Raw genomic sequence first — 72,089 nt, forward strand, 5'->3', positions numbered from 1 at the left:
CTCAAGTTTTTGTGTGTTGTAATATTATATAGGATTGAATATATACATCTGTAGTAAAACATGAATTTATTAGATAAAAATCTCAACAATGATAAAAAAAGTATCTCAACAATATAATAAACTAGGGTCGGCCCGCCTTACGGGCGAATCTATGTTATTATTTTTTTTGTACAATTTACATTTGACTTCATGAATACATCACTTAGGAATGTTCTCTCTAGTCATCTAAGTTCTCTGTTTATTTTCTGTTTCTGATTGAGAGTCAAGGCATTTTGGGTTCTTTCAAATTCACAAACTGCGAGATCTCAGATTTCTTTCATATAAAAAAAACAAAACGTTAGTATATCAAGTCTAAGGAACAATGGTAACTGAAGATAACACGTTCACTAATCTCATCTACAATTTTATGTTTTATTTTAATCAAGTTCTGCCTGATTGATGGAGCATGTACGTAACTTGAAGCTTCAATCACTCCTTGCCATTTATCTCTTCTAGGAGAATCTTGTTAAATAAAGCAGGTTTGCCTTTATCTTTCATAACCTTAGAACAGAAAACAATAAATGAGTTAGAAGCTGATTCGCAGGTTAATTTTTTTCCAAGCAATGGGCTGGTCTACCTGGCCAGTAAAAAACACGTCGGAGCCTGGTTTTCTCACTTAGGTACAACACAAACTACTTTGGGGATTCAAAAACCATTTTCATAACTATTTTCTCAAACTCCATACGATCGGGTTATATACAGCACAAACACAGAAGAATAAATTACTTGACAATAGGGTAAGCCTGAAATATGTTCTCAATGAAGTTTCATAAGTACAGGGGAAGTGAAACATGTATTTCTCTGAATATAATTTAATAGCTTGAATTTTTGACAGTTTCACTTTTGTCCAATAGCACCAACTGTCTGCAAAATTGAATAAAAAACTTTGCTCCAAAAAAAAACTTACATTTTTAGATTAAGCTAAGTTGAGCTTCCACCGTTCATATCATCTCCAAGACCATCGTTGTCTCCCTGATAACACTAAGACACACATTGTTATTCTGAAAGTACTGAAGAACGATATCTAATGTAGTTGCAAACTAATATATCAGGGACTCGTTGAAGATGCTTTGCAATATAATGAAACTGCTCAAAACCTCCAGCCTATAAAAGACAGAGTAACAAAACAGTTTCGTCAGCCTCATCAGTATCTTAACTCGACACTGGATCAAGATTCAACCTTTTTTAATCAATAAAAAGAACCAAAACAATTTTACATTGACAAACTAAAACATAATCAATAAACGATACCCAAATCATCTTCCCAGAATCGGAGCAACCGCACATGGACGGTGGAAGAGCAGTGACCAGTCTTCAAACTCGTAACGTCTGGGGTTAAGTACCAAATACGAAACGACGGCTGCTTGATACCAATGTTCTCGAGGACGATTCGGCTGAATTGATTTGATCTCCATTGTTGTTCAAGCTCGTTCATGGCGAAGATAGAAGACGACGGCTAACCGTAATTCTCACCACCACTGTTTGTCGTGTAGAAGAAAGTTTTTCAAAGGCTTCAAAATGGATTCAGACAAAATTAAAATACCATTCCTAAAACCTAAGCCCATACGCAAAGCCCAAATCAATTGTATTATAAGTTAAACTAGAGCTTGATCCTGTGCATCCGGATATTCATTTTTGGTTTGTAAAAAAAAATATTTATCTATATAAAATAGTAATATATGTTTTTAAAATTTATATATATATATAATAATTATTTAATATATTTCTAAACACAATCATTTTAGAATTTATAATGAATAATTTTATTTTATTTTTTGAACCGTCAACTGTTATAACCCTATTTTTAAAATATAACTCGTGTGTTCGTGCAAATGTATTTTTTATGGATCAAAATTTTAATGTAAAATAAAATGGTTATCTATTTTTATATTTGATTTATACGATTAAATAATTCAATATATTATTTAAAATTTTGTGGTTTATATTATGTATTTTTATAACATTTTTTATGTTTTTTAGACGTAGTTAATATACTAAAATAAAAAAATAACCACCCGTAATAATAAAATCTTGTTACATTTTTGACATTGATTAAGTATAATTTATTGTTTACCATATTATAGGAAACATTTTTTAAATAAATAAACATAATTTGTTATACTTTATTTTAGGAACATACATTAATTAAACTATAAAAGACAAAAATACTAAAAAGTAGGTAAATTTATTACTTCAGTGGCATTCAAATATAAATAACTTTGAAAACTAATGAGCAATTTATATTGGCACTTCTCTTTTAATAATAGAGATGAAACTGTGCGTTTTGATGAAAAGGACATGTGTCGCGCTCTTAGTCATCAAATTAATGACGTGGCACTCTAAGGAGAGAGACCATGTCTAGTTTATAATAATAGATAGATAGATAAATAGATAGATAGACTAGGTAATAATCCGCTCCTTGCACGGAATGTGATTATTAGTTTCGTTATTTTTTAATAAGAGACATTAATCTGTTTAATCTGGATGTCGGTTCGGTTTTAAGTTGTTTTTTGGTTTTTAATCTCCTAAAATATAATTATCATTCTAAATCAATATTTATTTGGTTTCTTCGGTTAAAATGTTTGATGTTTTTTTTTTCCTGTGATAATCAAAAATTATTATTATTTGTTTGTTTTCATGTTATAAATCTTAGATAGTCGTGATGTCGAACCAATGGTTTCATATTATAGTTTCTAAACAGATAATCGTTAAAAAAAGAAAAGAAAATTATTAAGACAAATCATTTTACTACAATTTGGCCGGTAGTGAAAGAAGAATTAAGAAAAAGAATATTTTAACTTCCAAAAAAATTAGATATTTCAGTTTTGGTAAATACTTAGTTATAAGGTGCTCACGTCAATGTGCACATATATATGTATGTGTATGTAGAAGTATATAAAGATGGTTAATAAATATATAAAAATATCGTTAATTAATATTAAATAATATTATTTTTTCAAAATAATACATGAAAAATAAAATTCTTAAAATAAAATTATTCAAAAACAAAAATTTTGCAAAACTTATATAAACTATAACATATAACTTATATATAATTCTTAAAATATATGTGTATATATATATGCATATAACATATCAAATTGGATATCTGTTTCTATAAATATTGATATTTGTGATTTGCTTTTTTTTTTACAGATATTGTATTTTAGTATTTGATTTGCTTCGTAGAGTAACGGATATCCAGATTTTTCGGTTCGAATCAAAACGGATAATGAATCAAATCAAAATTTATGAATAATTTGTCCAGTTCTGTTCATAAACAGTAAAAATAACGTAAAGAAGAACCATGCTTGTGAGTTTTAAATTAAAAAAAAAACATAAAGTACATAGTGTGAACATATATATGTAGAGTTTGGCTGAGAAGCTCTCTACATGTGACATGTGTTCATTTTAGTGTGAACACATTTATTACAATGCTTGTACACGTGACATGTGTCCAGTTTAGTGTAAACACATTTATTACAATGCTTCTTCTTTAATATATAAGTGATTTACTCTTGGGTTAAACGCATCATCATAAGGTAAAAATCCACAATAATTCATGGCACTAAAAAGACTACCAATGCTTTCTTTGTTGGTTTTTAGCTAGTTACGGTTCATTTAAGTTCTTTAACTACTTTTAGTAATGTTTCAAAAGAGTGATAAAGAAAATAAAAAGTAATGTGTCAAAAGAAAAAAACTAGTTTTAATAAAACATTGAGCCTAAAAAACCCGGCAAACTTTATGCATGCATTTAAAAGGTTGATTGTTTAAAATAACAGAAGCTTACACAGTTTTATAAAGACTCGACAAGCTCAAAATGCAATTCATGAAATCAGATGTTCGAACGGAACAACAGTAAAAACTCATATGGAAATAAAAAAGGAGGCTGAGAGATTTTTTTTCTGACTTTCTGAACCAGAGTCCAGCTAGTTATCAAGGTCCACAATGGAAGAACTATGGGATCTTCTTGAATTCCGATGCTCTCCAGAGGACTGCTCTATGTTAGAGAAAGAAGTAAATAAGGAAGAAATTTGCAAGGTACTTTTCTATATTCCAACATATAAATCACCAGGGACAGTGGATTTCATTGTGAGTTTTTTAAAACCACTTGGAATATAGTAGGACGTGATTTTGTTGTTGCTATTCAGTCAGCTTTCAGATATGGTTTTCTTCCTAAAGGAGTAAACTCCACAATCCTTGCGCTTATACCAAAGAAATCTGACTCGTTGGAGATGAGGGATTACAGATCCATAGCTTGTTGTAATGTGTTATACAAGGTGGTGTCTAAGATACTTGCCAATAGACCGAAGGAGATACTTCCCCGTATTATCACTCAGAACCAGTCAGCATTTGTGAAGGGGAGGCTATTGATGGAAAATGTTTTGTTGGCCTCGGAGTTAGTAAAGTATTACCACAAAGAGGACGTGGCTCCAAGATGCGTAATGAAGATTGACATTTTTAAGGCACTTTACTCTGTTCAGTGGGATTTTGTTCTGCAGAATTTAGGGGCTTTAGGGATCCCAGAGAGATTTATACATTGGATCTGACTGTGTATCACCACGCCATCCTTCTCGGTATAAGTAAATGGTGATATAGCTGGATATTTCCAAAGTACTAGAGGTTTGAGACATGACTGCTCTATCTCACTGTATTTGTTTGTCTTATGTATGAATGTTCTTTCTCATAAGATGGATAAAGCAGTGAGGGAGAAGAAATTCAAATTCCATCAAAGATGTAAAGCTCTGTCCCTAACTCATTTTTGCTTTGCGGATGATCTGATGGTCTTTGTTGAAGGATCAAAGGAGTCCATTGAAGGTGCTTTAACAGTCTTTAATGAGTTTCTTGTATTGGTTTGTATTAAGTATAAGTTTGGAGAAGTCAACTGTGTATATGGCTAAAGTTTCAGATATAAAGAAGGGAAGAATCAGATCAAATTTCCCATTTGCAGAGGGGAATCTTCTGGTTCGATACTTAGGGCTTCCACTCATGTCTCAGGCGATGAAAAAGCAAGATTATTTGCCTCTGGTCGAGAAAATAAGAAGAAAGATAAGCACGTGGACTTGTAGATTCTTATCTTATGCTGGAAGACTTTAATTGATTAAAACCATCTTGATGAGCATTGTTAATTTCTGGGCAGCAGTGTTTAGACTTCCAAGTAAGTGCATGAAAAAGATTGAGCAGCTTTGTTCAGGTTTCCTTTGGTCTGGACCAGTTCTAAAAACAGCAGGAGCAAAGGTGGCTTGGAAGGACATATGTAAAGAGAAGAATGAAGGGGGTTTAGGGATAAGACCGTTAAATGAAGTAAACATGGCATATGGCTTGAAACTCATATGGAAAATGCTATCAGGCGACTCTTTATGGGGAAAATGGATAAAGATGTATCTTCTCAAACAAAAAAAGTTTTTGGGAGATAAAAACTAATACTCAAGTGGGTTCTTGGATGTGGAGGAAGATATTGAAATTAAGAGAAGTGACGAAGAGTTTTTATAAGAAAGCTGTGGGAAATGATCGTCATACCTCATTTTGGTATGACAGATGGTCTGACAGAGGAGTGATCTTGGATCTATTGGGGGACATAGTGATTATTGATAATGGAATTAGAAGAGCAACTACAGTGGAGAAAGCAGTGCTGAGAGTTCAGAGAAGAATAATGTATCGCACTGCTGTTTTGAATGATATAGAAGCTGATCTCACTGCGCTTCAAGGGCAGATTGGCAATACTATAGAGAATACAAGTCTGTGTGAAACATGAATCAGGTTTTAAATCAAATTTCTCAACCTATGAGACTTGGAGGATGGTGAGAGAAACAATAACTCAATGTGATTGGGCTAAAGGCATTTGGTTCTCTCCGGCTACTCCCAAGTTTTCGTTTATGGCATGGCTAGCGATGTTGGATAGAATGTCAACAATGGACAGTCTCACGTTGGAATCAAGGAGTCGATACTGTCTGTGTGTTGTGCAAGAATGCTCATGAGTCAAGAGATCATCTATTTTTTGAGTGCTCATTTACCTCTAAGGTATGGGCACATCTGGTTAAGGGAATTCTGTGTAATGATTACACAAAAGACTGGCATGAAGTCGTGCAGTTGATCACTGATTCGTCCATGGAAAAGAAAAAGCTATTTTGCATTCAATATTCTTTTCAGGCAGCTATTCATACATTATGGAGGGAAAGAAACAAGATAAAGCATGATGACAAGCCGATGCCGTTGCCTGCATTAAAGAAGATGTTGGATAAAGGGGTCAGAAACCAACTAAGTTTGGTGAGAGCAAAAAAGGGAAAGTGTATGGAAGAGGTTTTGCAATTTTGGTTTCGTACAAGATTGTGAATATATTTTGGAGCTACGAGTCTAAGTGGTAGAAGGAGTCAGTTTGTTTATATAAAGGTACACTTGATGTAAGAATGTTTTTTTGATGAATAAAAATTTAACATTCATTCAAAAAAGAAAAGTTGATTGTTTCTAGTTTTTAGAATAGTTTTTGTTTTTCAAAAACTATATTTTCACCCAATTAAGTTTTTTTAAAAATGGCTTTAGCAAAATCTAGGAAAACTAGTCTTTTAAATAACTGTCACTTTCTAAACAAAAACCAAAAACCAGTTTTTTTTAGTTTTCTTGCTTGAAACGTATTTCACATTTATGTATTATTACAAATATAACTTATGTAAGTCACGATATGGATAATAACTAAGGCACTTTACTATGATATATAACACATTAACACGTAACACACTTCACTAAGGCGTTCTTAATTGCTAGTACTAATCCTTGAGCACATCTAAAATTGTACAGTTATCTATATTATATAAAACTGAAGTATACATTAAAATTGTTTGGAAACATGGATATCACTATAAACGAGAATTGTTTGTAAACATGGATAGCAGTATAAAAAATTAATGCAGTGTCATTTTAGTAATGTCAGTAATAATTATATTAATTATCTTTTCATATTTTATTTAATTTAACATTTTTATTAATTATATTACATTAATAATACATCACATCATTAATTATATTACCATAATAATAATAATGCATATTTTATTTATTAGTCAATCAAAATTAATATGTAGATGTCACTCACACTGACGACAATTCGCAAACCTTCTTCTACACTGCCTTGTGTCTTTTATCTTTGAACTTGGATGCTATAATCATCCAACTGGATATCAGTAAAACAAAGACATCACTCTCTTTTCATCAGAATTTAATGAACACAATTTTTAAAGGACTAACTTGTTAAAGAAAAGTAGACCTTGGAATTCTCTGATAAATTTCTCTTCGGTTAGTCAGAAAAATCTGCAATGTCAAACAAATTGAAATCTTTCCTCAAGGCTAAAACCAATACAAACCCAATCTGGTCCACCAGAAAATGGGGAATAAGGGAGGTTGAGTTTCAGTAACCTTAAGGTGAGTAAGCGGAGAGAAAGAGAAAGAGTTGACAAACTTTTTCTAAAAGTCAATTATAGCCTTCCTCAGATAGTCTTCCTTGTGAATGTTTCTTTTGCAAAAATCTTCTTCTCTAGATTTCTATCTTTTTCTTCAACACCAGCAATGTGTTTCTGAGAAGAAGAGGATAAATCTCGGTGTCCAGAGTTCCATATCACATGATGATGGCTTTTGCAGAGATGGTGATGAAAACCTTGGGTCTTCAAAAACGTTACAGTGCTGATAAGCTTTAAAATCTCTTAGAAGCAAAAGATTTATCACAGTTTTTTTGGGGAAGAAGATTATAATTTTACTGAAGCTTACATCTCTATCTATAGGTAAAGATTCGTAACCTCCGAAGAGAGCGAAAGTGTTATTAAATGTGAGTTAGTGGAGGTGATGATTTAATGGAATAAATGAGAACTTTAATTATGATGATAAGCTGATTGAACGGAAGCGATACATTGCATATTGAACTTGATCGATATGACGGCGATGTTATCTTTACGATGAGAATGAGAATGAGAATGGAGGATGAGAAGAGCCTAATAACATCTGTCCGTTACAGACAAACACACAAAAAGCCCATCGAATGAATCAGATGAGAAAACTAAAGCCAAGTTTAAAACTCCACGAGAAACAACTTTTGAAAGTTAAGCATATGATGCCACATGTCGCATTTTAAGATACTTTCTGTTAAAGTGGCTTCATGAAAAGTGAAAAAACTCAACTTTATTATAATAGATAGATTTCACAGCGGTGTAATTTTTTTGTCTAATAACTTAACCAGTTAGCTTCATATAAAAAGATCATATTTTTGTCACCATTTGACTCATTTTTGTATTAGTACTTTAGTGAAAAATCTGTTGTTTTTTAAAGTTTTGGTTTGAAAACTAAAAAATGAAAAAAATGGAAAAACACTGTGACCCAACAAAGATCAAAACTTTCTTGAAAATGCTGTGTCATTGTCCCCTACGTTCCAAACAAACAAAAATATGTATCCGTATTTACTATTGTTAGTCCTGTCCAAAAAGAAAATATATGAACTTTGTCGCACTAATGTTTTGTATACCAAGATAAATAAGTCTCTGTAGCACTCACAAAATGCATACGGCCTTACAATACACACATTTGCTCTTTGTTCGTCTGCACTTAAAACAAATTATACTAAAAAATTTCGTCCATCATTTATATACTTTCTTGGTCGTGATTGTGTAAATATTGCAATTGTCATATAGATGTTAATATATTATGGAAATAGAGTGTACAATCATCGATGAATGACGAAGTCCAGTCATGCAAGTGCTGCTGATGAACAACACCCTAGTATTAACATCGTTTCAATCGTATTCATATAATTATCTCATCCAAATTTGAATAGTGATAGTCATCGTATAAATTGACCATATATACAATGGGAAGCTTTGTTATTGATATAGTAAGAATAAATTTGGGTTACACACACTGGATAAGGAACTAACATTTAACTACAATCACATAAAAGTATATAAAAATTAATATATTAATGCATGTATTTACAATATACTCGATGTCTTTTGGATCTGTCTAAGTACTTGTAATTTCAGTTTATAAACCATATCTGAGATAAAATTTGAGAATAGACAATTTCTTGAGTATTCTGGTTTTAAAAGAATACTTTCAAATTAAACATAGAGTACTTAGGAAAAAAAAAATTAGACATCCCTAATATATTAATTGAAGATCTTTTAAAAAATTATAATCTTAATTTTTTATTGATTACAAAACGATATTGCTTATATGTCATTCTCTTAAGTCTCTTAATTTCTGATGCGCTATCACTACAAAAAGTTTAGCCAAACTTTAGTCTAATATTATTGATACATACATACGGATCAAATCATTTATGACCCAATATACAATTGTCTCATACAAAAAACACCAAAAAACCTCATGAGTATAAAATAATGATATCAAGATAACGCAAATATGTAATATAGCTTTCCGTAGGTAACGTTTTGATAAAAACTAAACACATAAGTTAAAACTAAGTAATGATATTGGCCATATCGATTACTATTCAAAGGTTCTTCATCATAATACATAGCAAGTTGTCTATGTATTATGAGTAAGGTTCTTCAGCTGTCAAACATTTCTTCCAAAATCTGAACCTACACCATAGAAAAATGAAAAACAAATCACAAGAGTATTAAACAAATCATAGATTTATTGTGGCGAATGTGATTCTTTTTGGATAAAAATATGGATCGTGTACAATCTGTCTAAATCCATTCAAAGACCATGTAGTAAACGAAAAATGAATCATATAATGTTCATTATTATTATGTTCATCACATAAGCTAAGTAAACGGGTAAATATGTATTTAACAATTCCAAAAATCCTTTCATGATTTCATTCGTAAAATATTTGAAAACCATATCAGGGGAAAACATAATTAATATAAGGTTTGTCTATTATTGATGTTGGTTAAGAGTCATTTTAGTTTCAATTGAAATGAACCATAATCAATCAATTTCAATTGAAATGAACCATAATCAATCAAATACTTTCGGTCTTTAGTGTTAGAATGAAGAAATCTTTTATCACCGTGATATACACATTTAGAATAATTGGAATTTAGGCAAGTATAATTTATGTGTTTTGCTATTAAAAAATAATAATACACAAAGCTTAATCACCAAACGATTATATTTATCGAATATTTATGCTTGCTACACAATTCTTCACTAGGTAAATATGAGAACTTATATTGAAGACTAAAAAAATATGTTGGAACTTGGACCAAGGAATTCAATTTGTAGCTGTCTTTTTATTCCCTTAAAAAAAGAAGCCTAACCCAATTTCCTTGAAAAAATATGGAAATTTTTTATTTAAAAAATAATAATTGTATTTTTATTGAAGACTAAAAATTCTTTTGTTACCTTGATTTTCAGCGTCTACAAACTTAATGATTGTATTTTTATTAGTTAAAATAACTTATATTCTATGTATAATTGGAATTCAAAATAGAATTCCTTGGAAATTTGATTTTTTAAACGTAAGAAAATAACAATTTTATATTTATTTCCTTAAAAATAAGCCTAACCCAATTCGTAGTTATCTTTTTAATATTTTAATTTTCTATCTTATGTAAAAATGTAAAACTCTGAAAATTAGTGTAAAATATTTAAGACCAAATATATCGCCCACTATAAATTCTAAGTTTTTATCGACAGTTTCAGTTACAATTGTTCCCGGCCCAATATATAGATAACTATATAAACATTCTAAAATTGTATACATATAAAAAATCGATCATATATAATTCTTAAATTTGTCAATATTATACTCTCCTCGTTTCATAATATATGATGCTTTGGGTTAATACACAAAGATTAAAAAAAAAATTAATTTTAAAAAAAAAACAGTACTTCTAAAGATATAATTTTAGAATTATTCAACCAATTATAAAAATATTTGTAAAATTTAATTGGTTGAACAGTTTCTAATAAAATAAAAATTAACATTAAAATCTCAAACATATTATATTTTGAAACAACATAAATCTTATAAAACATCATATAATTTGAAATAGAGAGAATATGTTTTATATTTTAATTATAAAAATTCACTCTGCGCAAGGCGCATGTTTATCCTAGCAGAGTAATATTACTAAGAGCGCCAAAAATGTTAAATTAATAAATATATAATGTAGGTTGGTATAATAACATTGCCATGTGGCCCCTTCATGCCTCAATCCAACAAACACATGATATAATATCAATCCTTAGCCCCAATATGATATATATATATACAAGGTTGTTCCAAAATACATTTGCATGTTACAATATATTTTTATTTATGGCCAAAACAAAAGATAATGTCCTCTCTTTTCCCATGTGATGAAAATGTCACCCGTCTTGTATATCTATATCCCCACATGACAATACATGCCATCTCATCAAATTTGTCATTTCCCTGTATGTACAGTCTATATAAGTTTTTAGTGTTTTTTGTTCAAATGTTCTTGGATATGTTTCTTATTTTTTATTTACACGCATGGAAATATATTATAATTTATTATATGTTATGATGTGAAAAGACTGATGATTTTATATATATAATAGCTAGTAGTATCGACTCACAAAATGAACTATATTTAACATGTATTAAGTTACGCATATATTTCAGAAGTTTGAAACACTATTACCGAGTTGATCCGTTGTAGACCAACAAATGTACCGGTGGATTTATAATTGTGGATTTACAATTTCATTTTTTCTCTTTAAAACACACACATTATGTGTTTATAAAATAAGGTATGTGTTAGTTCGGCGACCAGTTACCGTATAGCAAGAGCGTATAAAAATTCTATAGATTAATAATGTTAAAACTATAATATTTTATTAATTGTTTTTTAGATTTATATATTTTGATGTATTTTTAAGAAAAAAATAAAAATATTTGATTTTACAGTATATATACATTGATTAAATTTTATAAATACAATTTTATGTTGTTCTTATTCGATTATTTGGTGTAAAAAATATACACCGTAAATTTAGATGCATTAAATGTGAAATGAAAAAATAACATTAAAATATTTTGAAGTGTTTAAAAAAATTAAAAATAAATTTCACTATGAATAAAAAAACTATACATATTTTTAATTACTAATTTATGTTTACATAGGGACCATATATTTATATAAGGTTCTTGAAAAAAAAATTATTATCTTATTAAAATTGTGTCATATTTTACATTATCCCAACAAGGAGCTGGTGAAATTTATTAGTTTATCGAGTATTATTTTATATAATTTATACTGTATATATATGTGTGCGGGCGCGGGGTGCAAATGTTGACAAATTATGTATACAATGAATTTGTTTTTTTTTCAAAGGTAATGAAAGAAATATACTAGATATGCAAGTTATATTGTCATACAAAATTCAGTTCTAATTAAGTAATTAATTAAAAATCACATTAATAGTAAGTGAAATTTTCTGATTTAATAAATAGATCATGTAAAATATATAATATATACAACAAACATAGATTATATTCTATGTCAGACATTACTTAATTGAATTATAACTTCTTCTTCTTCTTTTTTTTTTTCCAAATTGCGATCAATACAGTAGAGATCGGTTATGGTATTGCCTGATTTGGTTGATCTCATTTATGCCGAAAGTCACAAACCAGAATCACAGACAAATCTGAATGTCGGGTAACTACACGTATAGTTTTGCCGATTAATCACTTTCTAATTAGTTAATGTAATAATCACGCTTTGCAATTTTCAAAAAGGTGGATTTGTCTTTCAGTTACTTAGAAACAACTCATCCTATCCTCACCTACTAGCTCCACATCTTTGAACAGACTATATAATTAAGTATATTTTGTAACAATCTATACATTATTTAAAAAAAATTCAAATTACATATATATCACTTGTTCTAGCTGCCACATACTACATTAAACTTTTATACTGTTGTTTTGTTTAAACTGCTTAGCGATCGCTGAAAGTAGACTATTTGACAGACTAAAACACTAGACAAATCTTGTAAACAGGTTCAGTAATAATAAAGAATAAAACGGTTTGAAATATATATTTTAAATATAAAAATATATATTCTATATTTAATTCATGACATTTAAGCATAAAATATAATGAATTGTAAAATATATTAATTTTTAAACAGGTTCAGTAATAATAAAGAATAAAATGATTTGAAATATATATATTTTAATATTTAAAATATATATTATATTTAATTCATGATATTTTTGCATAAAATATAATGAATTATAAAATATATTTAAATATAATTTTTATTACTGCACTATAAGCACTAATATTATTCGTATCGATCCTTCAATCATGCAAAGATCATTTTTAGATGTTTCATTTTGTTGACAAAAATATAATAGATGTATCGTTTTAGTTTGATCGACAGAAGAAAAATCAGATATAGATGCATGTTGCCTATTAATTGGTACAAACATCATCAATTGATTGAAAAAAAAATCGTTTTGTTTAGACGCTGATTAACCATTTATTATTGATAGTTCATTTTCTGTATACAAATGGTTGAAATGGAGGATAAAATAGGACTCCCCAGTGGGTTTTAGATGATTGAAAGTTTAATTAGTCAAGCGCTGTTCCATGTTCGAACGTCTATTAACGTTTAACAGGTTTTTACAAAATCTTTTAAAATTGGTTGGCTGATAAAAGAGCAAAGTTATAGAACAAAGAGATATCTGATTTCTAATACTGCATCCACTAATGTGTTAATATGAACAAATCCTGGTCGTAGCCTAAGTTACCAAAAAAAAAAAAAAATCCTGGTCGCCACATCCATATCTAGTCTACGTGGTTATATTTAAACTTGCCTTTTGACTTCTATAGTAGTCTTCATTGACTTTGAAGTCGTCTAAACGAAATTGCTCACTGCGTGCACTACAAAGTAAAACATAAACGTATCATTTTGAAATTTGTTATAAATCTGATTAAGAGAAAGAAATAAACGAATGTGAACACTAGAAAATATATTGTGAAATAGTTAGGTTTTGAGTTGACTGAACTCCAAAATTAATGAGAAAGATATTGGCCGCACACGATTTTTAGTTAGGTCAATAAATAAATGAAACTATATAGGGTAAAAATTATAAAGAAACTGAAGGTTCAATTTTATTTTCATTCGAAAAAGATCTGCAGCATATACACGTGCGGACTGCGTCACTTTCTCTCCAACAGCTATATACCAAAATACAATTCTGGTAATAAAAATACATCAAAATGACAATATAAATATATAAATAAAATGTTAAACTTGAATATAACCGGACTATCGTTCCTCGGCATCACGGTCGTGGAACGACAGTCGGAAAACCCAGTTAGAAACTGTAGTCGTTGTCTTCTTCCTCGAACTCTTTAAGCTTTGGCTTTCACCAACTTGGCAACTTCTACTTAAGGTTCCATTATCAACGAACTTCTTTAATCTCTTCAAAGCAAGCTTCAATGTCTCCTCACTCATGTTCGCGAAACAAACCCTAAACCAGCCAGGTTCTTCACAATGGCACGACGAACCTGGAGAGATGTTGAGCTTCACTTCGTAAACAATCTTCTTCCAAAGATCCATCTCGGCTTCGAACGTTTTGGAGCTAAGGAGATGTCTCATGTCGACCCAACAGAAGAGTCCCGCATTGCTCTTGAGACATCCGATCCCTATGGCCTCTAGACCCGTCACGAGCATTCTTTGCCTATTCTTGAGCCGTCTTTGGTTTTCTCTAAGGTAGTTTTTGGTGAACTTCTTGTCGGATAATAATGAGGATAATAGATATTGTGTTTGGGAGGAGACAAGGCCGAAACTAGACATTTTTGTAGCGGCAGAGATGACATCTTTGTCGTTGGAGTAAATAGCTCCAACTCGAAAACCAGGGAGGCCTAGATCTTTAGATAAGCTATAAACAATGTGGACACGTTTAAAAACATCTGTGTTTTCGAGTTGGTTGGTTTTAAGAATCTCCATGACACTGATGAATTCTGAAGAGCTAAAGGCTGTTCCTGAATAGATCTCGTCGCTTACTAGATGTATATTCTTATTCTTAGAGATGAATTCAAAGAGAATGTTAAGTTCGGTTTGGGTTGTTGTCGTGCCCAAAGGGTTAGATGGGTTGGTTATGAGAACTCCTTTGACGTTTAGGTTAAGCTTCTTGGCTTGCTCGTAGGCTTCTTCGAGTGCAAGTTTTGTTATGTGAAACCCGTTACTACTTGTGCATTGGATCGGTACAATCTCAACCCCAGTTCGCCATTTTAGATCTCTATCAAACCTGAAGCATAAAAAGGTAGGAGACTCTAAGTTAGGTTGAGTTTAAAGCAATGATAAAACTGTTACGTATGAGTGAAGCAAACATTGTAAGAATGAAGCAAACGTTGTACTAACCCTGGATAGTACGGCGTGGGAAGCAAGAAAGCGTCTCCAGGATTTGCAAGACAAAACATTAGAGTTTCGTTTGCAGAAGTGGCTCCAGCCGTGAGGACAAGATTGTTCGAATCGAAAGAAACACGGGTTTGTCTATTTTCGGACATGAAATCAGCCAACGCCTGAAAATTATTCCGACCATTCAGTAAATGGAAATAAATTTTATTGATCGTTCTTGCAATCATATGTATAATAATGAACTTACTTTTTTGAAGGAAGAGAGGCCATGATAGTCTTGAAAGAGAGCGAGTTCCCGGAAAATAGACTGTCCGTCTCTCTTGAAACTGGCCGCGTCCGGGTTTTGTATAAGCCATGACTCTAAAAGATCGAAGCATAGCTGCAGAAATAAAAGTAAATAAAAATAAATATTATTTTCTGAATACATAAAATATGGTTTGATATCTATTAGTTATCACATGTACATACAGTTGAGTAATATTTGTTACCTGATTTTCCGCAAGACCCATTTGGATAATGCCGTGAGGATTCTTGACAACATCATGAGGGTTCTTCTCATACTCTTCCCATCCAAGGAAATACGAAGAGTCTTGGCCATGACTGTTGCATGTAGCTTTTCTTGACAATAGATCCATTTCCTTTCTTGTTTTCTTTTCTCAAAAGATTTAACAGTTAATCGACAAACCAAGAACTAGAGAGAGAGAGAGAGAGAGAGAGAGAGAGAGAGAGAGAGAGAGAGAGAGAGAGAGAGAGAGAGAGAGAGAGAGAGAGAGAGAGAGAGAGAGAGAGAGAGAGAGAGAGAGAGAGAGAGAGAGAGAGAGAGAGAGAGAGAGAGAGAGAGAGAGAGAGAGAGAGAGAGAGTTGTTGTTGTAGGTAAGCTACGAGAGGTCTAAGAATGTTTGCATGTGTATATATAGATAGTTTCATGCTACGCCAAAATACACAAAGGGGAAAATGGATGTCTCAACAAAAAAAGAGATGGGAGTTCTTCTTTTTCTTTGGGCTTCTTTTTATTTGCAGTATTATATCTGTATATCAACATAGGCTTCTTTTGATTTTTAAGTGATTTGCAATTATAACTTTAAACTTGTTTTTTGTTCATCAACAAATTATACATTCACTTTATCAAAAAGAACGATGATACGGTAGCACATTGCCACATACCAGTAAATTATGAGTCGGTTATATAATTTTAAATTATATATATTGGCATTTGAAAAAGTTTTACATACGAATTAGATAAATAAGAGTATGTAAAAGTGAAAGCGATGAAGTAACGAGGACGCCATGCCGACAAGAAAGCTACATGTGAAATGGAAACTTGTATATAAATAATGTGACCCACAGAAAGAAAAAAAAGAGATTATTTATATATAAGGAAAAAAAAAAGAAACATGTCAATGTTACAATTTGGGGACTATTTGGCTCTTCTATCATGTTGGTCCACGTTGCTCCCCCGTGATAGCCCTCTCGTGTGTCCCATGTCGGCTAGTTTTTCTACGTTTTATAGCTTTTTGCAAACTTTTCTATACGTTTTTGTCGGCCAACAATTATATGACCTGATAAAGAATGAGCCCACAAAGAGTATACAACGATCCCATGGAAGAATTACAACACCCATTATAAGGCATCTAATACACACAACGGGAATAAACAGCTATCTCACGAAGTAAAATAGAAATCACTATAACAACGCCGTATTGTTTCTTTTTTACTTCTTAAACTCCTTCCAAGGAGATCGTCTTAGAATTTTCCCAATTTGTTCCAACAATTTTCAGAATTTATTTTGTCTCTGATTGGTGAAAATTTAATGGTAAGAGATGGCAACATAAGTAGATACGATGACATTATAGTAAGATAGCGGCACAAAAGTTTATATTATGGATTATAAATTTTTTTTGTTGACGGTATACATATATATATATATATATAATTGAAAACGAATAGCAGCAGAATAAAACATAGTTAATCTTTTTTTTTTTTGGTAAACAACATAGTTAATCTTTATTTGAATATGCTGAACAAAATTCCTTAATTGAGAACCTTTATTATTGTTTAATCAAAATTATAAGTAGAAATTGACATAACATAAATTTAATTAAAATATATGTGGAATATAGGTAGTAAATACTGTCACAAGAGACTACATATCATAGGTAATTTTTGGTTTTGATGATAATGTTTTAGATTCATATTCTTTTATTTTATTGTTAGGTGTATTTTTTCTATTCTTTTAGAAGTAAAATTAGATGTGAAAAAAAAAAACAAGAAAGGTTTCAAAGTTCAAAAAAAAAATCCCAAAGGTTCGAACGAAGCTATGTTACTATATATTTAAAGTATCGACTAGTAGTTATATGGTCGATAAAAGTGGCGTACCATTTTGACCATAATACGTACCATATGCGTGTTCTTTTAGGCAAGCAATGTTCGTAAAAAGAAAGTTTCAACGACCGAACCAATAAATAATTCAGCTTTGAGCTGTCAAAATCTTATTAAGTTATAGTTCAGTTCTCATTTTCTAATTGTATTTCCCGAATCTAACAAACTTATGATGCCGAATTACACAACTAACTACGTGTTTTGCAGTTTGAAACACATGTCGACCCATGAACATGCCTTTTCGTTTTGACATTTTTCATAGACTTCAAACATTCGATCGTAATTATGTGTACGTATGTGTGTGGTTTAGAGGTACTCCATTAATTTCGGTTTACCAAATTTCAGATTTTGTATTTTTACATGAAAAAATATAAGAGTGGTCAAAATCAAACTACTTTGGTTCGGAATATTTACATGTGTTTTCAGTTTGATTTTCTAACTTCATTTTAAATTAAGGGGCTTTTGTCACATAAATGTAAAACCGAGGAACTTATCCAAAATATTCGTTTCATTTTTTATGGTCCATTGTCTGATAGCTATATCGATTTACTTTAACCAAGTTAGCGAATTTAGTTAAAACATACAGATCACAAAATAGTTCTTCTCTCCATCTTAGTCGAAGCATACAATAAATTTAGTTATAGTGTCTAATTTTAAATGCAAACTAGATTTCCACCTGCACAACCGTGCGGGTATATATTTTCACATTTATATATATAGATATTTGTTTTACATAATTATTATATATTTTTAATGTTACTCACATATTTAAATGCTTGTATAATTATGCCAAATATAATAATTTTATAGTTTTCATACTGTAAATTAAAATCATCACATATATATGTTGCTTATTATATATTTGTCTTATTGAATTTGCGTTTGATTACTAAATTAAATTTTTTAATGCATGAAACAACATATATGAAAATAATTTTATATTTAATTTATTATAATCATGATCCGTAATTCAAATCGCTAGATTTTTTTAGTAATTTTTTAATGTTTATTTATTCTATATAATAAATTACTGTATATTAAAAAGTTTAAGATAAGTTAAAATTTTATACATGTATTATATAGTTTACTAATATTAACCCGTTCTACCAACATATTATATTTTTAGCATAAATATTTTATATTTATGAAAATAAAATATGTTAATTTATCAATTTAAAATAATTTGATCATATTTTCTTCAATATAACATTTTTATTTTAAAATGATAGATTTTATTATAAAATTGATAAAATAGGATATAATTTTATTCTTTTAGTAACATTTCATTACTAATTACAAAATTAGTTGAAAATATTTATATTCAATTTATGACAATTAAGATCTTATTATAATCTTTTTCAAGAGATTTGTTAGAATTTTAATTTATTTTTAAAAAATTAAAAGATATAAAAGATATTATGATTAAAGTATTTAAAAATATTATGTATATTAGCATTAGTGATATACATTTAATATAAAATTTAAATGAGGGTCCAAATAAAAATATCACTCATCAAAAAATCATGATTTTTATTTTATTAGAAAACAAATTTGAAAAACTTAAAATAAAATAAATATTTATTTCTAACAAAATCTTTAAAAATTATTAGTAAATGTATTTGTGAAATTAATTAATTTCATTTTATTTAAATTTTCGTTTATAAACCAAAACTATATTCAATTTTAATTTCTAATTATATTTTATGATAATTTAAATTAAAACTAACTAATTTTTGAAAGTAAATTTAAAAAGATTCTAAGGAGATTTTAAAAAGATTTTGTTAGAAGATTTTAAATATATTCATTTGTATTTCAAATAAAATGATAAAGGTATTAAAATATATAATAATGAACTTATGTAAAATATGATATTTTCTAGGAATGGTCCAAACTAAAAAAATCACACATGAAAGGAAGTCATGACTTCTGTTTTAATATATAAGATATAACTGATTTGAAAATGTCTAATATTTATTATAAGTTTATTGGATTTTAATGAGAGAGAAAGAAAATTTAAAACTGGTATAATATAATTTGTTTTAATTTACGTCCAAAGTGTCAAAACAAAATTAAAATTAATGTGGGGAGAGTAAAGAAAGGAAGCGCTGATGATTATTGCTCAACAGCTTACTTACTAAACCCATTAATCAGCCCTTAGTTTGCCGCTCCCTGATTCATTATCTCATCATAACCCACAACACTTAGACCTACATATACACAATAGTTAAGCACATTTCATTTTTGTAAGTATCACATATTCATGACGCGAGTACTAGTTATATTGGATAAGAAAACCTATACACAGTTACCATAGTATTATATAATTTTTAGTTTAAAAGTTTAAACGGATTTTTTTAGATTTTCCTAAAACATATGATGGTTTATTGATCAAAATAAAATTATGAAAGAGTAGTATACTGAAAAATGTTTGAAGAGCAGTCTCTAGTGGTATCAACTAATGAAACAACGTTCTACCATAGGCTTTAATAACTGCAGATAATTTTACTTTTTATTACTAGGTTGTGATTTAAAGTAAATAAAAATTTGAGCTTTAGACAAAAAGAAAATAAACGCGTAGAACAAAAAAAAGGTATCAACTGTGAAGTATTTTAGGAAAATTAGAATATTTTAGAAATAAATTCGAAACTATTATGCAAATCCTTGATAGATCTAAACATCATATTACTATACTATTATGCAATAAGTTTATCAAAACACATGTACAGTTTCTCAAAATACTTTTTTTAACCAAACACAAAAACATGTACAGTTTTAGATATATAAAATTTGACGCATTGGACAAGAAAATGTGATTGAGACAAAAGTAATTACAAAATAGAATTTTGTAGAATGTTTAACTATTTAGTCGTATAAATTAGTTATGTTTATTTTTTGTTACTTTCGTTTTATCTACTCTCTTATCATAAGAAACAATTACTCAATATGATAAAAGGAGATTATATATGATTGTACGTTACCACTTTCTTTGTAAAAAGGTGATAATCAAAATTTCCAATTTGCATTATTGCAGTTTACTTTCTCTGGAGACAAATTATTGAAGACTTGAAGTTAGGTTAAGTGTTGGAGGGGGAACATTATTCTGTTTTGGAGATATCTTCTTCAACTTTTGTCTACCTGTTAAAAAATCTATAGACACTATATTTTGTGTTGTTAAAACCTGCGTGTTTCGGTTGGTACTTTAGTTGTTAAAACTATATTATTTTGATCGTTAATATACATTTATAATAATAATTATTATATATATTATTTAGTATTGTTTATATATGTTTTCATCAGTCATCAACTTTATATTTTTGGTGTGTTTAAATTTGGTAATACCTATCGATTTATAGGTCCCCTCAAACTATTTATGTATTTTATAGGTCACACCAAAAATAATTATTTTGAATTATTTATTTAAATTATATTCACTTTTACCATTTTAAGCGGATGAGTTATTTTGGGTCTATAATTTCTATGCGCCAAGGATCAATTCAATATACATTAGTCTTCTCCCGGTGATCGATACCAGTTCTACTATTGTCTGTGCCAATGAGTCCCGAAAATTAAAAATGTATATGCTTGATAAATGTAGGGTTGATCAATGGTTAAGTGGTTCAAAGTGGGAGCGAAGTCTACTAGAATCCACATAAATAAATGAAAAATGATAAAGTATATATGTAAACCTTAATTGTATACTTTAAGAAAATCAATATTCTAAAAAGTGTTTTATGTGGTTTCTTAAACGGCGTTTAAGCGCTATACCTTCTAAAACTATAGTGGTTATTTTTTTTTTTTTAAGAATGTTAAATTTATTCAAATAAAAAAAGACCTTTGTACAATATGTGTGACTTGTTTTGATTTTTGTTTAAAAAACTCTAATGAAAATATAAAGCTTTAAATCTGTCACTATCCCCTGGTAGCAAACCAGGTTGTTAGTGCATTCGTAAAGTATCGGCTCCCTCCTATTCGCAGAGATGATATCCTATTCCTCACTCTCTTATCAATGAATCTGAGCAGAGAAGCCGAGGATTGGTGAGCTTCTCCATGTTTCCTTCCATTCCTCTCTCTCCATATAGTATGAATTGAGCATTGAAAGGCATATCGAAGAAGAAACAATTCCGTATTGTTCCTTCCACTGTCAGCCAAAAGATCCAGTATGCTGCTCCAGTCCTCGGTATATCTTAACCCCAACAGTATAGTCGTTAATCCCCTCCAAATCTGCTTAGAATATGAACAGCTGAAGAACAAATGCTCTCGTGTTTCCAAATGGCCCGAACATAAGACGCAGTAAGCATCCGACTGCGGACTCCATCTTTGGACTCTTACACCTGTGGCCAAGCGGTCATGGATTGCTATCCATGTGAGAACAGAGTATCTAGGATTGGCTCCTCGGAACCAGACAGCATTGTACCAATTAACTCGTGGCCACTGCATTCTTGTCAGCTGCCATGTTTGTTTAGTGTTGAAATTTTTCTTAAATAAGTCGCCAACTCCCTTCCAGAGCCTGATATCATTGTCTGAAGTCAGCCCCTGCAATCTCAGTTTCAGAATCTCATTCTTAATATCAATCCTATTAGCAACTCTATGCCTGCGACTTCGATACCTTTGAACAGCAAACTCAACACTAGCAGTTATAGGTATACCCAGGTCTATACAACCCCGAGTGCCAGTGATATCAATTATTCTTCCAAGCTGCAACCATGCATCGTACCAGAAAGACGTCTGTGCTCCACTTTTGAAGTCAATTATTTTATTATTTATCAATTATAATAATTAACTAGGTGTTTTGCCAGCACATGCGAGCATAATATTTTTTTATAAATATTTTATTGATAAATGTACAATTAAACTTAAAGATTAAAATTTTGAAGTCAAACATTAAATTTATAATATTTTTATGAATCTTTTAATTTTTATCTTTTATTAAGTTAAAAATATTATTTTCGATAACAATGTCAATATCTTATTATTTTAAAATAGGTTATTATCTTAAATTTTTTAAATTATATATATATATATATAACTGCTAATACAAAGTGATGTTATTAAACAAAATTATTAAAATTACCAAAATCTACAAAATCTCAAAATAAATCAAAAGCAAAAAAAATGTTCAACCTAACCCAACTTTACATATTATATTAATCAAAGTAAATAAAACATTGAATTGTATAATTATATTGTGAAATATCTCCATAGTAACTGAATACACACTCAAACAAGTTAACAAATAAAACATTAATATATAATGTATAAGATAAGAACTTTTGTTATCTATTTTTATATTCAATTCTAAATGCTATAATAGAGGGAAAAATATGCTGTAGTCGTTCTCTATTTTTCATTTAAAATAGAGACATGCTATTTTCTTCTAATATAGATATTAAATAGTATTTTTTAGTATAAAAACATATTTTTTTTATTTTCAAAAACGTTTTCTATTTATTGTTTTGATATATTTTTATAATATTAATTTGTAATAAGATAAATAATGAATTATATTTTAATTATAGTTTAATTAAAATTATTTATTAAAACTAATGACTCAGTCCTAAAATCATGGATAATGTGACAATTAAGCAAATTCACTTCTCAAATAATATTATAGATATATTTTAGTAAAGAAACTTATGGAAATATAATAATATGAATTTATAATTTATGAATAATAATATTTAATATAAAATACTAGTAATATTAATATATTGTTACAATAAATAAACGGGATAAACCCTTTAACTAATGCTAGGTATTGAATCACTGGAAGAAAAAAAACTAATGGTTCCACTAAATGGTGAATTGGTGATTATCGGGTTCCTCGGACAAACTGGATCCACACACTAATTGTATATATATTTGAAAATGCCTTATTTTGATATGATATCTTTTGATGAGCTTTGTAACATTTGAAGCGTAACAACATCAAGTGAGTGCTCAAAAGCATAGGCTTCCCATTAGTTAACATATTTTTTTGGGGGCTTATATACAATTTAATAATTACAATCAGATATACTTTTTTTGTTTCAGTAGATATGATGTTCAAACATTTTTCTATAAATTAAAAGGAACATATTTACCCATGTGTGATGTACATGTAAATTAATTATCGCTTTTCAAATCAAAGGTATTTGACTGTCTGATTTTTCTAAATTTTAACATAAATTTTAAAAATTACAAATAGTTTTCCAATTTTTTTTTTAAAATACTCGCTTTACAAAGTTAAAAAATTACAAAGATAGTTGATTTTTTTATTCTTCAACTATTTAATCACCATGCCCTTTTACAAAAAAAAAAAACTATTTAATCACCATGAGTTGGTTAATTATCTAATTTAATACACATGGTGATTCACTGAAAATTGAAAATGAGTGACAACTAAGATGACGTGCAAGTTGTTTCGGTCCTCGCAAATTTCCTAGGAGCTATAGAGACGATACTCTATGGACCAGGCTTGCCTCACCTCTTCCATAACGTAGGACCCTTCTCCAATCTTTCCTTTTGACTTCCTCTTACTCTCTAATAAAGACAAAAATAAATAATATTTTCTTTTATCCAAAACAATATTGAAAAAGAAATTCCGAGAGAAACGCGTTAGAATCTGTGTATGTTTATTTTTCATTCCTGAAAAAAAATCTGAACATTTCCAAATTCAGAAAAACAAAACACAACAAATAAAAAATCAAATAAAACCGAAATATAAAAGAATCGCGTACGAGGTTGTCTTACAGTCATTTGGATATAGTAATATTGTTTCAAGAAAAAACTACCTTATAAAGGTCAATGTTAAAATATCTATAGAGCTATAATGACTATATATTGAGCTTAATGATGAACAATAGTGTAATCATAAATAAGATTTCTTACAAGTTTAACATGTAGTGTAGTATCAACTATCAAGGCTTTGATGTACATGTCTTACTTTGGACTCTTGTTGTTAACAACTTGCAAACTTGGTCGATTGATTGACAACTAAATTGTCTCCTCATCGTGGAGTCAGCGAAAATAATGTATTTCCTTTAACTAAGTCTTACAACTTGTAAAATTCAAAGAAGCCAAAACTGGATGAACCATTTGACCATTTTTCGAACAAAGACACTTCACTCGAATCTATATAGACATGCATGGTCGGTTTTGAGATTCTGAAAACTATAAATAATTTAATACAATTAAAAAAATAATATAAGAAAATTGTAAGATCCTAAACTAATGTTTCATTTGGTTAATTGCGGATCGGTTATACAAATACAATGACGCTATAACAAACTTATCTCGAACGAGTAGGACTAACAATGTTTAAGTAAAATCTACAGTTACAAATGATATGGTATATTCAATATTGATTTATACTCTTAAGTTTGTCTGCATAAAGAGATGCAAAATGTGGGTCAATATGAAGAATGTAATGAATATAGACAACACTGAAGCATGGAGTTCACCAACAAAAAAAAAACACTGAAGCATGGAGTGTTGCTCTGAAATTGATCTTCTATCGAAACATGACATTCTAAAAACATAGCAATAAATACAAGTTCTCACTATAGAGTTACCAACAAAAAATATCCAGCCTTGCTTTGAAAGCTCTTCTTATTTGATTTATTATGCGAACTTTTAACACAATAATTTTAGTTTATTGGTTTTGTCTTATTAGCCAAATCTAGACATTCTCTACATATAATACAGTTATGAAAATTTCCCGACTGTTATTGTTTAATTGCTCTTGTGTTTACATAGCACTATTTTGCAACATTTTTATATTTTGGTTTACGAAATTAAAATTTATGGAATAAATTAAAGTAATGTTTTGAATCCATACGTTTTGACAAAAAAATACATTTTAAAACTTTGAATCAGTTAGAAATAACATATAGTTTACACGAAATTAAAAATACATTACATATGTATGCAGATCTTCACATATAAGGGCAACAAGTATATTGTCGATATTAATTACAAAGGTAATTTCAACTAAACACGAAATGGTGATATTGTAACATGGTGTATCAAGAGCACCATGTTTACCAAGTCAAGTCTGGAAGTTGATACATTGTGATCAAACTATATTACCGGTGGTGTAGAAGTAGCAGCTAAAGTGGAAGTCAGGTAACAATAGTAGATTTCTTAAAAACTGAACACAATACGAGGTTCAAGAATGTCTACTAATCTATCTATATAGCTTGGTGCACCATTCTCATTTCAGTTACTTTGATACTTCTATTGGAGAAGGTTTGGCCTCTAACCCTAATGCATGTCCCAGCCTCCTCTTTAGCTCAGTAACTTCGCAAGTTCAGATTAGCCATAGATGCCAAGATGGTTCCACTAAGATATTACTTTGAACTTATTATTTGAGTTATGTACCAATTACTAGATCTCTTGTGGGGCAAGAAACAAGCCTTCCTTTTGAAAAGCCGAGGTGAAAAAAGCCCTAGATCGATCTTTGTTTGTACAGAGATAGATCAAGCTTCTTTATTTATTTTTTGACCAAAGATCAAGCTTCTTTATCAAACTGTTAACACGGTAAATCTTGTTAAGACGAGAATTTTTTTTTCTGGGGCATGGAAAAGCTGGTGAGATATTGCATGACCTCCTGAGTTCTTCCTTGTGTTCTACCAGCTACTCCAAAAATCAACGCTCTCATATTTGTGAAGAAATGTGTTAACCATATAAATAAACCCTGAATATGCTTTCCGAGTGAAGTTCATGAAACCAGAGAGACTTGCCTCTTAATACAGTTCATGAGAAGATGCCTCACTATCTGTAAATACTCGATGAGCTTCAGAAGGGTCTTTATACACCGCAGCTCTCTGACTCTATCGCAGGAGATACATGATGAGACTGATTATCCCGCCAATTATTTATGCTTTCGCTACAAACCCAAAATGATGTTTAAGATAATAAAAACACACAACAGACTCAAGCTTACTTTGTTTTTCTTTTTACATTGATGCACTTACAAAAATCTTTTCTCTTAATCAATATATACCTAAGGAGCTATGTTACACTTTGTTCCAGAGCCGTCTTGTCTAAACATCCACAATGATTATCATTAATCAACAAAGATATAAAACTATAAGTAATAGCATCTGCCTGAATAGCTTTGATCATGCAATGAGATGAATCATTGAAGGGGCGGAGTGCGATATAAGGCAGCAATGCTACGAGGGAAAAACATTTGCCTAACTCCCTCTGCTTTAATTATCGGAAAGATGATGCCTGAAGCACTCTGCGCAAGTAGACATAAACAAAGCAGATGTTAGTGTACAGTTGAAGTAACTCTATTTCGGAGGAAGAAGGGAAGAATTAGTTACCGAGATGACCCTAGCACCAAGCCAGAAGCTTTTAATGGAAGGAAATGGTAGCATCAAACGACCAACGGCATAGATCGCCACAGCGAAGAAGTGGAGAACTAAACTCAAAGGACGAGGGTTCAAACCAGAGAGCAATGCAACTGGACCAGATGAGCAAACACCTCCAAGGCTAAGATAATCAAAGCAAGCTTCGCGCATTTCTGTTCTCGCTTCGTCTGAAGATGCTAAAAACACCTTGTACAACGCACCCGCCAATGTATTGATGGTGGAAGCTACAGGCTGCAGAAGGGCCACATTAAAACTTGAATCAACACATGGGAAACCATTCACTTTTATCTAAATGTGCTTACTTTTCGCAACGTGTAGAATGATTCTATGTACTTAGACAGTGCTTCTTTGTCTTTAAGGCTGTGGATTGGTCTCAGAAGATCACGGAGTACAACTATATCCGCCAATGCCACTGTCATCCCACCACCGGTTAAAGGATGTCGCATGTTGAATGAATCACCTAGAAGAAGTGCTCCAGGGGTAGGAACCGGATCAGCTGGCATGCTTCGGTTCGGCATGGTTCTGATGTTACCCTTTTCAACCGCGGCAATGAAGGCTTCACGAACCTCAGGTGGTATTTGAGGTGCAACCTGTGTATTCAGATACTTTGCCATTTCACCGTTTGCAATGGGAGGAAGTTTTTGACCAGGCACATCAACTAAGCAACGAACTTCTGAACTGCTGATGGGGTATAATAAGATGGGTGATGGGTCAGCGAGAACAACATGCCCGTGATTTGCAAATGGGAGTTCACAATTCTCCAAGACAAGACCCACGAAAGTAGAGGGTACATCCACCTGATTCGATATCAATCTCAGTAAGTTCCACGTTAGAAAAAAAGACTAATCCACCAGAGAGAGAAGAGAGGAGGACGTTAGGTTTGCAGAGAGAGCGACGCAAGTTGGAGAAACAACCATCACATACAACTGTGAGAGGAGCATATAAGCTACGCTCGTTGCCCTCTTTTGTCTTGTACTGAACCCCTTTCACCGTCCCGTTCTCTTCAAGAAGAGACGTAACTGTTCCTTGCTCCAAACGTACACTGAAACCACAAACAAAAGCATTAGAATAAGCAGAATCGCATTTAAATAACAAAATAAAAAAAATGATTACTTTGAGAGAGTAGCGGCTTTGTCTCGCATTCTCTGCACAAATCTCCCATTGTGGAAGCTTCTCCCGGAGACATCCGAATCAAACGCTTCCAAGGGGTAAGAAAGCTTAGTGTGCTTCCCGTCTTTAAAGAGAGCATAACCAAGAACTCGTTGAGCATCTATCTCCTTCACACAATCTACACAATGAAACTATCAACTTATATACCAAACTTCAGTCCAAGTATATATATATATACCAAATTGATTTACCTTCAAGGCCGAGCTCGATTAACTTCAAGTAACCACCAGGTTGAAGCAATTCACCAACGATCCTGTCTTGCTCAGACAAGTCTCTTTCTATAACGTGCACTCTTCGTCCTTCCTGTAAACCACACACAAGGAACTTACGTCTTGAACACACACACACAAAAAAAAAGAACTCACATTTGGAGCAATGACTAAAAAAACAAACACGTATATATCTCCAATGTTCTGGATCTATTATAGATCACACCAATATTGTGATCTGAGATAAACTACAATACAAACTATATAAATTATTACTCGGAAAAATTAATTAATAAATAATGGAAGGCATATCAAACACATACACAAAGCACACACATTTGGAGCAATGACTAAGAAACAAGCATATGATCATTCTTAGTGATTTATCATAAAAATCAGATAAAAATTAAATTACATTGTTGCCAAAAAAATATATTTAAATCCTAAATGTCTACACGAAAAGCAAAAGTGTTGTAGAAAATTTCCAGAAATAGAAACTAAAATGAGAATCACACGAATCTGAAAAAAAAGCTGATTCTAGAAGACTTGCCTTGCCGAGAGTATGAGCGAGAGCGGCACCAGCAACACCAGCTCCGACGATTATAACATCGATGCCTGAATCATCCTCCTCCGTAGATACGGGATCGTTCTGAGAAGAAACGGCGACGAGGCCGCGATTCATCTTGCTCCGATTCGAATTCGCATCGTCTTTACGATCACGACTACTCCGGCGCAAGACGAATACAAGCACTAACGCGAACAGAGAAGCGAAGAACGTAGCTAGAATGAACTGATCGAATTCAATCGCCGGCGCCATTATCACCGTCCCTGCAGAGATCAGAGAAGCGCGTTCGTGTCCGTCTTTCTTGCGGCGAGGAAAGGCGGCTCCGGTGGTTAAGGAAGTGTTTCTGAGGCGACGCGTGGAGAGAGAGAGACGAGGAGAGAGAAAGGGAGATCCAAGAGATGCGGTGGTTGTTGTTAATCCAAGTCGTGGAAGGTTCTGGATAACGGCCAGTTTCATAGTTTTTGTTTAGTCAGAATTATTTATTTGCTGGACTTGTAACAGATTTTTATTTTGCTGAGGTTAAGTTTCTTTGTTTTCTCGTGTGGGCCTTAATGAGAAAACCCATCATGGGTGATGGGAACTTGAAGCCCTTATTCTACACCATTTGTATTATAGCCCATTTTCTAAAATATATACTAGTGAAAAGAAAAATGCTGCTTTTGAGTAGGTTGATAGTTGTGGTCAACAATATTGGTTTCATGTTGTTGCATGTGTTGTCCACGAGGAGAGAATGACCATAGACCTGGGCCTCCACACGGATACATGACCCATTGAGGTAGAGAACTATGCTGATTACCGTAAAGACCATTCCAGTATTGTGGTGAGAAGTTCCAGTTTGTGAACTGTGATCACTGGTGAAATTTTTTGTAGCGTCCTCTTCCTTGATTTCCTCTTCTGTTACCTCGATTATTCCTTTGATGACGTTCATGATTGTCAGTAGTTTTTGAATAAGGGACAGTTGTGACCAGTGCAGTAGATGACGAGGCAGTCTCGTTGTGCCTTGCCGAGCCTTTCAAAGGCTTCTTCAAACGCATTTCCTTAAGCTCTAGCATGTTGCGAGCTTCCTAAAATGTAGGAAATGGTTTTTGATGCTTGCGAGCTTCCATTTAGAATGTACATCACGAGAGTTTTGTCACTCACTAGTGCCTTCATATTCTCAGACTGATCTTATCTCCTTCGTTCACATATTGTTGTCAAGTTAAATGGCGTGGGATTCCTTGTTGTTACGGAATTGGTTCTCTATTTGTAGCCATATGTCTATGGTTGTGCCATCGGTCTTGAAGGAGGATTTGAACATAGGTTGAGCCAGAGTGCCGTAGATCCATAACTTAACTAGGCCATCACATTTTTTCCATGGCTCTCTCAATGTTTGCCATAGTGACAGACTGGAGAAGAAACACTTGATAGATGACAAAAGTTAAAAAATGAAGATTGAAGAAGAATTAAGCTCTGATACCATGAAAGTTAGTGAAAAGATTTGCTTGGTTTATTCATCATTGAAAGTGTTACATGTATAGGATAGATAGTTAGAGTTAAGTATGATCTTCCTAGATTACATGATATTTACAAAATTAACTAAGAATATTTGAATATATTTTTTCAATTTTGACACCAGAGGAAACCTCAACTGCACGAGAACAAAACCAAAAGAGATGCGCTGTTTTAGGGTCATTTCTAAAATATATACTAGTAAAAGAAAAGTATTGCTTGTGAGTATGGAAGATGTAAAACATTTTAATCAAACACAGTGCCACCACTACTTCTTGACTCGTTGTACAGTGTTCTCAAACGTTCTATCATACTCATTCTTCAACATACTCCGCCCCCTCGGATTGGATTAAAGAGGAGAGGTTGTGGATATTTTAAATCTACATAGGCCGAGATGCGTTTTATATTGATTTAGGATTTTGTATTTTGGGGTTGGTCTTTAGGTTTGTCCTAACACCTAAATTCAAGTGTTGGCTTATTTTTTTTGAAGAAATTTTTTCTTGACACTTTTCATGCCGGGGTTTGGTAATATCTGGAAGTTATGTGTACGAAAGTGTCGGCTTATGGTAAGTGCCAAGAATGTTTATGCACTACGTCCCTTTTTGATATTCTTCTTTAAAGAATTAGTCTTTATTTGTAAAAATAGTATATATTAAGGTTTTAAGTTGCACCCATAGTTTCCTAAGAACCTGAGTTTAATTCCTCTTGCACTATTTTTATCAGTTATTTTGCATCCAGTTAAAAGAAAACCTAGCTTGGCCCCTGATTACTATCATATTCCCAATCTTATTGGGCAAATGAGTCATATCTCACTCTCATTCATACATTATCAATTTATCATCACTCTCCCGAAATTAAACCGTAATTCTAAAACAATATTAAATCTAGCCATCATGTTTACGTGGTTTGGATATATATGATAATTAGTCACGCGTAAACTATCAATAGTATTAAATGTTCAAATACACGCTTTTGAGTTTGGTGCGTTTCGATAGGGATGATATCACCAACTCACCATACGTGTGGTGGGGGACGTATCGCTTGTGGTAAGATTGTTCGTATTCAAATGTGAATGTATTTTAAAAAGAAAATAGATAGACATGCCTTTAATAAGTGGATGATTATCACTCTACCATCCCACGTTTCACACACGCCGACTATATATTCTTTTCTTCTACTTATATGGGGTTTGGTTCAATTCCACCACTAACACTACGCGCAAGTGTGAAAAAAAATATTATCTTCTTCCACTTTCAATCTTAGCGGTCAAATGAGTCAACCAAAACTCCATAATTAGACTCTCTCTTTTCGTTTATTAAACAAACATTGAGGTTATCAACGTGCGTTAATTCCGGTTTGGAAAAAAAATTAAATGATAAAAAACCAAAAATAGAGTTGACTAATTTTTCTATAAATGTCAAGTTTTAAAGAAACCAAACCCGTCATCAAATCATCTCTTTTACATATATTTCTTCACCAAAGAAAAGATCATAAAAATGGCAAACTTCTCTGCTCTTCTCACGATAACTCTCCTCCTTTGCTCCACGCTGATGTGCACCGCCCGTCCCGACCCGACCTTTTCGACCTCTATCACAATCGTTACGGCTGACCCGCTGGTTAGTCACATTCCATGAGTCCAGTTCCACATATATATATATTATATTTGCATGTAGTAATCATAATAAAATGTATATATCAGAGCTTGTAATATTAGCGAATTTTTTTTAAAGATATCAAATATAAACTTTTGTACATGTAGTTTGATGTGTCCTAATGTATGATTCAGGAAAAGAGCATAGAAGGAAAACTGGATGAATTCGCAGAAGAGAACTGTGGTGCTAACGACGAAGATTGCCTAATGAGGAGGTCTCTGGTTGCTCATGTTGATTACATCTATACCCAGAAACAGAAGAAGAATCTTTGATATTTCACTTATAGTACTTTAATTATATCTAACAAAGTATTGCTAATACACGTTTGTGATTTGTGTGTCATATATTTTTCTAATAGATCATCAAGAAAGTTATGGCTGTGACTATTGTTATATAGTTCTACCTACGAAATTTAGCCAAAGCCTATGTACACTTAAAGGTCGGTTTATGAAACTATTTTGATCCAAACTTGTTGCTTGTATGATTAATTGGAGAATGCAAAATGATGCCCTCTTCTAAAATAAATGTTACCGTTAGTTTCAACAATCCATTAGATTAAAATGTATAAAAACATTATGTATTCATAACCAACGTGACAAAAATTATGAATTATTTATTAGATGTTTTGAAAATTCACATATTCAAGTGAAAATTTGCCAAACTACAATGGAGTTGGATTTTTTATACCCTGTTTTTAGATTGTGGTTTTTGGTTTTTAGCTTTTAGATTGTAGTTTTTAGATTTTGGTTTTAGTTTTTGTTTTTTGATTTTGCTGTAGATTTTGGTTTTTTTGAAAAACTTGATTGGTGACTAGATTTTGGTTTTTGTTTTTAGATTAAAATAAATAATTAATGATAAAAAAATTTCCAGGAAAAAATAAAATAAAAATATCATAAGTATCACTAAAAGTAAACTAATATAAATTTAGTTTAAAATAAAAATAAAACAAGAAACCAAAATATTATAAAAATTAATGGCTGTATTTTAAATATATTTAAGTTTATATTTATATGGAAATACACATAATATATTTTAACTAAAAAACTAAATAAAATGTATTTATATTTTGGTTTCTAATTCTTATTTTACTCTTATTTTTCAAAGGACCAATACACCAATTTAACTTTTGCATTTCATTTTAATATATTTCAAGAAATATATGAACCTACTATCGTTCCATCGTATTTTTCTCTTTAATATTAATAGCATACATTAATTATTCAACTAAACTAGATAATCAGTCAACTATAAATATTTATTTAGTAAATAAATAAATACTTCTCATAACCTTTGATATACACTATAATGTCTTAATTAATATTTTGTATTATAAACTTTATATAAATTTAACCAAATTTATTAGTTATAATTATTAATTTTATTATAACTGAATAAAATAATTGAATAAATTAGTTTTAAAGAATATTATTATTTATTAGATTTGTTTTCATGTCATTTTGTTAAATAAGTGTGGCTCTTACAAATAAAAAGAAATATTTGTTTATCAAGGAGGCATTTCACGTAAGAAATACTAGTATTAATAATGTGTTGAATAAATACAGATATATTGTACCTGAATTATTAACCAAAAAAAACATAAACAAATCACTTTAAATACAGTTGCCGTAGGTTTAATAGAGAAAACTCCAAAAACACAGATTCTGGTTTTTCTTTTTAGAGCTTGATTGTTTGTAGTTTTTGCTTTAGTTTTTGGTTTTTGTTTTTGTAGAAACCATTTTTCATCCAATCAAGATTTTGGCTTTTGTTTTTGTTTTTGTAAAAACTATTTGAGTTGCCAATCAAGATTTTCAATAAATAGATTCCCTAAAATTTAGGGAAACTAGTTTTTGAAAAATTTAATCAATTTATGAAGAAAAACCAAAAACCAACTTTTGGGACCTTTTATGAAGAAAAACGAATTTTGATTTTATTTTGTAGAAACTACTATATTTTAATTAATTAATAATTAATAAATAATATTTTCATAAAAATAAAATTATCATAAAATATTTTATACATTAGATATTATTTAAACAATAATGTGAAATATTTTAATTTGTGTTTCATATCTTTAAATCAATTTATATATTATAACTTAGCTATTAGTTTCTATAAACAAACAATTGAATTATTTTAATAATTATTAGTCACATTAAAAATAACAAATATTATAAAACATAATATGTTTTATTAATACAATATATTGTATAATCCTGAAATATAAAAATTGCCATTCAACTTTAAGAAAATATAAATAATTTATATAAGAAAATTTATAATTAGTTTCATAATTTTATGTGTAATTTATATATATTTTATATAATATATTTTCATAAAAATATAATAATTAAAATATGTTATTGTATTTTATTTTAAAATAATAATCACAGTATTTTGATAAGTTTTAATTGTAAAATCTAAATATTTATAGCTATTTTGTTGTATTATTTTAAAGTAATCTATTAATTAATTTTTGAAAATAAAAAAAATACTGCAAAACCAAAAATCAAAATCAAAATCTAAAAACCAAAAACTAAAAACCAAAAGCTGAAAACCAAAAACCAAAATCTAAAAACCAAAAACTAAAATCTAAAAACCAAAAACTAAAACTAAAAACTAATGAAACAATCATCACCTTAATTGCATAGGAGACTCAAAAACCAGATTCCCTATTTTATAGGGAAACTATTTTGGCAAAATCTTGAATGGCTTGAAATTAGATTTTGGAAAAACTAAAACTAAAAACCAATTCAAAAACCACAAACAATCAACCTAGTACAATGTTATTTTTGGACTATTTTAATAGTAATAAAAATCAATATATTTTTGTAAATAGTCTCTGAAAATTTCCTATATATCACAAAACTAGTCTTTGATTATTATTTGTAGCCGGTAAAATAAAATCTGACTATCCCACTATTCCTAAATATCACACAACTAGTTGATCTGATTACATTAGGTCCAATAATAATCAAATCATTAGTTTTCATGTGATATGTGGATGTAAGTTTTCATTAACTTTTTGTCACAAAAAAGTTTCTTTTTTTCCATTAACTTTTGTTTTTCTTTAACAAAGGAAAACATTTTTCCTTGACCAAAAAAAAGGAAAACATTTTTTAAAAGAAAATGAAAGCCTCCGTCTGAAACAGCAGGAACCCCTGTCTGGTCTTGAATCTCAAAAACCCTATCTTCATTCTAAGACCATCTCCAAGGGCACTCTATTTTTTCCTCTATAATTTACACAAAAATAGAGTAACTTTATTATAGTGTAACTTTTGCTCCAATGGTGTTACTCTATAATAAAGTTACTCTATTATAGAGTGAAATATAGAGGAATGTCACTTTTTCACTCCAAATATAGAGTAAAATATGACATTCCTCTATATTTCACCATTGGAGCAAAAGTTATACTATAATAGAGTTACTCTATTTTGTGTAAATTATAGAGGAAAAAATAGAGTTACATTGGAGATGCCCTAAACCCAAAACTCAAACCTCTCTCTCTGCAACCCAAAAAGAAAATGCTGATCCTCCGATGTCGATTCATAACGATAAATCTCGCTCCTTTACGACCTTCACACTTCCAATCACACAAACTCTTCCACACAACCCGATTCTTCCGTACTCCGAATCTCATCTCTACCCCACGAATCACATCTTCCTCTCTCCCCACGACCCGTTCCATCTCCGACGAAGCTAGATTCGCTCGCTCCGTCCTCTTCATACCTCCCGGCGTCGAAATCGAGGAGTTAACTGATGATATGGTGCTCCCGGGCTCCAACATCGTCATCGGACCTTTCGCGGGTCACTCCCAGATCAAACAAGTCGAGTTCGTCAAGAGCAGCGCTCGTGCTCGAGACTGTCCTAAAGACGACCTCCCTGAGATTGCCATCTTGGGTCGTTCCAATGTCGGAAAATCTTCGCTTATCAACTGTTTGGTCCGTAAAAAAGAAGTCGCTCTCACTTCCAAGAAACCTGGTCTGCTTCTTGATTCTTGATTCTTGATTCAATCTTTATTTGATTCTTGATTTTTATTTATTTTTAATTTGGAAAAAAACAAAAACAGGAAAGACTCAGCTTATCAATCACTTCTTGGTGAATAAGAGTTGGTACATTGTGGATTTGCCTGGTTATGGGTTTGCTAAAGTGTCAGATGCTGCGAAGACGGATTGGTCTGCGTTTACTAAAGGTTACTTCTTGAATAGAGACACACTTGTTTGTGTGCTTCTTCTGATTGATGCAAGCGTTCCTCCTCAGAAGATTGATCTTGATTGTGCGAATTGGCTCGGTCGCAACAATGTATGTTACATATTCTCAGTATTGTGTATGCTTTTTTTTCTTTTTCTTGAGGAGTTTCTCTCTGATTGTTTATAGTTGTGATGATCAGGTACCGTTGACTTTTGTGTTTACTAAGTGTGATAAAATGAAGGCGGCGAAAGGGAAGAGACCTGATGAGAACATTAAAGCTTTTCAACAGATCATTAGAGAGAATTTCAAACAGCATCCTCCTTGGATTTTGACGAGTAGTGTGTCTGGTTTGGGCAGAGACGAGCTTCTCCTTCACATGTCGCAGCTGAGAAACTATTGGGATCAATAGAGAGAGAGAGAGAGAGCGTGGAACATAAGATAGATGTTTTGTAATGTTATCAGTAACAAGTTTATGTTCTTTCTCTTTGTATTCATACATCTTTCTAGCGATAAAATTTCAGGGAATGCAATCAAAGGAAGCTTCTTTTGTTTTTGTTGTTTTGTTGAAATGAAGCTGTTACGGGTCTTTTCCATGGCTTTGTAGGTTGCTTTTGTGTCGTTGAGTTGTAGTTTTCAGATGATCTAATGTAATTCCGAGAGAAACAAGGATGTGGAGTAGTTTCCATAGCTTAAGAACTTTCTTTGTTTACACCCCCAACATCTTGCTTAGGATTTGAAGCCAAGTGTCTGTGATCTTGATGGCTTGTGTGGTGCCTTTTATGAATAGGAATGTTTTAATTGACAAATTAGTATATTTTTGATATTTTATTAGTTATATAAACTAACGATAATCTCTAAAAACAAGGTTTGGTACAAGTATAAAGGGAAGGTTATGGCTACATCCGAAACTAAAGAATGTTTTTCATTTTATTCACTTTTGTCAGTTTCGATTTGGTTCTAATAAGAGGTCTACGGTTAAGCTGTATGATGCAAGCAAAGATCTCGCTTTGTTTTTTTTTGTGGAATGTCATCCTACTAGTTTTTTCAAGAGTAGATTGCACATCATGTTGCTGTTTATACAGACAATAAAGTTCGAGATCAATTTGCAAGTAAATAACGTACAATTAATTGATAACGCAGTCCATGACCTCTAATCGTTACGGTTGGGTAAAATGAATTGCTGTCTCTCAAGTTTCACTAGATCATAAGAAAAGTTTACAGCTTACAAGACTAAAAAACCATAATCTTAATTATAATTGAAACAAATTTTATTCAAGAAAGAAATCACAAAACCTTTATGCAAGTAAGCAAAAGATGGTATTTTTCGTGATTTTCTTAAAACCTTACGCTTGACAACTAGCCTAAATACATTAGTGATTCTATTCCATCTTCATATATTACTAACGTGAAATAGAACTTTCATTCAAAATCTACGCAAAACTAGAGATTTCAATTCAGATTTTGGTCTGACTCGGTTCAGTTTTTCTTGTTTTGATATTTCGCTTTATAAAATTTAGCTAATATATTGAAACCAATCTACATTAATTTAGTTTAGTTTGTATATATTTTTGATTTACTGGATTTTAAAATGAAATCCATAACTATATTTATTTTTTATAAGTTTTTATAAGTTTTAGTCCATATGATTAGAAATAAGATTTACTAAAAAATTAAATTATTTCCAGTATTATACTTTTTAAACAAAAACTTTTCTCTATTTTATCTTCTCTATTAAAAGAGAAGTACCATTTTTATCTACTATTTAGAAGTCTACTAGGACTAGTCCTGGACATTCGGGATCCCAAACGGATTTCGGTTTTATCCAATCGGGTTTCAGTTTTTTTGGTTTATCAAAATCAGCCCCATTCGGATTATATGAAAGTTCGGTTCGGGACCGGTTCGGGTTCTATCGGATTCGGATCGGGGTTAGTAAATCTTCAAAGAACCGGTACAATCCAATATACTTTCGGGTTCGGGTCCCAATCAGTTTTTTGGTTTAAAAGTACCTGATTTTTACCTATTTTATAACCAAAACATGAGTAAAATCGGTTCTTCAGTTTTAAAATACCTGATTTGTATATATTTTATAACCAAAACTTAAATAAAATCGATTCAAAAGTAAAGAACATCAACCGTGATCATTCAAAATCAAACGAAAAGTAAACATATTTACTGATAAAAAGAAAACCAAATAAATAAAAGCATAAATGAAAACCAAGTTCTCATGAAATGAGAAACATTGTTTAACGAAAACAAAATCTAAATCTAAATACTTCAAGATTCAATGGCCATCTTCAACCATCAACCTTCATTTAATAGTACCACCAACTTTCATGCAATAGAACCACCAACCTTCATGTAATAGATAAGTATTTTAAATGTTCAATATTTCATAGTATATTTTAGATACATATTAAGAATTGAGATCATGTTTGGTACAAGATCTTTTCGAGGTTTTGAATGTTTCGGATTTTATCAGATATCCATTTAGATTCGGGTTCGGTTCGGATAATACCCATAACCCGAAATACCACAAAATAAGATCCATTCGGTATTTACGTCGGGTTCGGATCGGTATGGATTCATTTTTATCGGATCAGATTCAGTTCGCATTTTCGGGTTCGGTTTATTTGCCCAGCCCTAACTAGGACCATTTCATTAATCACATAATATGACATAATAATTAATAGGAATATTAATAATAAATTAATTTTAAATATAGATTTGAATTTTATTTTCAGTTATAACAAAATCTGTTGAGAAAAATCTTACAAAATCTTACTAAATTTTTAAATAACTTTTATTAGATATTGTATTAATTAATTTCGTAATTAAATAATATAATGCTTTCATTTAAATAAATTATCATCTACCACTAAAACGGGTTTAAATTTGTTAATCATGTCAGATTTTTTTTATACAAATGAAGTTATTAACATATGTTAAAAATTTATTTCTACAGCTATATATTTTCAAAAATCATATGTTGACGAATATTTTTTATTTGATTATTTTAAATTATGAAAACTCGAAAACATAATAAAAAAAGGTAAAATGTATAAAACAAATCTCTACATTAATAAAGTAATAAGAAACCTAAACAATAAAATTAAAGAGTTATAAAATAAATAACACTAAGATATAAATTGTATATTTAAGTTTATATAATAATATCAAAATTAAATATTTATAAAATGAAAATATACCCGCATGATGTGCGGGATAAACTCTAGTTAACTATTAAGATGCATATAGTTAGAGTAATTATTAACGACAAAATAAAAAGAAATAAAAAGTATGATCACTTCTCTAAAAATAAATAAAATAAAATCTCAATATCATAAGAAAAATAATTAGCAAAAAATCTGTCAAATATATATAGTTAATTTATGAAAGTGAAATAAAAAAATTACTTTTAATCAAAGTAACAAATTATTAAAATCAAAATATCATGATCACATCAAGAAAACAACTTGTGTATTACTAATTATATTATATAGTTTACATACTTTTTTGTCAACATATAGTTTACATACTAGCCTACTAGGTGAGGCCCACACAGGGACTACTTATATATCTGATATATTACGTTATTGATGTAAATTTTTATTTAATGAAAATTATCGAATTAGATAGAAATTTTAAATTAACAACATAAATTATCAAATTTTAGTATCTATATTAACATTTTGTATATTAGATTCTGTTTTTAGTATCGTCTATTTATTTAGAAGTGTAGATACTGGATCAGAATATTTCTAGTGATAACTAAAGCATCATTACCCAACTTGAATTTGAAATCAAACACTTCTTATTGAATAATCTCAGTGGCATTAAAATTATTAGAAATAATCATATTTCATAAAAGATCAACAAAATTACAATAACTAATAAACATAATATATTATCAACTATTTAGATTTTAGAAACTAACAAAAAAATAAAAATAATTTACAAAGTATTATCTATGTATTGTCGCACACAAACAATTTGAGCAAAACATATAACAACCCAAACTTCATTAGAGCAATGTGTTTTATCCGCCGGGGAGCGGATGCGGATCAACTGATTTAAAAATTTTGCCGGACGGATGCGAGTGCGGGTGCATATCGAGTTTATTTATTTTGAAGCGGGTGTAAATTAACATAATTTAAATTGCGGATACTTGACAACCTGTAAATTAAAAATATTTTTAATTATATAAATATAAATATATTTATATTATTTTCAAAAATAAATAACTAAATATAACTAAAATAACTATTAAAATAAATTAACCGTGAATAATAATTATATAAATATTTTTTTCGAAAATAACTAATTTAAATATAATTAAGATAATTAGTTTTAAAAATTAAAATTAACGAGTCCCAAGGTTTATCTTCGAGTCCCGCGGATTACATGTAAGTTCTGGCGGGAGCAGTGTCTGATGAGTATTTTTATTTAATGGGTTGGATTTTTGAATCCAATAAATGACTAGTGTCAGACTCAACAATATTATTAAAAATTCATAATCTTAAATCTCCTTTTCAAAAAAAAAATTAAATCTACCTTTCAAAAAAATATTAAATCTGGCAAAATATTAAATCTAACTTTTAAGATTATGATCTTGTTGACGTGTCATTATTGTGTTTAATTTTGACTAGTGTTAGACTCAATAATATTATTAAAAAATCATAATCTTAAATCTACCTTTCAAAATTTAGTTAGATGAAGGTAAAACTGAGACATGATTTTTTTTTTCTTTTGAATTTACATATATATTTTATAAATTATAAATATTTTGGTTAAAAAAATTTAATATATTTTTTAAGTATATATTTTAAAATTGTAAACATAAAAATAATCAATATAATTTTTGTGAATTTATAAATTGATTTACTATAAAATGTAGTTAAAACATATATGCAGTTACGTTCATAAATTAATATTTAATCAGTTCATAACTTGATAAATTACTAATTTTTGGGTTTTAAATTAAATTTATTTATCCATCTAAATTGTATTTTGTATATATATGTAATCAAATATATCTGAATGTTTCTTATCAATTGATCAAAACTGTAGTAAAAATATCAAGAGGAAATTCTCAGAAATTTCCATGTAGAGAAGGTCCAGAGTCGTATATTGGGTTCATAAGTGCATTGATTCTTTATGCAAACAAGACTGCATACGTGGTGGTGCTTATAACAACGGCAAATGCGGATTTCGATTAAAAAAGCAACCCTCAGAAAAGAAAGTAGAAGCAGTGTGCATATGTTTTGGTTGCATAAAAAAGGTGTAGATCCGATAAATACTACGTACAACAATATTATTTATTATTATTATCCTCCATCATAATAAGAAATTAACTTCAAAAACTTTCACCCAAAAAATTAACTTCAAAATATTTTTTATTGTTGTTTAGAATCAGTTATAAGCTGGAACCAGAGTTTGTCCAACTCATCGCGCAGATGTTTATTTATTTATTTTATGGATCACATTTAAAACTAGTTATATTTATTAGAATGTTTTTTTTTTTTTGGTAAAATATTTATTAGCTACGTTGAGTTGGCCTAGTGGTAAAGGGGTTACGGCTGTAACTACCGCCACTCGGGTTCAATTCACGGTGGGAGGGACTATTTACAATGCTTGGGTTCCCGGCAAAGAGGTGAAACCACCTTTTTTATTTATTAGAATGTTTTCATGTGGTGTTGGTTACTAATGCTGCCGTTGGCTATTCAGAAAACCAAAATAAAATCGTGTGTAATTCATCTGCATTTGATAATATTTTTCGGTTGTCTTATTTTATTTTTTTATATGTATCTTTGATATTACAATTAATATTTTAAATAAGTGGTTTATTCAAATCTGTTTTAATAAGTAGAAAAAGTTTTAATAAGTAAAAAAATTAAATATTTTAAATATACTTTCACAAATTTTGCTACACTGGATTCATTATTTGAAATAATAAAGTAGAAAACACCCTCAAAAGAATTTTAAAAATATTTGTACTTTTATAATTTACTAGTATACCTCCCGTGCTATACGTGAGTCAATTTTATTATCTTTTATTTAAATGATAAGATCATAAAACTGTAATGACCATCAAAATAAATTATTAGTTTAGTAACATAATTTCTTAATTTAGAATAACACATTGATTCATAAACTTAAAAGTTGCTGTATTCAAACGAACTAGAAGCACTAAAACAATTTCTATACTTTTGTTTTGAAAAGATGAATAGACCCATATATGTTAAAAACTTGTTTTTATAAAACACATTTAAGATATATATACTAACACATAAAAATATGGTATATAATATTATACTTATACATTCAGTTTTACTTTTCTAAATAATACTTCTTTAAAATATTCATGTTTAACATAACAAACATATCATTCACCAAAATTTTAAAAGAAAACAATTTATGATAAATTGTGAAAAAGATAGAATATAATTGAAAAGGTTTGATATCAGAAATCCAATAGATAGATAAAATCTCGATACCGTAATAAAAAAATACTATTTAAACAGATATATATTGAGTTAAGTGTCGTCTATTTATAAGTTTCATTTATTTAAACAGATTCTTACTTTTTAAATATCAAAATTTTAAATGTAATGTGTTTACCATTTTTATATATAAAGTAGAGCTATTTCACTTCTGAGAGCGCCGCCTAGGATTCCAGGTCACAAATTCAAGCTCTATGGTATCGACACTTGTCCCTCTCACCAAAATTTACCGTATCATTTAATCGTTCGTCGCTTTCTATTTATTTTCCATTGGGCCTTTACATTGCTTTCTACTTATTCTTCATAATTGGACCTTTACATTACAAGAGAGAGGTCTCCGTGACGCTCAATTTTGTCGGGATATCATCGGAAGGCGTCTTCTCCGAGGCTTTAAAACTACATGTGTGCGGAAGGAGCTATGAGCCTACGGCGGTGATGGTGGTGGTGGAAAATGGCAAAAGCGGTAGCTTTGGAAGAAACGATGGTGTTCAGTAGCAAAGATGGTGAATCTAAGCAGCATAGGTTCGGTTGTCTTCTCCAAAAAAGTCAGACCTGAAACAAGGAGATGAAAGCATCAAAGCTGAATGATTGACACAATAAAAAAATAGAAATGACGAAAGAAGAGACGTACCAAAGAAAAGAAAGGCGGAGATTTCATGAGTTAATGTAGATACTGGAGACCACTAAGCTAAAGTCACATTTAGTATTTTTGTGGCCGCTAAAATATTTAATTCTGTGGCAGTCGGAAGCCCATACTTCTCCTGCTTGTGGCCAGAGCCGGTACTGCATACACACGTAAAAACATCAAAGTAATTATAATACCATTTTCAAATCTTAACATAAAAAATACAATATAGTTATATACATTATATGGCCATCAAATTGTTTATAAAAAATAACATGTTTAATTAATTGGTCAAACTTCTTTAAAATAAATTGTATGTATATTAAACCAAGATTGCAAACTACAAACTTAGTTGGCCCGTTTAAAATAATTTTGAACTAAACCAAAAAGATGGTTTACGTAAAACCTAAATGATCAAAAAAAATTAGATCAAAATGAACAATTAGTTAATTTCTAACTCATATCATTAAATCTATAATTTCAAATAATAAAACCCACAACAAACTATGAGTTCTAACATTTCAAATTTAATACAAAAAAGTAACAAAATGGTTTCAAATTTCTATACTACCTTATTTTATAATCAATTCTTATAAATCTATATATATATATATATATATATATATATATATATATTCAAATAATATGCAAAGAAAATTAAATTAAAATTTGAACAAACTCCCGCGCGATTTGAAATGTTGAAAGACTATGATTTCATCATGAAAAGTAATTACTCTTATAACATACACAAAAGAATTATCACAATCCAATTTTTCCGAACCCAAAATATTACAAACCACAAATAACGCACCGAATATGAGATTAAGTTTTTGTTAAAAGAAACAACATGAAAACTATTTGAAGCCTACACAGCGTATCAATGCCACAACTTTTTAATTTAGAAACAACTATTGTAAACAGACAAAATATATTTTATCACATATAATCCCTTCTTACTTAAAACTTTCTAGAAGACAAAAATCATTAAACGTCGCTTGCAAATGCAAACTTAAATACAAACCACAAAATCATACAAAAAATAATAACATAAATCATAAGTAAAAATATATCCCGTCCCGACCCTAGTTTTCCATAAGAATAGCTTTTCATACTAAGAATAACTGCAGGCTTATGTGGTAATATTTTGTGAAACAAACATCTGATTTGTCCATCTTGTGAAAAATTAAGATTCTTCTTTTCTTATATTTAACTGGAAAAGCAAGAAGTTGACAACAAAAATTAGGGCTACATGTAATTAGATTTAAAGGTCTACTAGAGCTTGACCCGCGCACCCGCGCAGGTGTTAGTTTTTTTTATAAATAAATATTTATTTGTATAAGTGATAATATATATTTTAAAAGTTACCCGTTTAATTTATTTTTAATATGACATTTCTAAACACAATAATTCTATAGTTTATATTGAGTAGTTTTATTTTATCATGTAAACCCTTAGTTATATCATCTATTTATTTAGAATATGACCTGTAAAGTCACACAAATGTATTTTTATTTTTTATGGATCAAAATTTTATGATTATATATAATAAAATTGTTGTATAAACTATTTTTATGGATCACAATTTTATGATTATGTATAATAAAATTTTTGTATACTATTTACTATGTATATGTGGAATTAGTAAAATAATTACCGTATAATGTATGTAATTATGAAATGTATATATGGAATTAATTATTTTCAAACACACATATGTATAATAAAAAAAAAAGAAAAGACAATTAATATTAAAATTTAGGTTTATTAATTATTGTTACCATGATTTTTTAGTTAGAATTTGATTTTGGAAATACATTAATTGAAGAGAAAAGACAAAAATCCTAAAAGATAGGTTAATTAATAACTTCAGTGGCATGCTATTGTAAATATAGTGGAAAACTAAGGGATAATCTAATTTTGTACTCCTCTTTTAATAGATTAGATAAACATTTTAAATTAATCTTAAAATAAAAAAAAATATGACAATTTGGGAGACATACTATATAGGACATCATATCTGGTTTGTCATCTGGTTGTGCACATATCAAGGACATTCGAGTTAAAGTGACAAGAAATTTGAATGATTGTCAATTTATTCAAGCGAAATACAAAAGCAAGTAGGAAAAAAATTAAACCAATAATTGTGCAATCTTGGATATTGATATTGCCATTTGCTTAGATATGTACGGGGGGATTTAGGACTGCATAAGCAAGCAACTCTTGGTCATGGACAAACACAGACATGTCTTCTGCAGGTAAGCTTATCCATGCTTCCACACCTCCCCCATCCTTTGAGTCCATCAGTGCAATATACACCATGTTGTCATATATGGTACGTGAAGGGGATCCCATCCAGAACGGACTACCCCATCCAAAATCAACTTCGTAAAAAGGCTTTCCGCACCAGCTAGACATTGTGTATATGTCTATGTCAGGTTTGAACTCCGACATACAACTTCCCATCACGCTCAGCAAACCCTTACCAACTGTATTGCCTTGGACATTATCTTTTAACATCTTGTTGAGTCCTTCTTTGGCGGTCCTGAACGAGGCCACGGTTTCACTGATCTCCAGTTTGCTCTCTGCGTCTTTCTTGAGAAAGAATGCTGTTTGTAAGTTACCAATCGTGTCATGTGACAAAACATTAGAAGGAAGCCTAATCCGCAAGTCCATGGCTTGATACATGAGCGTTGACCTTGGAGCAACCAAGTTAGACCGTGAGGCATTTGTAGCACATTTCCATATAACTGACGTGATAGCTTCCACACGTGTAGGCATCGGGACGCTTTGGCTGGCGGCCTTGCGTTTGAGCTCAGCGATCTTAGAGGACTCAAAGACGAAACGGTTCATTATACACTTCTTTAAGTCCATTGTTGGGGGGTGTAATAGAGCCATGTGAGGAGGAGCAGGAGGATAAATGGTGGCTTCAGCAAACTGATGAGTGCTCACATTTGACTTCTTGTTTGCCGTCGTGGCTGCCCAGTCTGTTAACAACATATGCAATGAAGACGCATCACATATCCTGTGAGAGATACAGACCGAGACAGCCACTCCTGATCCAGACCCGAAGAAAGTGATATGGGCACTCAACAATGGCCATTTCGTTGGAGAATCTCCCGCCTCGATCTTTGGGTAGAGTTCCTCTAGAGAGTTAACGTTGCGGTTTTTCAAGACCTCGGGGAGAAGGAGATGGGTGCGTGCTTGAGTGAAGACGGCTCCTTTGTCATTGCAGTTGATGGAGACGCCTTCTATCTCTCCAGCGAGTGGATAGAAGCGAGAGAGAGTCTCGGACAGAGAGCATTTCAGTTTATTTGAGATGATCTCCGGCGATGCAGTGACTAGTTCTTCAGATTTGTAGAGGAACATGATTGACACGTAAACTGCAGGGCAAGAGAAATCAACAAGAGAGAGTTGAAGGTGATCATGAGGTGAGGGTGTAGCAGGTTTGACCACTTCTCTCCCCATCACCTCAAGCTTTAAGTCCATTTCCATTGTATTCGTTCTAAGAGTGGTTGAAAGCTTTGCGAAAAGAGATGATGGAAGTAGCAATAGATCTATCTACCTTTTATATACTTTTTTGTCCTTTTTTTTGTCAATAATGATTTTTTAACTGTCTGTTGCAGTCATAGAGCAAAATTTATGTTTCAAAATAAGTGTAGTTTTAGAATTTCAATATAAAATTTATTAAATGTACATAATATATGACTTCTTATATTTTCTAATTTATTTTTCTATTGGTTTTGAAATATGATTAGATATATATGTAATGATGTTTTTATTTATAAAATATTAATAATTAAATATTTTATTAATATGTGTGCATAAATTTAAAACGATAATTAAAATGAAACAGAAAGAGTACTAAGGTTTATATTTTAAAAATAGATATTATAGGCTAAATTTAGAAAATGTTAAAACATCAAAAATTCAAAATACGTGTTTCCATTCAAACATATACTTATCAATTAGAAATAGAGAGTATTTTATTGTACTATTGTACAGTTAACACAATTTGGGAAAGAAACATGCCATCACGTTGACTCTTACAGAATTGATTTCAATTGTGTATAGTTTTCTTATGTGAGTATATATATGATTGTAAATCGCAAGTAAACTGTACAATAAATACAACTTGGGAAAGGAATATGCCACCACGTCGACTCTTAAGTCTTAACAGAATTGATTTCAATTGTGTATAGTTCTTATGCGAGTATATGATTGTAAACCGCAAGTATACTGTTCAATAAATACAAATTGGGAAAGGACATGCCATCACGTTGACTCTAACAGAATTGATTTCAGTTGTGTATAGTTTTCTTATGTGAGTATATGATTGTCGACCGCAAGTATACTGTACAATAAATACAACTTAAGAAAGGAAAAGGCCATCACGTTAACTCTTAACAAAAGTGATTTCAATCGTGTATAGTTTTCTTATGTGAGTATATGATTGTAAACCGGAAGTATACTTGCACGTATACTGTTCCATAAATACAAATTGGGAAAGGACATGCCATCACGTTGACATCTAACATAACTGATTTCAACTGTGTAAAGTTTTTTTTAGACATTATCTGCAAAGTGATTTAATTTGACACATGTTATCTTTCCAAATATTTTCACTAAATAAATGGGACAATAGAAGTAATAGTATGGTTTATGGTTAAATGTGACATGGACAATTACATTTAATGTTTATTTATATTTTAGTAAACATTTTAGATTACGATAGTAAATTATACAACATAATTAAAAAAAAATCTATTCAAATATGATATGAAATAATATAATAACAGAAATATACTACTATTTTTAAAAAATTGAAATATTTTTTATTTTTATAATTATACAATTTTATTACTATTTTTTCAAATTTTCTTATAGTTTTTAAATTATAAATCTTTAATCGTAATACAATTATATAAACACTAAAACTAAGATAATCAATAAAGAAATGAAAACCTGTCAGATTCTCTAAGTTATTTTCAAAATAAATAAAAAAGAAGGTTCTCAAAAAAGAAAAGAAAAATGGAAGCAAAATCAAGAGTCGAACATGCAATGCTGCACCATAAGAAAAGCAAGAGAAGCATTAACCACTGGACCAATGAGAAATATATGTTACTGATTTGGTGCCCCTAGAATATATCCAAAATTTGGTGCCTAAAATCCAAATTTTACGGGCTTTAACCCAAGACCGGCTCTGAAGACAACATAATTCTGCATTAATTTGAAAATTTACTTTGTTAGGCGAGTGTGCTATACGCGCCCCCCAAAAATCTCTCTCGAGACAAACCTAATTATTTACGGCGAACTTCGGCGAATCCGATCTTGCGGATACGTCGCCGGCTACTCTTCCGTTATACACAACGGTGAGTCCATTTTACAGGCTCATCTTCTTCACCTCTCTCTGCCATGGCCTCCTCGATCTTGGATTCTACAAATTTCCACGTTACGAAACCACTGGTGGAGCCTCCTGGTGATATCATTTTGGTCGAAGCTGCTCTTACTCCAGTCGACTCTGAAACTGTTGAAGGTTCTAAAGATGGTGTTGATAATGATGCTCACCTGCCCCTTTCAAAGGATTCAGATTTGAAGAAAGTAATGGATACTGATACATCTTCAATTTCTCCTTCTTCACGGCTTGGGGCATGGGCTCAACCGCTCAACTTCATCAATCCTTCGTCATTGATGAACTCGTCTCTTGAATCAAATGGAGAAGAAGTTGCTCGGGATCACTGGCCGTCTTTGCCGAGTCAGAATTCTGGAAGGATGGGAAGAAAGGTTCCTGCGACTATGTCTAATAAGTTTGTAGCTCATGGACTCCCGAAACCGTTAGACAGAAAGGAGGACGATCTTCGGTTTCCTTGGGCTGCAAAAATGAATCCGGCATCGCGTAATCTGTATAGAGCAACAGAACCAGAATATCTAGAAGACGGCACGCCAAAGGTAACCATTCCTTCATATGTTCTGCTCCAAGGTCTACAAAACCAGAAAGAATACATCTTAGGACAATTCTATAGATGCTCTCCTCCTCCTGGTGGTTTAATTTATGCGGTTTTCAACAAGTTATGGGGTAGAAACTGCAGAATTACCATTAGGAAGTTGGGTGAATCGAATTATTTGTTTCACATTCCGGATGAAGCCTCTAGGACTTGGGTACTTCAGAGGGGTATGTGGCATATTGATGACTGTTTAATGGTTGTTGCTCTGTGGACTCCTGAAGCAACTTTGGCTATCCCTGAGATCAAAACTATTCCTATATGGGTGACTTTAAAGAAGATACCCAACATTCTTTACTCAATTCCAGGAATTAGTCACATAGCTTCTGGATTGGGAGCTCCAATGGCGACTCACAAACCTCGTTTGGATCCCATTCACATGGGAGAAGCAAAAATTCTAGTTGAAGTTGAGTTGAGTAAAGCTTTCCCGGCGAGGATCACTGCAACTGATACAACAGGTTTTATTTCAATGGTGGATGTAGAATATGCTTGGTTACCCACTAGTTGTAGTAGATGCGGACAGTTAGGACACAAAGTGAAGCGTTGTCTGCAATCTGAAAATGGTGAGGTGAAGAATGGCTTTGAAAAAGAGTCTATTGCTCCTATTTCTGATCAGTCTCTTGCAAAACAATCACTAGCTCTAGTACATGTCACTGCTTCTAACATTGAGGATGTCCATACCCCATCAGCTTCAGTTGATAACAATTCTGATCCTATTGAGTCTTCTATTCCTTCCGGCATGGAGGTATCTCTTTCTAACACTCTCCCCGCTGATCCAGTTAATCCGAACGAGGATGAGCTTCATTCACTCGCGACAATCTCGATACTTGAGTATGTCTCCAACAGTTATTTGCATCAACGAGCCTATGGAGTCTCCGATCTTGGAGTCTGCTCAAAAGTTATCATCAGTCACCACTCCTATTGCTAACAAAATTTCTACGGTCCAAAGGGATGGTAGTAGAACAGCTGAGCCTGACTTTGGGTCTAACAAATTTGCTTTATTGTTCAGTGCGGAGGAAGAAGAAGATTCATCAGATGTGGAAGAAGATCCGGATTCGATGGATCTCATGACACCTCCAGGCAAAAGAATCCTTCGAGAAAGGCCAGTTAAACCCTCAACAAAGGCTAAGGAGATGCATTGGCATTCAACAAGTCGCGGACGGGGAAACAGAGGACGTGGGAACCGTGGTGGACATGGTTAGAGTTGTTCTGCTGCGAACTCATTATCAATTAGAGCTTGATCTGATTGTTTCTGGTTCATATCATGTTCCCTTTATTTTGCAAAAGCTTTTCAAAAACTGTACGAATTCGGCCGTAGCTTTAATAATAATATATTTAAAAAAAAAAAAACTCTGCATTAATTTATAGAAATTAAAGATTAAGTGCTGCTGCACACATTTTCATACTACAAGTCTGATATCTCTTGATTTTGATGAGTTTTAGATCCATATTTTAGTTTATTATGTTTATTCTAGGTTGCATTTAAGTCTTTATGTTGCATTTGCATCAATATTTGCATATCATAGGGGTTGGAATGCATATTTGGAAGTTTGGGACGAAATTCAAGGGGTTAATTGCACATTATGAAAGTCTGGGGTCAAATATGACGTTATTCAAAGGTCAGGGACCAAGGTTGCAATAACACCAAAGGTGGCCATTGGTGTGTTTCTTGATCCGTAGAGAGCCGCGACGGTGAGGTTCGACTCCAACGGCGAAGGAGCTTCTCATGGCAGTAGATCCCGAGCACCACGATCCCAATATCCACGATGACAAAGGTGAAGCTCAGTCCCGACTCCGGAGCTTCAAGGCGTCCTATCTATGGGATTGCGACGAGGAGATGGAGACTTGGCCCCATGAATGAATCTTGGTCGCCGTTAGGTTCGTGGCTGAGTGAGACGACGACCATGACGGTGAGACTGCAGAAGAACAAGACGCCGGTAGAGATTGAAGCATAAACGCGTAGATCGAGAGAGGGGCTTGGCCAAGACGAAGAAGACGAAGTCCGAGCTCAAGCGACCTCAGCGGCTTGATGTAGCAGTGTTTCTTGGCCGCTCGCTCTGCATCACCTCCATGTTTGATATCGACATGATACAGCGGTCAAAGATAACCGCTGCGAGCTTGGTAGCGGCTTGCTGGAGCGGGAGAAAGAAGCCGCTCGTGGTCGAGATTTTGAGCTGTTGACCAGTTAATTCCGGTTTGACCCGGTTTAATTCAATTAAACCAACACGAGTTTGGACCTCTTAGGGCACATGCAATGGTGGACCTAGAGAGCTCGATTTCCAATATTAAATTTTAATTATTTTATTAGTTTTTTTTCTTTTTCGTTTAATTAAAAAAAAAATTAAAAACAGACCAATCATGGGCCGCCACGTATCATGGAGCCCACGACACAGTAACGAAAAGAAACTATGATCAATCCTTATGTTAGGATTTTTTGGATTGATCCTTACAAAATTTGTGCCCCACACTAATATTTTAATATATTTTTTTTATAGATTCGAGCTAAGGATTCTTTGTTGCACATGCTCTTATATATAGTTTTAGCCTCTAAAAACCCTAATATATCTCATTTTCTTTCAAGACTTTGTCTAAACTTGTAAAAGCTTGAATTTTTTATAATCTAAAAAAGTACTTCATCTTATATTTGTGTTTCTCTTGCTCATTAACATGATTAGCCTTGATCCTTACATGAGTTTAATGTTTCTCATGGAAATTAGTGAATAGTGACCTTGTGATTCATGGGTTAGATAGATTAGGGTGATTAGGTGGATATTTAGGATGTTTATAGCTTGATTAACATTGTTTTATGGTTGGTAAGTGTTATTAATGCTAGATTAGACTTGATCACTCTCATCTAGACTTAAAGCTATTCTACGTCCAGAAGGTGTTTGTTAAAATACTTGAATGAACTTAGTATTGTTCTTTACATATTTGGCCAACGACAGTTGATATCCGAGATGTTTAAGTGGTTAGTAGACTTGTGATTCATGCATGCTTGATTACTTAGCCAACGACAGTTGATATTTAATTCATGATTAGCATAGGGGTTTTTGCCACAATAGATTAATCTATTTGAATGAGATCTAGACCTATAGACTTGTTGATTGTTTTGTTTGAACATCCTAGATTGAACCTTGATCACCTTATATCAATTATCATTGCCCATGGATCCATCCTTAACATTTGATTGAATTCTTGCACTTATTTCTTGATTGGATTTGAGATCACCTTGTTTATATTTCTAGGATATTAGTTTGTTACAAATCACGCATCTTCTTGTTTGCTTAGATTAAGAAAGCTTGTATAATCTTAGTGTTATAGATCATTAGTTCTTTGTGAATTCGATCTTAAAATGCTACAATGACATACCATTTGATTGTGATATTGTTGACACATTAGATTAATTGGTGTGAGCTTAAACGCTAAATCAAAGTCCCTTTGCCAAAAACAAAAGCTTCTAAATATCTTTATTTGACACACTCGAGTTATTGATCAGTCAATTAGTTTAGTTTCTTAAGATCAACAATAAATATAGTTTCTCAACAAGATAACGAATTCTCAATGATTTCTTAAAGGTACAAATATGAAATATATGTGAATCGTAACTAAACAACGAGTTGCTATTCTGCATATCTCAGTAACCAATTTAATGAATTGCGGATTAATTCCACCATTTTGCGAAATTTTTTTTTTTTTTGTTACGAGCGAAATATTATATAACTATTGATCCAACAATAATATGCCAATCGATATATCAATACTATTAAGAAGGAGTCTAAAAAAATCTACCTATAAAAATTGTTTGGACCCTTTCATTTAACTTATTATTTTTTGGTCTTACCTTAAATATGTTACCATATATTTCTCTAACAATAATTTAGTCAATTCTTTTATTTATTTAAATCTCACTCCTAAATCCTAATCATTACTATTACTATATTTATCATTTTGATTTTTAATCATAAAAGCATTGAAACTAATGTTTTATATTATCACTTTTATCATATAATATATGATTTAAAGCAAGATAAATTACAAGACATATATGTGTACATTTTAACTTCCTTTTTTATTTATAATAAAGTAATCATATCATATATAAACTTTTTCACTAAAATCTCATATCATATACTAAACTTTCAACTGTCTATAGTTTGATAATATTTTCATATTTAAAAATGGTTTTTCTGAATATTCATGTTACCTTCACAAAAATGAAGAAATTCATTGGTTTTATTAAAGCTAACCTGACTTCACGATATCAGTATTGATTATTCAAGATTTGAAAATTATTTGTTAAGATATTATACTTTTATATACTTTTCACTTAAAACGAATCAATACTATTAAAAATGAAAGAGTTTAAAAAAATCTAATATAAAAAAGTTGTTGGAGTTATGTATAACTATTTATTATTTTTCTGATAATACATTAATCATTCTAAACATACAATATTTTAAATATTTTTAACAGATCTTAATATTATTTCTTATGATACCTTTACTCAGAAAAATATTTCATCAACCATGTTTTTGTACAATAACGTTAAAAATCTATATCAAAAGGTTGTTGGACCTGATATGGACGTAATGGGTCCACATCTGTTCGGGTATTTAAGATTCTAAAAGAATTTGAAATATATGAAAAATCTGAAAAATATCCGAAACATGAAAAATATTTGAAACTCCAAACAAATACCAAAAAAATTCAAAAACCTAAAAATTTAAAATCTTATTCAAAATCTGACATGATGAACTGAAAAATACTAAAAAATTTTATCCAAATACCCAATTTTTTTTTTAATTTGAAAAATTTACCTGAAATCAAAACTCTAATCGTAAACCAAAAACTTAAAAACAATATCCATAATATCGGAAACATATTCGGAATATCCAAATATACCTAATAAACACATATTTATGATCGGGTTTAGGGTAGGACCCGGACTCAAACAAAGACCTGCGGGTCAAAAAAATCCAATAGGTTATCTTCTCTCGACCTGAACTAAACCTATAATTTCGGGTCGGTTCGGTTTATTTTTTGATCCGGATATAATTCTCATGTCGTAAAGAAACTTACGTAAAAGTGTACATATAAAATCTCAAATAAACTAATTTGTAGATTATATAGCTATTAAAAATTATGTTTTTCGATATAATAAAACTTTGTATTATAATATAATTCAACAACTCCGCGCTTTCCAAGCGCGGATCAAAATCTAGTTCATAGTTTTACGAACCCATACATCCCCCGTCCCCGGATGTCAAACGTTTATAAGAGCTACGTGCATACACTGCAATAATTATAGATATATAGTATGCCACTTTATGTAGACATTTTAATATGCATATAAGTGAACCTTACAATTAATTAGAATATGTTTATTTAAGAAGCATGTCATCGATCTTCTTTAAGAGATAAACAGCGGTGTTGAAGATTGTTAAGAAAAAACAGCGGTGTTGATGATAGGTGTGGTCAAGGTTGTCATCGGTAAATTTCCCAAACTCCGCGGTCGATTCACGTGGCTAGCGTCACCGTCTTCATTAGAATTAATGATGGTTGCTAATTTGAGCGTCATGGAGTTCCTCAAGGCTCAAGATATCAGAGCTGATCTTCAGGGGTTTAAATTTGATCGAGAAATATGAATTTAATGATAAATCAATTAAATGCATGTAATGTAAAGGTTAATATAATGGAAATTTAGACGAGATAAAATAACTAATATTGCAAAAGAGATTTAAGTTGATTATTCTCTAACAGAGATGAAAGTTTGTGTTCATCAATCTATTTACTATAAATGGATATATACATCAACTTTTGCTGAATCGCTTATGACAGGTATCTAACTGCTCCACTTCATGATTCACCAAAGTTTCTTTTTCCAGACTCAATTGATTACATCTCCTTATAGCATCTCCAATGTAAAACTTTATTTTTTCCTTCAAAATAGAGTAAAAGTGAAAATGGAGTAAAATTGCTCCAACTCTACTTCATTTCCCACTCCATAATGGAGTCATGAACAAACAAACAAAAAGATTACTCCATTTATGAAGTAAATTTCATTATGGAATGAGATATGGAGTTGGGTTGGAGCATTCCTTACTTCATATTTACTTTTACTCCATTTTAAAAGAAAAAATGGAATAGGGATGGAAATGCTCTTAATGTAGCAACTAATTAGAACCTTATATAATTAATTGCAGTTTGTTAGTAAAAATGAGTGTGTATACATGCGAATATGATGATATATTGAAAGTGATTGTGACTATCGAAAAAATATCAGAAACTTATCACGTCACTCAACTTACCAATCGTTAATTAAACCAATGCCTTGATTCAAGGCCCTTGAACAACATTTCATACATTTAGTAATAATAAATTTAATTAAGTCTTGTTACTAAATGTGTTTCAAAAAATATCTATTACTTAACATTTAATTAATTTGTTAATTTGTCAAGAAAAAGGTTACGGATGATAGCTACAATTATCAATATCTCTTCGGTTATAATATTTTTTTTTTACTTTTGCTTTTGTTTTTTGGTCAATGATAAACCACCAGTCCAACAATAATATGCAAATCGATATATTAAATTAGCCTTTTTGATGTATTATAAGCATTGGTCCGTCTAACAGAAATATGCAAATATCAATATATTATTCATCGAGCATACAACGTCCATGCATCCCCAAATACCAACTGTTATAAGAAATTCATGCAACAGAGACATATAAATAGATATAGGTGCATGCCACTTTATTTAGACGGTCCTATGTGTAGATGAACCTTTCGATTTATAACATTTATTTACGAAGCTTAACTCTATGCAGCCATAATAGTCTCACGGATATGATCGGCTGCTATGAGAAAGAAGTCTGCTTGTTCCTTGCTATAATCAAACTTCTCGACCTTGATGGTCCATTTCACGCGGCTACGGCTGTTATCATCTTTCTTAGGAGTAATAGTGATGGTTACGGAAACGGAATCTCGGTTGTTCTCTCTCCCCACCACCCGACTTTCTCTCCCCACCACCCGACTTTCTCTTTCGCAAACTTCCAGCGTCTCCGGTGTACCTCCGGCGCGTGGGCCGTCTAAGCTCCGCCGGAGGGTTCTCTCCCTATCCTTTCCTCTTTTCTGTTTCTTTGCTCTGTTTTCGCCTCCTTCTCTCCAACCGAGATGCTTTCAACCCTGGAAGAAGAGCCTCGCCAGAGTCGCGACCGGACCCGGTGGTTGTGGTTTGGTTCTCTGGTACTGAAGTGAGGTTAGAGAGGAGGTGGTTGAGTCAGGGTCGGCGTTTTAGGGTTTTGCGAGTGGGGGTTTTTCCAGATCTACCCTATCTTGAAGGTGACGGCGCGTGGTGGTAGGAGGCCGACTCCTCTCTCTGTTCCGGTGGTGGATCTCTATATCTGGCCTGTACCGCTCCTTGTCGGAGGTGTGGCGTTCAGAGTTTTTCATGTGGTCTTGCCTTGGCGTCTCGGTGGACTCCGACTCTCTTTTGACGCCGTGAGTGCTTCGGAGTGTTGTTTCCTCGTCGGCGTGCTATATGCTGGTGGCTTTCCTAGCTAGGGTTACGGGTGTTGGCTTGTGGAGATTTGCGGATTTGATGTAATGGTGTGGTCGTCTATGGCCATGCTTGGCAGCTCCGTGTCATCCGGCTCAGCTGTCTCCTCTACCCAGTTCTTCTTCCCGTTTCTTCTGTGATGCAGCCGGCTCGCTAATCAGAAGACTGCTCCTTGTATCAGTTTGTGTAGGTTGGTCCATGTCTCCGTTTCAATCTTTTGCGTGTGAAGAGATTGGTTACGGCTCTCGTAATAAACTATAGGCGAGGTGCTTAGACCGTTTGGGTTGTCTCCAAACTTAAGCTTACCTCAGAGACTCCTTGTGGTGACCGGCACTTCCCAGTGTCGACGGTGGTCTCTAGGACTGTTCGGCAGTGTTTGGTCACTCTCTTCTTGTAGGCCTTGTGAGCATGGTCGGGATGTTGTAACAAGCAGTTCATCGAGCCCGTCTTTTTGCTTTTGTTGGAGAGCCTCCAGGGATGCTTTCTGTTCCAAGCTAGGTAGGTCCGCTGCTGGTTCTCCGTTGTGGGTGCGTGAGAGGAGGATAGTCATCGGATTAGTCAACCATGACTCTTCTTATTGGTGGCGTTGCGTACAAAGAAAGCTCGTGCAGGAACATGATCTGGGGTTGTCTCTTGTCCACTATTGCTATGGTATGGTGGTGTAGTTTTCTCTGTCTGCTTGGTGTAGGGCTTTGGCGTGTGGCGATCTTTGGAGGTTTTCGTTTTTTTCCGAATAAATGCGCTGCCTTGTCGACCGGGTTGGCCTTGTGTGTTGCTGTATGGCCATGTTGGTTTCTGTTTTGGAGGTCTACTGCGAGCTGTTCTCGGTTAAACCAAATCTTAAAGAGCAGTTCATCGGGTACGCCAATTTCTACCGGGCTCTGTCTCTCGCAATTACTGTGGTTTCTCCTTTTGTGGCAAGCGGTTAGTGCTAATGGAGTAGTGCCTTCTGGTAAGTAGTTATACCGTAGTGTCAGCCTTCCTTTAGACTAGAAAGTGTTTCTGTTTAGTTGTTTTCTTCATTTATTATGCTTCTCTTGTCTTCTATGTAATTCTGTCAAAAATTTAAAAATCCTGGTAATAATATCTATACATTTTTACCAAAAAAAAAAAAAAATAGTGATGGTTACTTCCATACTCTGGAAAATACTTCCGTCTTCGTATTAGCGGCCATGGGTACAAGCGAAGGAAGCATATGCTTCCGGCCCTTGAATAAGCTATATATTATTTCGGTCCTTTTGTTGTTGAATTCTTCAGTAGCATAGTTGGTATAAGGGCGAAAAAGCTCTCTTTCTTGTGCACGGTTCGAACTCCATAGGCCACGTTCCCTCTGTTTATTTTTATCCTTTTAAAATTATTCAATAACAGGCCCAAAATAAAGTGTGCTGCTTCCAGTTCAAAATATTTCCAGGCCGGGCCTGTTCGTAAGAATCCGACAAGAAAGGAGCGCTGATGAAACTCATCGTAAATCTCTTGTTTTTCCTATTCACATCCTCTACCGTCACGCCATTTTTTGGTGAACATAGAAAAAAGTTAGGGTGTGAATCAGTAAATATGAAGTAAATGTTTATTTCAATTAAAATTATCAGTTAACTAAAATAATTCAGAATTTAATGGTTAAATCTGTTTTCAATAACGAGTTCGGTTAAGTAGAATTTAATAAATCCGTGACCAAATAATTAATAAATCTGGTAATTGGTATTAATTTGTCGCCAATGTAAAATAAATCTATCAAATTGTAAGTAAATTCGTGGTCAAATCTGATGAAATTCATCGTAAATCTCTTGTTTTTCCTATTCACATCCTCCACCATCACACCATCTTTTGGTGAACATAGAAAAAGTTAGAGTGTGAATCAATAAATATGAAGTAAATGTTTATTTCAATTAAAATTTTCAGTTAACTAAAATAATTCAGAATTTAATGGTTAAATCTGTTTTCAATAACGAGTTCGGTTAAGTAGAATTTAATAAATCCGTGACCAAATAATTAATAAATCTGGTAATTGGTATTAATTTGTCGCCAATGTAAAATAAATCTATCAAATTGTAAATAAATTCGTGGTCAAATCTGATGAAATTCATCGTAAATCTCTTGTTTTTCCTATTCACATCCTCCACCATCACACCATCTTTTGGTGAACATAGAAAAAGTTAGAGTGTGAATCAATAAATATGAAGTAAATGTTTGTTTCAATTAAAATTTTCAGTTAACTAAAATAATTCAGAATTTAATGGTTAAATCTGTTTTCAATAACGAGTTCGGTTAAGTAGAATTTAATAAATCCGTGACCAAATAATTAATAAATCTGGTAATTGGTATTAATTTGTCGCCAATGTAAAATAAATCTATCAAAATGTAAATAAATTCGTGGTCAAATCTGATGAAATTCATCGTAAATCTCTTGTTTTTCCTATTCACATCCTCCACCATCACATCATCTTTTGGTGAACATAGAAAAAGTTAGAGTGTGAATCAATAAATATGAAGTAAATGTTTATTTCAATTAAAATTATCAGTTAACTAAAATAATTCAGAATTTAATGGTTAAATCTGTTTTCAATAACCAGTTCAGTTAAGTAGAATTTAATAAATCAGTGACCAAATAATTAATAAATCTGGTAATCGGTATTAATTTGTCGCCAATGTAAAATAAATCTATCAAATTGTAAATAAATTCGTGGTCAAATCTGATTAAATTCATCGTAAATCTCTTGTTTTTCCTATTCACATCCTCCACCATCACACCATCTTTTGGTGAACATAGAAAAAGTTAGAGTGTGAATCAATAAATATGAAGTAAATGTTTATTTCAATTAAAATTATCAGTTAACTAAAATAATTCAGAATTTAATGGTTAAATCTGTTTTCAATAACCAGTTCAGTTAAGTAGAATTTAATAAATCAGTGACCAAATAATTAATAAATCTGGTAATCGGTATTAATCTGCCGCCAATGTAAAATAAATCTATCAAATTGTAAATAAATTTGTGGTCAAGATAAACAAATCTATCAAATCCATATTAAATCTGTCAAAATAAAGTAAATCTATGGTCAAAAGATAATAATCAGCCAAACCGCAAATAAATCTGTCAAAAATAGGTTAATCGGTGGCAAAGAAAAAAACGAATCTATCAAATTGTATATAAATCTGTCAAAATTAAGTAAATTTGTGGTCAAAGAAACTAAATCTTATTAAATCTGTAAGAATTTAATAAATCTGTGACCAAACATGATAAATTTGTTAGAATAAATCTGTAGAAATTTAATTAAGTCTATAAAATTTAAGATAAATCTGTCATAAAAAATAAATAAATATAAGTTTGTGGTTACATAAAACATGGACAAATAAGTTTGTGAGTAATGACATTTTCGTAATTATTATTTTTGATAATAAATGACTTAGGGGTAAAACAAGTATGAAAAATAAACTAGTAATTAAAATAAAATTAGAGTCATTCCAGTAATTAACTAATGAATTAGAGTTAAACTAGTTTTTTCCCGTTACTAAATATCTATTACTTAACATTTAATTAATTTGTTAATTTGTCAAGAAAAAGGTTACGGATGATAGCTACTACCATTATCAATGTCTCTTCGGTTAAAAAAATTATATTTTCTTTTACTTTTGGTTTTGTTTTTTGGTCAATGATAAACCACGAGTCCAACAATAATATGCAAATCGACATATTAAATTAGCCTTTTTGATGTATTATAAGCATTGGTCCGTCTAACAGAAATATGCAAATATCAATATATTATTATTCATCGAGCATACAACGTCCATGCATCCCCAAATACCAACTGTTATAAGAAATTCATGCAACATAGACATATAAATAGATATAGGTGCCATTTTATTTAGACGGTCCTATGTGTAAATGAAACTTTCGATTTATAACATTAATTTACGAAGCTTAACTCTATGCAGCCATAATAGTCTCACGGATATGATCGGCTGCTATGAAAAAGAAGTCTGCTTGTTCCTTGCTATAATCAAACTTCTCGACCTTGATGGTCCATTTCACGCGGCTACGGCTGTTATCATCTTTCTTAGGAGTAATAGTGATGGTTACTTCCATACTCTGGAAAATACTTCCGTCTTCGTAAGAATCCGACAAGAAAGGAGCGCTGATGAAACTCACCGTAAATCTCTTATTTATCCTATTCACATCCCCCACCGTCACGTCATCTTTTGGTGAACATAGAAAAAAGTTAGGGTGTGAATCTATAAATATGAAGTAAATGAATTAGTAGAAAAGTTTACCATCTTCTTCAAATGCTTTGACTTTACGCTTGAAGTATTCTTCCGCCGGATACGCAGCGTCAAAGGAGTTGTACTTAAAATTATCATCACTTCTGTTATTATTGGTATCGCTTATATCGATGTACGTGAGTAGGGATTCGACGATCTCAGTTTTTCTGATGTGATTTTTAATCTTGTCGAACTCGAAGGTGTACTCCAAGCAGCTTTTTGTAATCTCTTCCTCCCATGGAGCGACGGTGATTCTTGCTTTGACCGTTTTGTAGCCTTCTGAAATTAGGGTCCCAAGTATGTTCATGGTAACTGTTCTCTCCGCAACATCCTCCTCCGACACGATTTCGAACCTCAATTCCTCTACAGTCAAACATATCAATTAATTGATGATCAAGAAAATATGAAATGAAAGTTGGAAGAGTTTATCATTTACCAGCAGCATAAAAGAATGAAACATGGCTTTTCTTTCTGATAAAATATTTGATGAATTCATCTGCCGGAGAAACTAAGTAACGCTTCCCAGATTTGTGCGTTAACATTCTCTCTTTCTTAAGAAAAAAATATCAAGTATATGTTTTGTGGGTTTGATTACAGCCCTCTCTCGATGAATATGTGTTTATATAGAGAGCGTTATTTGCAAATTGCTTCAACTAATTTTATTTACTAACTTTTTGTACCTAAAATACACGGTCAATCCACCATTCTCAACGAATATGTGGTTATGCATAGATAATTATAAAAAATTACATTAATTTATTTTAAGTAATCTTTACCCATCTAACTTTTTCATCCTGTATATGTAATTTTTCTAAACTTAACAAAAAGTTAAGCATTTAATTATTTTTACCCATTAAAATAACTACTTAAATTTAAAGTTACCCATTTAAATTTAATTAAGTCTCGTTACTAATTAAATATCTATTACTTCACTTTTAATTTATTTGTTAATTTGTCAAGAAACAAATTACGGATGGTAGCTATATATACTACCAGTTATCAATGTCTCTTCGGTTAAAAACTGTATATAATTTAGTTTGCCATTATATGGAACTTGCTTCGCTTGTATCTGCATTTCAACCTTTTCTGATGTAAAGATTCTTGATTCTTTTACTTTTGGTTTTGTTTTTTGGTAAATGATAAACCACCAGTCCAACAATAATATGCATATCGACATATTAAATTAGCTTTTTGATATCTTTCACCCGAGTACGAGCTTACTGTTCGCTATACTGTTCGCTATCTTTTTTTGTGTTCGTGTTTTAGATAAAATTAAAAACTACGCAAATAGTCGGAGTCGAACAAACGACCTTTGGATTGAAAGATAAACGCTAATCGACGGCGGTATGCAGTAAATTTGTTAGACTAGCTAACCTATAACGATTATAATCATCCTCCGGAGCTTCTTCGTCGTTTTCCTCTACCATAAAAGCTCTTCCCTTTCTCTTTACGCTAATCATGGTCGTGCTTCATACATTTAGTAATAACAAATTTAATTAAGTCTTGTTACTAAATATTAATTAAGTTCATAATATTTTTTTCGGTAATTTGTCCAGAAAAAAGTTATGGATGATAGATACTCTACCAAGTAGGTGTTTCACCCGCACGTGCGGGCATAGAGATTTTATAATTATTTATTAATAAATGTATCACTAATTAAAAAATTATAATTTTAAATTATTATTTATGTTTTCATTGAAAATTATTATATATTAGAAATTTTTAAAATTCCTTTGTACACTATATTCATTATTAATAAATAATATATAAATCTTAGAGATCACTTGATATTTTCTTTCAATTATATAGAATTAATAATTTTACTTAATATTTAGTTATGTATTTTTTGTTTTTAAACTTTTAACCATTTTATTAAAATGTATATTTTTGCATAACAACACAGCATTGTTCCAAAAAAGAATAAAAACACAATATATATAGGAATTATCTTTTTATTTTAAATATATTTATTTAAATTTATTCATTAAGGGTATAAACGATATTAACCGTGCTAATTTTTAACGTGAGAGTTTTGTTGCAAAAAATTACTGTTCCAAAAAAAGATAACAACACAATATATATAGGAATTATCTTTTTATTTTAAATATATTTATTTAATTTTTTATTAAGGGTATAAACGATATTAACCGTGCTAACTTTTAATGTGAGAGCTTCGTTGCGAAAAGTTACTTCACAAATAATAGTATTTCACAAATAATAGTATAGATTATCAATGTCTCTTCGGTTAAAACTATACTATTATTTAATTTGCCAGTATATGGGAACTTGATTGTATCTGAATTTAAAAAAAAAAAATTTCTGATGTATCTAAGATTCTCGATTCTTATACGTTTGGTCAATGATAAACCAACAGTCCAACAAGCAACAATAATATGCAAATCGATATATTAAATTAGCCTTTTTGATGTATTATAATCAATGGTCCGTCCAACAGAATATGCAAATATCGATATATTCATCGAGCGTACGTGGTCATCCATCCCCAAATACAAACTTATAAGAAATTCATGCAACATAGACATATCAATAGATATACGTGCCACTTATTTAGACGGTCCTATGTGTAGATGAACCTTTCGATCTATAACATGTTTTAAAGAGTCTTAATTGCAAACATAATAGTCTCACGGATATGATCGGCTGTTATGAGAAAGATTCCTGATTCTTCCTCGTTATCATTAACCTTCTCGACCTTGATGGTCCATTTCACGCAGCTACGGTTGTTATCACCTTTCTTAGGAGTGATAGTGACGGTTACTTCCATCATCTGGAAAATACTTTCATCATCATCGTACATATCGTCCGCCAAGTTAGGAGCGTTCCTGAAACTCACCGTAAATATCCTTTTCTGCTTATTCGCGTTCTCCATGCGGACGTCATCTTTTGGTGAGCATAAAAAAGTTAGGGTTTGAAAATAGAAATATGAAGAAAACTAAGCAGAAAAGTTTACCATCATCGCTAAATTCGTTGACGTAACGTTTAAAGCATTCTTCCGCCGGATACCCAGCGTCGAAGGAGTTGTACTTAAAATTTTCACCTTTAATATTATTGCCATCGCTTATTAAGATGTACGTGAGTAGAGATTCGACGATCACTGTTTTTCCGATGTAATTGTTAATGTCGTCGAACTCGAAGGTGTACTCCAGGCAGCTTTTTGTAATGTCTTCCTCCCTAGGAGCGACGGTGAATGTTGCAGTGACCATTTTGTAGCTTTTTGAAATTAAGGTCCCAAGTATGGTCACGGTAACGGTTCTGCTCGCAACATCCTCCGACAAAATTTCGAACCTCAAGTCCTCTACAGTCAAAACATATATAGCAATTAATTGATGATCAAGAGAATATGAAATGAAAGCTGGAAGAGTTTATCATTTACCAGCAGCATAAAAGAATGAAACATGACTTTTCTTTCTGATAAAATATTTGATGAATTCGTCTGCTGGAGATTGTATCTCAAGCTTCCCAGATTTGTGCGTTAACATTCTCTCTTTCTTAAGAAAAAAATATTAAGTATATGTTTTGTTGGTTTGATTAGAACCCTCTCTCGATTAATATATGTTTATATAGAGAGAGTGTTCTATGCAAATTGCTTCAACTAGTTACTTTTACTCATATAACTTTTTTCACCATATCGAATCTTTTTTCAAATTGCTTCAACAAAGGCTTCGGCAGTTACAATTTACTGACACTCAGTTAAATTCATTTGGCACATGGGAACATAAATAACTATGCAGACCAAATTAACTCTAACCTAGCGAATTAATTTACGCTGTAATTGATCGTGTATATATTTTCTCGTAAAGTGGTCAAAATTGGGCACAAATTTCTGACGATCGTAAAGTGGTCAAAATTTAGTCACAAATTACTGACCAATTTTTAACCAGTTTTGCTTGTTGTAATTTCCGACCACTTTTTGTCCACTTATTCTAATCGTCATTAAATGGTTATTTTATGGTCGGAAACATATTTGACCAATTTATGTGGTCAGAAAATTGGTTAGAATTCACTATGTTTTGTTGTAGTGCAATAGCTGCTGAATAGATAAGGATATAATATTTGAAAAATGATTTCGAAATATTTGATTTGAATACATAAATTATCATAAAAGGTTATATATTTGGATTCTTAAAATTATTCATACAAAATTTCAAAAAATAATATAATTATTAAATATTATGGAGTAAGCGCTTGTTACTACAAATCTTGTGGTAACAGACATTCTTTCCTTTTTAAAGCGTTTTAGTTTATAAATCCGTTACTTTTGACGAAAATAACGTGTACTGGGATGTGAGGATGTATCATATGCTTTTGTGAGTCGTCAGTGAAAGTGATGTTCCTGATTAACAAATACTAATAAAATAAGTGAGGGTAAAATATTTCAACAGATAGTTTCTCAAAATAGAAATGGTTCTCATCAATTTTCTATCTTTCTCTCTTTTATTTATTTATTTTATTATAATAATAGCAAAAGAATGCATCAGAATCTACCATTTTGTTGTGCGCAAAAAAAAACTACTATTTTGTTGTTTTATAAAGAGTTACATTAATAAATTGTACCTAACATCCACCCACCATTCTCAACGAATGTGGTCATGCATAGAAAATTATAAACAATTACACTAAATAATTTTAAGTAATCTTCACACAACTAACTTTTTCATCCTGTTGTGTAATGTTTCTAAATTTAACAAAAAAGGCTAACCATTTAAATTTGTTTTACCCATGAAAATAACCATTTAAATTAAAGTTACCCATTTAAATTTAAGGGTGTTTGATTTGACTAGTGTGACACCCAGTTTTATTATTTACACTTCCAAAATATATAATTTTGAGTTTTTTTTCCAAAATTCAATTAGACAATGGTGGAGGCCAAACGTAAAAAAACTCTAGTTTGCCTTTAGAATTTGCATATATATATTTTCGAAATAATTTTTTGTTTTTTTTTGTTAAAAGGCATGATATATGTTATATTACATACAAATATTGTTTCATTATGAAGATTTAAATGGTTATTGTAAGTAAATATTAAAGTTATAAACATAAAAACAATAAAAAGGGATTTTGAATATATAATTAAAATTAAATTGCTGTAAAATAATTAGAAATAAATACGTAATAAGTTTTGTAATTTTATATATGAAAATTAATAACTTAATAAATAAGAAGTTTTTTTCCTAAATTAGTTTTTAGATCAAACTAAGTTTATTTGTTTTGTCAAAGAAACTAAGTTTTTATAAATTAATTTTTAATTAAAAATATCAAAATCATGGCATTATTAGTTTAGAGAAGTTCTAATAAAATAGATATTGAATGTTTTTTTTTTGAGCAAAAGAATGTTTTTATTTATGGATCAATAATGCAGTAAACACGTCAAGAGGAAAAGTGCCATGTAACTGTGAAGGCCATGTCGCGTACGAGGTTGATAATAAGTGCTCTTTACCTAAATGCGAAAAAGATTGCAGACGTGGTGGTCCTTTGAGACCGGCATATTCACCGTTCGACAAATAAGTTCATGAAAATTAACTCAACGGTGCAGATGTGTTACTTGCAAAAAAAGTGTAGACCCGACAAATCGAATGTGCTGCTACAAATAATATTTCATTATTATCCTCCATCAGTAACAAATCGTATGTGCCACAAATAATCGCACATGATGTTGGAATTTGATTTTAACGAAATGACTCGAGACTATTTTTAGAGAACACGTTCATTAGAATGAGGTTCTGTTCATAGATTGATGTGACCTACTACTGCGATCATAATTCGCAGCATGTTGTTCTTCGTACGATTAAGCAGCGCAATAAATAAAACTACTACGAAAGCAACTTTAGAGTGTGATTGGCAATTCTTAGCGTAACTAGGCGTAATAATTATAGAGTAAGTGAGAGTAATATTAATAGAGTAAACAAATATAACAAGGAAAGAGAAAATGTCAAATCTAGCGTAATACATTTTTCTCTTCGTGAAACAAGAGGAAAAAAGTAACCGATTTTACTCTATTTAAATAGTAACAAGCAGAAAAGTAGGTGAAAAGTTTTCAACTTGATTGGTTAAATATTAGCTGAAGTGAGAGTAAATATGTTTTCCACCAAAAATATAACGTCACATGTGATATTCAGTCAGACCCTTAATGATACTAAATGTAGCCGTCAAAGACATGAAAACAGAGTCGCCGCTGTCCTGATATGTTTATAAAACAGAACCTATTTATGAATGTTAATCATGATGTAAATGCCATCACGTATCTGTATAACATCAATAAAATAACACAAGAAAACAAAAAAAAAACACAAGAGCAACGATAACGACAATGTTTTGTCGAACACAACTTCGAATCAAGAAACTATATAATATAAGTATGTCAATTGAGTTTCAAGAGTTTTACCAAAAAAAAATTGAGTTTCAAGAGATGAGGTTTATAACAATGAATAAATTATAAAGAAAAAAAATGCAAAACTAATTACTTTTGGCGAAGTTGTTGAGCTGTACTGCTTCTTTGAGCTTGCGACCAAGAGCAAAGGCCAAAGGGGGAGGCACTGCGTTCCCAATCTGCCTATGCTTGTGTGCTATGTCCCCTTCGAACTCATAGCTATCCGGAAACCCCTGCCACATAACAACCAAATCAATATCATTACTTGACTTGGAACACAATACTTACTCTCTTTCTAAATATTTGACATTTTTACAGATTTTTTATATGCTAATTTTAGTTTTCAATGTCAAATTCATTAACCTTTGTGTTATGTAGCTTTTGTTTTATCGTAGTTAAACAGATTTTTATTTTTATTGTAAAGTAATCGTAAAAAATATTTTATTAATTTGCCAACGCGATCCTAAAACGTTAACTAATAAAGAGAAAAAGGAGGTTCATATATTACCTGAGATCGGGCGCATTCACGGACAGTGACGATCCTGTCTTGGTCAGGATGGAAGCACTTACCAACCATACCCATGGGACCAGGTTTAGTGACGCAAGTTGGAAAGTTGCCTTCCCAATCTAACCTCCCAAACAGTCCTTTCCACTGCTTTTTTTTACCAGGTTTCGCTGCTAGACACCCTGGAATCAAATCCACCACCAGTCCAGTAGATAACGTCACCTGTAATTAGAGTGTTAAAAATAATTGAGTTTAGTAAAGTTTGTCTAGGCGGATATGCATAAGAGTCTTATTATAGGACTCTGACCTTTTCATCTGGGAGGTCACGCCAATCAGCACCTGACCTCTTCGGGATTCTTTTACATCGGATGAGGTTGTGTTCGTTCATCGTTTGGCTAAGGTGATCAGTGGGAACATTCTTGTTTCCTCTTATCTCCTTTTGGAACCACGAGACTGGATCAGTTTCATACTGCAACAACACACAAGACATATTTTGATATGTGTCATATCATAAAAACACTTCTTTCTCCTGATGTGTGTGTGTGTGTTATATCATACCTCTTTGTCTATATTGGATTCTCCATTCTCTACAGGTGGAAGATCGCCGATTGTGTCTCTCACGGTGATTGGACGGAAAGGTGCTCCATGTTGAGTACTACGAACAGCAGCATAGCGTAAACCTTTGGATAGTGAGATATTCAGCTGTGAAACATTAAAGACATGCATCGGCTCAGGCCATTCGGGAAGAACGTCTTCCGGTGCAGCTGCCCATATAAAAGCTCTTTTGCGAGATTGAGAAACCCCATATGCACCTGCCTCCAACACCCCAAATCTCACCTGACAAAACATCATATTAGCACACACTTTGAGAATTTTATTTTCACATTGCAATGCTTACAGAGAGCATGAGTCTTTTTTACCTGGTAACCCATTTCGAGAAGAGAAGCCAGAGTGAGTTTAAACATCTGCCCTTTACTATATGAGACAAAGTTCCTCACGTTCTCCAGGAGAAAGTATCTTGGCCGGAAATAATCAACAAAAGACAAGAATGCTAATACCATTTGACACTGAATTTTACTCCATGGGCTTTGGCTGAACCGGTTCATACCAGAGAATCCCTGCCAAATTGGATAGATTAAAGTCTCTTCTTCACTTATGCAAACGAGAAACAATCTTAATATATGTATATATACCTGACATGGAGGGCCTCCGTTGATGAAATCCACTTGACCAGGCAGTGGCAGAGTACGCTTCTGGTTCTCATCAAGTTTAGCAGCGAGTTCATTAGCTTCTGTAGTAGAGATACACTCATCTTGATCTCCACATTTCTCCATTATAGCCCTGCAGATAATCTCAAACAACTGATCACAACACAAGAAACATCCACATTGAGAGAGAGAGTAAAGCGCTGTATCTTGTCTACTAATTAATTACCTAAGAGTCACATTGCAGTTATCAACAATAACTGTTGTTTCGGGATGGTTTTTTCTAAAAGCCTCCCCAGCTGGCCCTTCATACTCGATCGCCCACTTCGTTGCAGATACACCTTGTACATAACAAAAGCATGCACATGAATACCAGCTTATTCAAGCGCTTTTGGTTGATAAAAGTGTTGGCTGGAGATATAATACATACCTGCTTGTTCCAGTCCTTGAGACAGGCCACCACAACCAGCAAAAATATCCAAGGTCGCCAGACGCATCTCTTTAGGTAACTCATTAGGCTTGACAACAATACCAGAATCAGTTTCACTCTCTACTCCCTTCCCCTTTTTCTTTCTTAAAAGTGCGTCGTCCTTAACTGTAGAGTACTTCGGTTTGATATTGAGGGGCAACTGTTACAAGATAGTTAAGAGAAACATTTTAATTTTAATTTTGTATTTGAACAGCAACAATCATAACAAATGAGTTATATAAACAATATTATATACCTGCTTGACGGAACCTTTAGATGGGTCGTATATTTGTTCACAAAAGAAAATGTTCTCCGATATTGGAAACTCACTACAAGAGGGCATATCTTTCTTCTTCCTTACTTCACATTTTCCCTTTAGAGCCTCTGGTTGGACAACAAAGGTGTCCTCGCTGTAATACACCTAAAACAAATTGCAAAAAAAGGAAGAAAAAAACACAGAGTTAAAAAGATTGTACGATAAACTTATGAAGCATATTATATTACAGAACAAATAATTGCTACCTCTCGGATATCTGAAGCATAGGCCTTTCGTTCAGATACATCTTCAGGCCTATAAAACCTTCGGACATTAACCTCAAAGGAACCCTTTCTAGATTTCTTTGGGACAATGATCTCAACAAGTTGGCACACAACAAAGGCTCTTAAACCGATGTTCCGCCCTGGCTTAAACTTCCCATTAGCCTTCTTCGATCCATCGATACAGTCTGGGTATACGTAGACAAAATCATCAGCGCAGTAGTCAATCCCATAGGAGGAAAAACCAGTCTTTGAAGCGTTTAGTTTGATCTTTTTCCTCTGCACTTCATCCTCTCTTAATCTGCATGAAGTGCATGATCCAGAAGCACAGCCCATATCACTGAGCGGAAGACTAAAGAAGCCTCCTCTCTCAGGCGAATACAAACTCTTGCAGAAGTACTCCGTAGGCAAGTCTTTCGCCTTTCGTTCTTCAGCTCTTGCCCGGTCAAGCTTATCCGCAACGGCGTCCTCTTTTCTAAACTGATGTCCCCATGGCCTCGTTCGAATCTCGAAACAGACTGTTCCTTTTACGTCCTTGAACTGTACAGTCATGCATTTGTTCGTCAAAAAGAGTTCCCTCTCGTTAGCAGCATTCTCCAGAACAGTCTCGGACCCTCTTTGTAAAAGTCTTCCATGTAGCATTTTGCAGTGATCCGAACTTTCAAACATGTACTCCACAAAGTAGATGGCCTGACTTCCGCTGACTTCCGCGATGACAGCACCACCTACAGCCACTCTTTCCCCTTCGAGGAGGGCTTGTCGATAGAGAGGCTCACCAGCAGAAGTTCTTCCTACACTCTCACCATCCCATCTTGTTTCCATTTTTCCACATTTGCCTACAATTTTCTTTGGAAGCGTATGAGCCTCTTCGACCTCAGCAGCTTCAGGTTCAGTTTCCTCTGCGTCGTCATCTTCATTTTCCTCCTCGTCCTCCTCCTCATCCTCTTCAGCCTCTTCCTCCGCACCAACTGCCTGCAACGGCTCCTCTGGAGAGTAAATGGAGTAAAACTCCCCCCAGATTCTGTTGATCAGACGCGTTGTTGTCGCTTGCATAGCCTTCCTCTTGGAGACAGGTGCCACACCCGCCCTTGGGTTCAAATTCACTTTCAGCAAAATCTTCTTCTTCTTGATGGTCCATCTTGTGTTGTGCTTCTCCGCCCTTTTATTCGCGAGCCCAGTAATAAACGCACACCTTCTGATCTCCTTGTTAGGAAACTCCGAAAACATCTGCAAGATTATCTGCCCGTGGCCAACCACGTATCTGTCAACAGCCGCGCGGTCAGACGAAATGTAAGCCTTATGGTTACTCTCGAACTCACACACTCTTCTTACGACATCTTCAAACGAAAGCTTAGCCATTCTAGTTTGCTCCTCCAGCAGAGCAAAAACGCCGACCGCAACCCTCGCTGTTTTCAGAATAGGTTCGAACCAAGGGGCGTACTGCTTTGACGGTTTCCCAAGTCGATACCAGGCCGCATCTGTTCGTATCGAAACCGAGACCGTTGACACCCCATACTCAATCATCCATTCCTTTATTTGACTGAGGAATATAGGTATCCCACCATGTTCCTCTGACGGCATAGAGGTAGCAGGATCATCTAGATCAATCCAGATCCCTTGATCATCTGCCATCACACCGGA

The 72,089-nt window shown here is 32.0% G+C and overlaps 6 protein-coding genes, 1 long non-coding RNA gene and 1 pseudogene across 7 annotated transcripts in view; 3 read left to right on the forward strand and 5 right to left on the reverse strand.

The window, feature by feature from the left end:
• Positions 1–287: 287 nt before the first annotated feature.
• LOC103864395 lies at positions 288–1,769 on the reverse strand. Its single transcript, XR_632236.3, has 3 exons — positions 1,291–1,769; positions 947–1,143; positions 288–540 (listed from the first exon to the last, which is right to left on the reverse strand). It is a non-coding gene; the product is annotated as an uncharacterized LOC103864395 (long non-coding RNA).
• Positions 1,770–14,101: 12,332 nt separating this feature from the next.
• LOC103864396 (1-aminocyclopropane-1-carboxylate synthase 4) lies at positions 14,102–16,157 on the reverse strand. Its single transcript, XM_009142149.3, has 4 exons — positions 15,888–16,157; positions 15,647–15,778; positions 15,403–15,563; positions 14,102–15,289 (listed from the first exon to the last, which is right to left on the reverse strand). Exons 1-4 carry the CDS (start codon positions 16,032–16,034, stop codon positions 14,305–14,307), a joined length of 1,425 nt encoding a protein of 474 aa, XP_009140397.1. The 5' UTR covers positions 16,035–16,157; the 3' UTR covers positions 14,102–14,304.
• A 10,492-nt stretch (positions 16,158–26,649) lies between these two features.
• On the reverse strand, positions 26,650–29,623 carry LOC103864397 (squalene epoxidase 3). The gene is made up of 7 exons (XM_009142150.3): positions 29,064–29,623; positions 28,496–28,607; positions 28,248–28,422; positions 28,008–28,176; positions 27,437–27,931; positions 27,087–27,365; positions 26,650–27,001 (listed from the first exon to the last, which is right to left on the reverse strand). The coding sequence occupies exons 1-7, from the start codon at positions 29,532–29,534 to the stop codon at positions 26,897–26,899; spliced, it is 1,806 nt and encodes a 601-aa protein (XP_009140398.1). The 5' UTR covers positions 29,535–29,623; the 3' UTR covers positions 26,650–26,896.
• A 237-nt stretch (positions 29,624–29,860) lies between these two features.
• Positions 29,861–32,794, forward strand: LOC103864398 (phytosulfokines 2). The gene is made up of 2 exons (XM_009142151.3): positions 29,861–32,182; positions 32,353–32,794. Exons 1-2 carry the CDS (start codon positions 32,063–32,065, stop codon positions 32,488–32,490), a joined length of 258 nt encoding a protein of 85 aa, XP_009140399.1. The 5' UTR covers positions 29,861–32,062; the 3' UTR covers positions 32,491–32,794.
• Positions 32,795–35,695: 2,901 nt separating this feature from the next.
• On the forward strand, positions 35,696–37,091 carry LOC103864399 (GTP-binding protein At2g22870). The gene is made up of 3 exons (XM_033289503.1): positions 35,696–36,196; positions 36,285–36,517; positions 36,606–37,091. Exons 1-3 carry the CDS (start codon positions 35,740–35,742, stop codon positions 36,813–36,815), a joined length of 900 nt encoding a protein of 299 aa, XP_033145394.1. The 5' UTR covers positions 35,696–35,739; the 3' UTR covers positions 36,816–37,091.
• An 8,244-nt stretch (positions 37,092–45,335) lies between these two features.
• Positions 45,336–47,132, reverse strand: LOC103864401 (BAHD acyltransferase BIA1-like). Its single transcript, XM_009142153.2, has one exon. The coding sequence runs from the start codon at positions 47,021–47,023 to the stop codon at positions 45,707–45,709; it is 1,317 nt and encodes a 438-aa protein (XP_009140401.2). The 5' UTR covers positions 47,024–47,132; the 3' UTR covers positions 45,336–45,706.
• A 291-nt stretch (positions 47,133–47,423) lies between these two features.
• Positions 47,424–52,117, forward strand: LOC108871634 (annotated as a pseudogene).
• A 15,593-nt stretch (positions 52,118–67,710) lies between these two features.
• LOC103864404 (DNA (cytosine-5)-methyltransferase 1) overlaps positions 67,711–72,089 on the reverse strand; it is a 6,136-nt gene continuing 1,757 nt past the window's right edge. The window contains exons 2-11 of the mRNA XM_018658172.2: positions 70,434–72,089; positions 70,168–70,332; positions 69,873–70,071; positions 69,672–69,783; positions 69,431–69,578; positions 69,158–69,355; positions 68,796–69,074; positions 68,545–68,706; positions 68,241–68,459; positions 67,711–67,965 (exon numbers count right to left, since the gene is read on the reverse strand). The exon at positions 70,434–72,089 is cut by the window's right edge and continues 1,288 nt beyond it. Coding sequence (XP_018513688.2) covers positions 67,819–67,965; positions 68,241–68,459; positions 68,545–68,706; positions 68,796–69,074; positions 69,158–69,355; positions 69,431–69,578; positions 69,672–69,783; positions 69,873–70,071; positions 70,168–70,332; positions 70,434–72,089 — 3,285 coding nt within the window. The 3' untranslated portion in view covers positions 67,711–67,818. The remainder of the gene's footprint in view (positions 67,966–68,240; positions 68,460–68,544; positions 68,707–68,795; positions 69,075–69,157; positions 69,356–69,430; positions 69,579–69,671; positions 69,784–69,872; positions 70,072–70,167; positions 70,333–70,433) is intronic.

This window comes from Brassica rapa, chromosome A04 (genome assembly GCF_000309985.2).
Source record: "Brassica rapa cultivar Chiifu-401-42 chromosome A04, CAAS_Brap_v3.01, whole genome shotgun sequence".
Lineage (NCBI taxonomy): Eukaryota > Viridiplantae > Streptophyta > Magnoliopsida > Brassicales > Brassicaceae > Brassica > Brassica rapa.

Bases quoted from the DNA above. Each gene is read 5' to 3' on its own strand.
- LOC103864396 (XM_009142149.3), bottom strand. From the start codon at position 16,034: ATGGATCTATTGTCAAGAAAAGCTACATGCAACAGTCATGGCCAAGAC. The intron at 15,564-15,646 runs GTAAGTTCATTA...AATAATTTTCAG, and splicing joins GCCTCTCTTCCTTCAAAAAA to GCGTTGGCTGATTTCATGTC. The intron at 15,290-15,402 runs GTTAGTACAACG...TTTATGCTTCAG, and splicing joins CCCACGCCGTACTATCCAGG to GTTTGATAGAGATCTAAAAT.
- LOC103864397 (XM_009142150.3), bottom strand. From the start codon at position 29,534: ATGAAACTGGCCGTTATCCAGAACCTTCCACGACTTGGATTAACAACA. The intron at 28,177-28,247 runs GTAATCATTTTT...TTGTGGTTTCAG, and splicing joins AAAGCCGCTACTCTCTCAAA to TGTACGTTTGGAGCAAGGAA. The intron at 27,366-27,436 runs GTAAGCACATTT...GCCCTTCTGCAG, and splicing joins CATTCTACACGTTGCGAAAA to CCTGTAGCTTCCACCATCAA.
- LOC103864398 (XM_009142151.3), top strand. From the start codon at position 32,063: ATGGCAAACTTCTCTGCTCTTCTCACGATAACTCTCCTCCTTTGCTCC. The intron at 32,183-32,352 runs GTTAGTCACATT...TGTATGATTCAG, and splicing joins TCGTTACGGCTGACCCGCTG to GAAAAGAGCATAGAAGGAAA.
- LOC103864399 (XM_033289503.1), top strand. From the start codon at position 35,740: ATGCTGATCCTCCGATGTCGATTCATAACGATAAATCTCGCTCCTTTA. The intron at 36,197-36,284 runs GTCTGCTTCTTG...AAACAAAAACAG, and splicing joins TCTCACTTCCAAGAAACCTG to GAAAGACTCAGCTTATCAAT. The intron at 36,518-36,605 runs GTATGTTACATA...TGTGATGATCAG, and splicing joins ATTGGCTCGGTCGCAACAAT to GTACCGTTGACTTTTGTGTT.
- LOC103864401 (XM_009142153.2), bottom strand. From the start codon at position 47,023: ATGGAAATGGACTTAAAGCTTGAGGTGATGGGGAGAGAAGTGGTCAAA.